The 72089-nt window shown below is 31.1% G+C and overlaps 1 protein-coding gene and 2 long non-coding RNA genes across 3 annotated transcripts; 1 reads left to right on the top strand and 2 right to left on the bottom strand.

Moving 5' to 3' along the window:
• The first annotated feature begins 5278 nt into the window (after positions 1-5278).
• On the top strand, positions 5279-38566 carry LOC139528412 (uncharacterized). Its single transcript, XM_071324388.1, has 19 exons — positions 5279-5497; positions 8955-9039; positions 10953-11042; positions 11979-12077; positions 13284-13382; positions 16810-16884; positions 17688-17798; positions 20382-20480; positions 21970-22071; positions 22916-22966; positions 27050-27065; positions 28531-28782; positions 29163-30014; positions 31089-31198; positions 31548-32819; positions 33401-33434; positions 34038-34315; positions 35409-35439; positions 36176-38566. Exons 2-19 carry the CDS (start codon positions 9034-9036, stop codon positions 36466-36468), a joined length of 3870 nt encoding a protein of 1289 aa, XP_071180489.1. The 5' UTR covers positions 5279-5497; positions 8955-9033; the 3' UTR covers positions 36469-38566.
• Positions 38567-48126: 9560 nt separating this feature from the next.
• LOC139526808 (uncharacterized) lies at positions 48127-52837 on the bottom strand. The gene is made up of 5 exons (XR_011665184.1): positions 52735-52837; positions 52050-52174; positions 51242-51324; positions 49187-49280; positions 48127-48280 (listed from the first exon to the last, which is right to left on the bottom strand). It is a non-coding gene; the product is annotated as an uncharacterized lncRNA (long non-coding RNA).
• Positions 52838-59222: 6385 nt separating this feature from the next.
• Positions 59223-64041, bottom strand: LOC139528413 (uncharacterized). Its single transcript, XR_011665586.1, has 4 exons — positions 63939-64041; positions 62354-62478; positions 59945-61489; positions 59223-59442 (listed from the first exon to the last, which is right to left on the bottom strand). It is a non-coding gene; the product is annotated as an uncharacterized lncRNA (long non-coding RNA).
• Positions 64042-72089: the final 8048 nt, after the last annotated feature.

Genomic DNA, 72089 nt, shown 5'->3' on the forward strand with positions numbered 1-72089 from the left:
TTAGCTATTTATTGGAAAATAGAATGCTTCTGCTACATAAATATGGGCTGTTTCTGAAAATACAATGCACATATTTAGGGTACTAGCATCATGAAGCTATGCTAAATTACTGAAATCTTTACAATTTTAGCATTTTAGTTTGATTTTAGACGATTTCCGTCTTGAATGAAGTGGCCGCATTCGTGTTCATTCATAATATTGAAATGTAAGTTGTATTTAATGATAATACATAACATATATAAAGGTTGAGGATGAACACGGACGCGGCCACTTTCATTTTTGACAAAAACCATTCTGAAAAGTAACGTTTTTCGGCATATTTAATAGATTTTTCATATTTAAGCTTGAATCGGAGCTTTTTTAATGAATAACTCAGTTAAAATCTGTCACATAAACTGATCGAATCAATTGAAATAGACACTTTAATAAGTGTTTAAAAAGTGTCTTAAATCTTTCGTTATACGAACCTGAAATTTGAGGCCAAAATCGTCCCTTACGGTACCGGACCTACTCCTTTGTCAAAATGGACCGAAAGTTTCTAAGCATCGTCTTCATCTAATTGCCATGTGTTATAAATATCGCTTCCCTTTTCAAGAGACGTAATTTTTACCTTCTCGTCTTTTTCGGCGAGGGGTCCATCGAGGTCAGATAAGTCCCACGTGTTGTTGGATTTTTTTCCAAGTATCAACTAGATTTGATGAATCCCAGATCATCTGAGATCCATTTCCCGTATTTATCTGACACCATGTAATATTCTCTGGGGCCGTATGGCGAAAATAAGAATGACAAAGTCCACAGTAGTACATTCACCGTTTACAAGTTTTGTATTTTGTTCAAGAAGGAAGTCCATCTTCTCCTTTTCAAATTTCCAAACGGGTGCTTTTACAGTTAGAGTTCTCATCTTTATGCAAGATGTTGTTTGCAGTTTCAATAACACATCGATAAAAACAAAAATGTTAGGATGGCTAGCGTAAAACTGCCCGTTCAAGTGGACATGAAAAGACTCGGCACTATTCGTGTTTTCGTAACGGCAGTATGCATTACACATTCAAATTCATTACGAACTACCTCGGGCTGGAGAGTTATTCTTCGGGTAGTGCATACATCAATAAGCCGATCCAATAGTTTCGTGTAACATTCCTCGGATTTAAGTGGAAGTCACGCAAATACAAGACGAATGTAGTTACCATTTTACATCCATGTATCGAATAAACTGAGTTGGTAGAAGAATTTCGGACAGGATTTAAATGTGCCATCTATGAAAATATCAGTCATTTCATTACATAGACATACCAAGTTGGTGAAACATGAAAGAATAACGATTCCCGAATCAAAATCATTGACTGATTAAAGTGAAAATAAGTTTCAGTTTTGTTAGTGTTCAAATCTATTTGTCTTAATGTCTCGTCTAATCTACATTTAGCCGGTAATTTTGGAAACTGCTTTCGCCTGTCTCTGTATAAGGACATAGCAACATTTTTCAAGTCAATATATATTCAAATATTTATAATTTACCAGGTAAATTTCCGGAAAAGTAATAAATACAAATTGCGGAAACGTTTACTTTAAATTTGCGGAAACGTAGCATTGGGACTTTGAAAAATTAGCGGAAATGCAATACGCCCAAAAAAAGAAAATTAACAATAAGGAACGAAGTATGGAAAGCAAAACAAATACTTTTAAAATTAGCATATAAATATCGAAAATAGATCAATACTTTTCGCTTGGGTTTGGATGACTTTTAAATAAAACGACCATTAACTCAATTAAAATCAACAAAGCACTAAAATGACCTTTAAACTTTTTGGGGCAATTTTATCAAGTGAGATGTAAATATTTCTGTACTTAACTTTTAAATTCCACTTATTGTTTTTCATGTTAAAAATTCAATATCCTTATAAATGCATCAATATCCCATATCCCATTTACTTTTAGGACAAATATCCCGTATCCCTAAAATTAAAATGGCAAATATCCCGTATCCCAATATACCCTATACAAACCTCAATGGAGTATTCTTTAATCACAACATTGTCCTATATTAGTTAAAAGTAAGGTTGAAAGTTTGATTCGCTATTTCAATTCATGCCGGCTAACAAATCGAAAACTATACCTGTACGCCTTATTTTAAGTCCTATTTTTTTAGTATTCGTATTGACATCTTAGAAAGTCATACGGATTAAAATACTACAATAGTGAACAATCTGACAATGGTTGAATTTAAGAGTGTCAACCCTTTGATTATGACCCGTGTATATAGCAAATCATTAATACAATTCAATTCAATTCAATATTTTATTTAAGTCTCATCTCTCAATAATATATAATACAACATTACATTCAATGTAAAAATATATAAATATAAAAGGAAAGCCATTCTGTACAGAATTACAAGAGACTATAACATTAAAAATTATATAAAGAATGCATCTATTATAAAACATATTGACATTAACATTATTTACAGTATAAAACATTTCTACGTCTATTTAAAATAAGATTACAGGCTTTGGCACAGCTACGAATCATATTATTATCTGTAAATAAAAACACGAATACACCGTTTAATGGTGCGCCTGTCAGAGGCGGAACGTACAGACAGTAATAGGTAACAAGTGAATATACTATTGGTATCGGTATCGGATTCGACCCGGAAATTGTTAATTATTGGCGATATTAATTATGTGGAAAACAAAAGGGTCTGTATAGTGGTGTAAATTTTTATCAACACCATTGTCCTAAATAAGCTATATATAAAATTGAATTCTTTGATTTGTTAATTTTACCCGATGACGGCTGACACATTGGACCTCGTTATTTTAGTATTAAAGATAATAAATCAAATACTTGCATCAGTATAAACATTTTGGAAATATGTGTGTAAGATATAAAAGTTTAGGGTATTTTTTTTTAAATTATTTTCCACACACAAAGAATTTATAATTAACAGTTCTGCATTTTGTACGTGCTTCTGATACAGGTCAACTAGGCTATGAATAAAAAGAGTCAATCATGATCAACATAATTTAAAAAAAAAAACACGTTTTGATATGCAAACAAACATGTATATATCAAGACTTCAATTTGGTAATTAAATGATGTCCATTACCCAAATATCATTGATAAGAAACCGTTAAATTCTGTTCTGAATGAGGAATAATATTCGTAGCTCTTCGTTACTTCCAAAAGTTTCCCACATGACCCAGACCATCGTGTATGACAAACTGAATGGAATATCTGCCAGGTCTATCAACATTAAGTCAGACGCTGTACAAAAGCATAAAAAACAATTTTAATTTGGCCTGGACTATTTCTTTGGTGTATTTTCTCAAGTACTGCATGGCATCTCTATCAGTAGAAGAAAGGTTTTCAAGAAAGATAAGGCTTCCCAAAACGTTCTTAACAGTCGGTTGTTACGTATTGTAAAGGTGTTGTTATTTCGTTTGATTGATCACGGTTCCCAAGTCCGAACAATGTAAAAGCTTTATACTAAAATTTATGACAAAAAAGGATGATTTCTCATTTCCTATCGTTAATTATCCATTTTTAGATGGTGACTGATGTTCCATTGTCACCATCTTACGGTGTTTATATATCTCAACTTGTACGATTCGCTCGTGTATGTAACAATGTTTTAGATTTTAACGCGATAAATTTATGTATTACTGAAAATTATTACACCAGGGTTTTCGATATCACAAACTAGTCAAACTATTTACTAAATATTATCATCAGTATAAGGACATCATTCGTAAATATAGCTCAACATGCAGACTTCTTATCCGTTCATGTATTTCACATCCAATATTTTATGGAAATATTCTTTATAAAGCACAAAAATGTCAATTTTCACCTCAGAAACTAACAAAACCTTTACATAGACTTATTAAGAAGGGATATAGTTACGATACTATTGTCAAGTCATTAAAGATTGCATATTTTGGCGTTAATATTGATTCACTTATAGGGTCTTTACATCGGAACTAAACACACTTATTACAAAAAATGTATTAATAAACCAGTTGTTGGCATTACAAGGGTTATGTTCTTCTCATATATGTTATGATGGTATTATACTAAAGCCCTCACGGGGAGGATTGTCCCTGATCTTCATATGATGAAGACATAATTTTTTAATCAGTTTAATTGAAGTCTGGAGCTGGCATGTCAGCTAACTCTAGTAGTCGGATGTTATTTATAAATGTATTATTGTCATTTTGTTTATTTTCTTTGGTTACATCTTCTGACATCAGACTCGGAGTTCTCTTGAACTGAATTTTAATGTGAGTATTGTTATGCGTTTACTTTTCTACATTGGCTAGAGGTATAGGGGGAGGGTTGAGATCTCACAAACATGTTTAACCCCGCCGCATTTTTGCGCCTGTCCCAAGTCAGGAGCCTCTGGCCTTTGTTAGTCTTGTATTATTTTAACTTTTAGTTTCTTGTGTACAATTTGGAGTTTAGTAGGGTGTTCATTATCAATGAACTAATATATTTGTTTAGGGGCCAGCTGAATGACGCCTATGGGTGCGAGAATTTCTCGTTGCATTGAAGACCTGTTGGTGACCTTCTGCTATTGTCTGCTCTATGGTCGGGTTGTTGTCTTTTTGACACATTCCCCATTTCCATTCTCAATTTTACTTTGGTTGCTGAACTAGTTCTTAATTTGGAATTTCCTTTATGATTAATAAATTGAAATTGTCAGGTTTTCCCACTTTTTACAAGAGTGGCTATCAAGAAAATCGGCAAGGTTTATTTTGTCGATCTCTGCAAAGTTTTCCAACTAACATAACACAGCTTCATCCTCACATGGAGCCAAGTACTAAAAATATTCATTACAGCCGGTTTTACCTAACCAAGCATTGCTTCTTCAAATTTAACGCAGTCTAGTGCAATTGAACCATAAAAGATTTAAAGTTGTGTGCACAAGTTTAAAAAAGTGGTGCGCACAAGATTAAAAGTCGTGCGCACAAATATTCTAAATTTCATCTTTGGCATTTAAGGGGCTCCATAATGAACAGTTTTTAGTTTAAATTTTCATCTATGACACAACAATAAACCATTATGGAAGTTAATTGTTTGGGATATGTTCAAATGATATTGTAAAACCGTCTTTATAGATAACATAGTTTAAATCAATCACCTAGTCTCGTATTGATTCTGAAATGTATGCATTCACACATATATTATAGCAACCATTGGCAACGTCTCACATTACCTATGTTAAAGAACATTTGAATAATTATGTACGCGTAAATCAATTTACATTGATAATACATCTTATCTTTGAAACGAATAACAAAATAGATTTATAAAAATAGTTTATTGAATGAACATAATACTACTCAACAATGGATATAAATTCAGTATTCAAAAATTTACAAAAGTGTTAGAAGGAACAAAAATAGTGGAACTGTGTAAACCAATATTCACTGGTATTAAACTGATCACCGTAACTGCAGTTACGGTTATCCCAACATGGTGGAGCTCAAAACAGGTAAAAAAAATTGTTATTTCTGCATGTACACACGTTGTTTAAAAGGTTTACTCAGCCGCTAGGTTGATTTGTACGGAATTGTTGTAAATGTGTGTTCTTGATATCATATGTGACCTTGTTACCGAAATAATAGTCATTGGAAATTTACAGAAGATCATCGTAACTCCAAAACAAGATAATCGTAACTTGTGGGAAAATAACTTGAAAGATAATCGTAACTGTTTAAATATGTCTACGATCAACTGATTTTGTCAGAACCATCTGCTAACGGAATATTTCAATATAAAAGTATAAAAAAAAAATAATTAAACATTATATCAATGCACCTTTGTTTTATTAAAAATTTAAAAAAAATCTGATAAATGAAATATATCTACAATTTAACGTTACTTATGTTGTGTTGTTAAAGGAATATTAAGCTTCTCAATGATCAAAATGAAGGTTTGTCAAACTGCTATATAACCAGTGTAATTTTTCAGAAAACTGTTGGTTCAATTTGTTTTTTAAATTTTTGTCAAATGGTCAAAGTAAATACTTCGTCAAAATTTTATTAAAATTAAACGAGCCAAAGTAATTTTAGTCAAGGTGTTGGGTACCACCTTAATCCCGTATTTTTCATTACTTTTTCACTATAAACAAACAGAAGATATAAAATCATTTACATTCTACACTTTGCACTTACTCGTTGATGGCGAGATGTTTGCACTACAATTTGCAATTTTACTAGGGAAGTCAGAGCTCATTACTACAACATTCTCTGCACTATTGAAGACTGCTAACACAAAACCAAACCTCAGATTTGCCTAAACCCAACAACCTTCTTTATTGATAACAAAGATGCTTTCTAGAATATAGATCAGCCTTTTCAAGAATCGTTGTTTAACGTTGCTTTTCGAATATTGCTATTGTGTTTGCAATCAACAGGATTCTGCATCAATTATAAAGAATCAAAGTACAGAAGTAGTGAACATCGGATGACTGCAAATTCTTGTGGATAGTCACAAGGTTAGCACTTGTTTCGGAAAAAAACACATCTTAATACCTGAAAGTGAGGTTAATGTACAAATAAAAAAAATATGAGACAGGTTCTTGCGTGGATGAAAAGTAACAGTAAATGAAAGGGAATTCAACATCACCGTTATAATTATTATATTGTAGCGATACAAATCAGTCTTATATAAAATTGAGAATGGAAATGGGGAATGTGTCAAAGAGACAACAACCCGACCAAATAAAAAACAACAGCAGAGGGTCACCAACAGGTCTTCAATGTAGCGGGAAATTCCCGCACCCGGAGGCGTCCTTCAGCTGGCCCCTAAACAAATATATACTAGTCCAGTGATAATGAACGCCATACTAATTTCCAAATTGTACACAAGAAACTAAAATTAAAATAATACAAGACTAACAAAGGCCAGAGGCTCCTGACTTGGGACAAGCGCAAAAATGCGGCGGGGTTAAACATGTTTGTGAGATCTCAACCCTCCCCCTACACCTCTAGCCAATGTAGAAAAGTAAACGCATAACAATACGCGCATTAAAATTCAGTTCAAGAGAATTGACAATAATACATAAACAACAACAGACTACTAGCAGTTAACTGACATGCCAGCTCCAGACTTCAATTAAACTGACTAAAAGATTATGATTTTATCATATGAACATCAGGCACAATCCTTCCCGTTAGGGGTTTAGTATCATACCATCATAACATACTCTGGTTTATTTTATATTAAGATTTGAATATAACAGTAGCATGTATATATAATTGTCATCCATTTGTAAATCATTCAATTCTACTGTAAAAAAACAAACAGACTTCCATCCAAAAATAAGGAGATGAGGTACGATTACCAATGAAACACTTATCAAGAGACCAAAATGACACAGACATTAGCATCTGTAGTTCACCATGCGGCCTTCAATAATGAGCAAAGACCATTTTGCGTAGCCATTAAAGCCCTCAAATTGACAAATGTAAAACAATTCAAACGTCAAAACTAATGGCATCATTTATGTAAAAACTAATGAATGCAAAAAAAATGTTAAACAACTACTGAATAACAGGCTCCTGACTTGGTGCATGCACATACAGAATGTGGTAAGGTTAGATTTTTTAAAGAAGCCAACCCGCCAAAAGGGACAGCATTGAAGCAGCACAATATAAGAATAAACTTTTTAAATCAGTTTATCTCGTCAGATGGGTATAAACAGAAATACATCTAACAAAAACACTAAGTGGACGTGGACGACTACTTATGTATCACCACAACAAAGACACAAAGTACAGATCTGAGAGTATTAACAGTAACTGACAGCTAGAATCACTATAAACCTAACAATTCCCAATTTTCCCACGTTTATACTTCCCACAAACATATTCCCTATTGTCCGACAGAATTTCTTTATCTTTTTGTTTATTATTTTCAAAAGGGGGAAAATCGGGAAGACACCTTCTTGTCACACTAGCAAACATTCAAGCACGATTATGTATATTCGCCTTTCAGTATATAGGGAAAGTTACGATCATCACTAGCAAGTTACTATGATCCTGTCTAAGTTACGACTTATTATAAGCAAGTAACTATGATCATGTTTAAGTTACGACTATCTTATTACGGTTATCATAAAAAAACAAAATTCTTGGAGTTACGATGATCATCTATATATTTTCAACCGATATTGTTTCGGCAACAAGGTCACATATGAAATTAATTACACACACATACAACAATACCATACATATCAAACTAGAGCCTGGGTAATTCTTTTAAAAACTGCATGCACACGGAGATATTACAAAAAGACGATTTTACCTGTTTTGGGTTCCGCCATGTTGGTCAGTTTAACACCAGTGAATTTTAGGTGAAGGTAAGACTGTTTGTCTTATATTACAACTCATGTGATTTATACCTGTTCGATAAAAATGTGACGTTTTATTATAAAGTCAGAAATATAGATGTTGTATTCCGATAGTACAATGTTTCAATATATCATGATAAAAATCACGCTTTCTGTAATTTTGTACATATACCTTATCAGTAGCTATATACAAAAATTAATAATCACGAGAATACTGAACTCCGATGAAAATTCAAAAAGAAAAGTCCTTAATCAAATGGCAAATTATGTAACGACTATTTCAAACATAATCCTTACGTTTATTTGGCATTGATTTTCGTATTTACAGTGCTTAACAATGAACACCTTTATTATTGTAAATTGTAAACGGAAATTTTTAACTGTAGGTCAAGTAAATAATCTTATCAATAGTGTTATCCGTTTTGATATACATGTACTATAACTTTTTATAATTTCTTGTCAGACGGACGTGAACAGTGTGATTACATGTTCTCATTTCTTTTACCATTTAACTTTCGTTTTAATTAATTAACATTCTATAAAGTATATTAAAAAGGTAAAGTAAATTAAATTGTTACATCTTTATTTTCTTCAGTTGTTTAGTACAGGTTCAAGGCATTGAGATGCATATGTGATTGGCTTCTACAACCAACAAAGAAGGTTGCAAAGGACTTATGGAGGTATGTAACATAACTTAATGATGTGTTTGTCTTTGTAAGGGACTGCTGATGACAGGTCAAGCTACTACAAAATATTTTATAGCAGATTTGAATGGATGATCGTACGACACATTGCCCTGAAACAAAAACAAGGAATAAATAAAGACAACAGTAGTATACAGCTGTTTGAAACTCATAAATTGATAGAAAAAAAAACAAATACGGGTTACAAACTAAAACTTAAGGAAACGCATCAAATATAAGAGAAGATGAACGACATAACATTTAAACGTAACACACACAGAAACGAACTAAGCATTAGACAAAATCCGATGAGAATAAGAAATATAACATCAAAACTAAATACATGAATTTGGGACAGAAAAGTACCGTGACACGTCTTATAGTAATGTGAACGCACATTCAAATATAAGAGGAAACAAACGACACAACAGAAACACAACGTTAAAATGTAACACACACAGAAACGAACTATAATATAACAATGATAAATGATTCGACTCATCAATGTTGACCCACCAAAAATTTATATGAATTTTCTTCATAATATCTATGATATATTGGACAGAGGCCTTTCTCTGTGTTTATCTTATATATTGTATTTTTATTCCTGTTGTTTATTGTTGTGTTCTAAGCGTATATCCCGAATTTAATTTTAGTCGTAAACACATTTTAGAACAAATCTTACATCTTAAATTAATGATACATACATACAATTATATCTAATGGTACAAAGTCTAAAAATAGCAAAAAATCAGCATGTAACTTTACGAATACACCTACTAATTTTCGAGGATACCTTATTCTTGTTGCACCCTTTCTATCTGACGGCTATTTATTTGGGCAATTTTTTTTTTTTTTTTTATGTATTAATATTATGGAAATGTTAATATACATACGTAGGGATAAAATATAAATCTATCTCAAAAATATCTCACAGTATACTTTGTATTATTCGTAAAAATAATTGGAATTGCTTATTCCGTCAGACAATTCAAGATTGTTGTCCTTTTCTGGAAAATCATCATCTAAGTTGATGAATAAATCTAATAATTTGATGAATAAATCTAATAAGTTGATGAAGAAATCTAATAAGTTGATGAATAAATCTAATAAGTTGATGAAGAAATCTTATAAGTTGATGAATAAATCTAATAAGTTGATGAAGAAATCTAATAAGTTGATGAAGAAATCTTATAAGTTGATGAATAAATCTAATAAGTTGATGAATCTAATAAGTTGATGAATAAATCTAATAAGTTGATGAATAAATCTAATAAGTTGATGAAGAAATCTAATAAGTTGATGAAGAAATCTAATAAGTTGATGAAGAAATCTTATAAGTTGATGAATAAATCTAATAAGTTGATGAATAAATCTAATAAATTGATGAATAAATCTAATAAGTTGATGAATAAATCTAATAAGTTGATGTCGAAATCTTATAAAATGATGAAGAAATCTAATAAGTTGATGAAGAAATCTTATAAGTTGATGAAGAAATCTAATAAGTTGATGAAGAAATCTAATAAGTTGATGAAGAAATCTAATAAGTTGATGAATAAATCTAATAAGTTGATGAATAAATCTTATAAGTTGATGAATAAATCTAATAAGTTGATGAAGAAATCTAATAAGTTGATGAATAAATCTAATAAGTTGATGAAGAAATCTAATAAGTTGATGGAGAAAGGAATCATTGTACTCTGATGATACTTGTTCTTTATATCAATGTAAAAATAATTTTTCACAGATAATTAGGGTTGCGTTTAGCACTTTCTATTCTATCTTTTTTTTTTTTGCGACTTAATTTTGATGATTTACACAAGGAAAGATCCTAATTTAACATACTCGCCTTTTCCTCCTTGAAAGCCATGTACTTTGAACCTATGTAGTTATTCTTCATATTTTAGAATATATTGGATTGGTCAATTCGTGGTGATCTTCAACGTGTGAAAAATGCCTTGAAAAATGGCGAAGATGTTAACTACCATGAATCAGATGTAAGCTGCAGCTATTATTTCAGTCAGATGCATTTCTTCTATTGACATCTGCAGTTGCTCATGTTTTCTGATATATATAACTATTAGTTCTTTGATTTGAAATGATTGTTGAAACGCACAAAGCAAAATTTAATGTGTATGAGTTTTTGCGATGCCACAAAAAATAAGAAAACAATACTAGTATTTGACTGGAAAAAATATATTCAAATTATTGCTTTGTCTTTTTTCTGATCATTATATACACAATTACCTAAGTATGTAGTTAAATGATATTACCACAAACTTTCCACTGCGATGGAAATGAAAATTATCGCGTAAGAAACAATTCCGAAATGTTAATACAATTAAGTCTTTCTGTCTAGTATAATTTGAGTCTTAAAAATAATATCGAATTTCTAAAAAATGGATGTAGCATATTTTATAAAAAAAACCACACCGATTCTATTATGATCAATTATTCGACTGATCAGTAAGTCGTTCAAAAAATAAAGAAACACGTACGAGGCAAAAAAGCAAGTTTTAGTTTTGTTCACATCGAAAACTGGTGAGTGTATTTTCTACTTATATATCCCAGCGGCTACATTACATGTTGTTTCACCCGAAGATTGTGACTGCTTTTTATTTGATATTTGTTGTACGTTAATGCAAATTATCCGACTGACTAAAGATTAAAATGAATCTTTATCAATAAAAAAAACTCGCTAAACTTTACAAGACCAATAGAAACCAAACTTTGTTTACCATGCAGAACAGAAGAAAGTCAAGTAAAAATGTTCACCCAGATAAACGAAAAAGAATTAAATAAAAAAAGATAACAAAACATTATGTATACATGTAAGAGATATATATTTCTTTGTATAAATCAGAGCGCTATTTAATCGGCTCAATATTTAGTAAGTCAGTGTCTATATTTTAGCATCATTTATTATTGTATAGTCGAAAACACCACTTCATTTTGCTGCAGAAGAGGGGCACTTCGAAGTAGTTTCTACGTTACTCAAATTAGGGGGAGACCCCAGGTTAACTGATAGCTGTGTAAGTAACGAAACAATGTTTCTTCATAAATTTAAAGTAAACATCATCAAATATCACAAATAGATAGCGTTATACATGTTCCATATGTTCAGTGATGATTCAATGAGGTTTATATTTGACTTTTGTTCATTTGTACATGTTGTATCTAGCAATGTTTAGTTATATTCTAGTGTAGATTTGTTGTTAACTTTTGTTGTTCAAAATTCCATGATATGATAAGCACTTACATATAAGAACAATGAAATTACACAGCTGAATGTAGTTTTCTAGTTACTGTGTCAAAAATGACAATTATTAATTTTGATTACCAGAACAATTAAGGTAAAGAATTAAAGAAGTCTACAATAACAATGGCAAAAATATAACATTGCTTTTTTGAGCAAAGGAATACACGAGACTCAACTATTTATTCTATGAAACAGGTTTTTATGATTGATCGAACAAGTCCTCGGACCAAAGTAAAAACCCTATTCTTATTCCAGTACTGTTTTTATGAATCTCAAAAAGGACGTTTTGTGAGTTTCGAAGAAAATAACTTTGACAAAAAAAGGCAACAGTAGTATACCGGAGATCAAAATACATAAATCGATTGAGAACTTAAACCAAGGGAAACACATCAACATAATACCGAAACATGACGTCTAGTACGTAAAATTTACACTCACTCTAACGATCATATTTCGAAGTACGTCACGTTCGGTATTTTGCAGACAACCCACCTAGATACCACCATCTAATTAGATATGGGGAAAATGTCCTTAATTGTAGCGTACAGCATGTACAGATAAACCAATTCGTAATGGTGCCCATAACATTTAAGGAGTGTCATTTTTAATCTTTCATTTGGTAAAAAAGACTAAAATTTAACTTTAGACCTGGTCTTAAAATGAAACTTCACATCAGAACCGCTTAATAAAAAGACTATTCTTTCACAAAACTCAGATATTTTAATATATTTATATAAAAGAAGATATTGTAAGAATGATTATGTGACAACTCTTCACAAGAGACCAAATCATACAGACATTATGTCCGTAAATTGATATACACTTCTCTAAATCTATCTTGTCAAACAGAAACAGTACAGTTCTAATTAGATAAACAACTTTTTACCACAAAAATTAATATACATGACATTTAATGTCATAAAGTTGAGAATGAAAATGGTATGGATAGGCTATCGCTTCATGTTCTTAAATTATACAGGGAAGAACACCATTGCATTTTGCATGTGCAAAGGGACACACAAACATAGTTATTAAATTGCTAAACGGAGGTGCAAGTCCACATAAGGTTGACCAATCTGTGAGTATTGTTAGATAAGCATTGTTATTATTTTATAATTTGCACGTTAAATTCCATAAGCCTTGCATTGTTTACACATGTATTATGTAGTGGAATACCGGGCACCGGATACAACTGCTTTGGATTTTGGGTACCAGTGGGAAATATCTAAAAAAAACTTACCATCACCATCATAGATCACAACGAGGATTGGTCAAAGGCCGACAGACTTGCTCGGGAAAGTTTTTGGATAAGAAAGCTCAGGACAGTTTCCCCAGAGGGCATTAATGAAAGAACATAGAAGAGTCCCTCATTTTCCCTACCATCACTAACTTCCTGCCATCACCCGTGTCCAGTAACTCCGGCTTCCCTACTGGACACTTATACTTTTCAGGAATTTTTGAATTATACTAGTTTTAATTACAATTGGCAGGGATGTGTAAATACACAGCCACGTTCTATTCCTTAACCTTAGTAAAAATTTATTACTAATTTTTCTTTTTATCTAATTACTATATATTTGAAATGTTTAAATACGCAGTCTCTGTTGCAATTTTTCTACCGCTGTAATATTTTAAAAAGTATACCAGCGTTAATCGGTCAGGACTGTTTATTGGGACTGTATTCCCACGCAGTTGTTTAACATCTCAACTATCACCAGCTTTGGGAATTCAGAGTTGTGCCAGTTCACATCGTAAATAACTAATTTTATTTTGGCATATCTCTGTAGTCTTTCGCCGTGTTTGGAAATTTAACATTGTTTCAGCGTTCGCTTAAATTGTATTAATTTCAAGATTTTGATAGAGTCTTAATTTGAATTGACATGATTCATTTGTAATCGTGCTATTACCGAGGAAGGATATCTGTTATCCGAAATATCTAACATATTGTTCGTTTTATTATGGTTTTGGTGATGTTGTACCCTTTTAGACTTGTTACATATTATATTTTGTAGTGTACTGAATCATAATTATATGATCCATCGCCCCGTAAGATTTATCGTTGACTATTTATTCAGTCATTTAATATATATATATATATACACCTTATTTAGTATGTAAATATAAGAATGTTTAAAATATTTACAAAATGATGAAAATAAACGCAATATTTCGCTAGACCAACTAGCTTTATCAAGCGTGCATCTATCCAGGTGAAATGTAGATGATAAGAAACTTTTGACTTTTGCAGCTCAACGTCTATGTTGCACTTAACTGCCTTTAAAATAAGAAAATTTTGCAGCTCAATGTCTATGAGCAATTGAATTTAGCTGCTTTGAAATAAAATAAGAAAATTTTGCAGCTCAATGTATATGTTGTATTGGATTTAGCTACCTTAAAAATACATAATTGGTAGTTGAAGTTTAAAACGTCCATTGGCCAATAATATATATATATAAGGTGTGAGTTCGAATCCCGCTGAGGGACGGACAAAAATTTGTCAGTATAAAATCTAACTCTAACAATGTTTGGTGTAATTTTCAGATTTAAAAATAAATATATATATATAAAAGAGTCTAAATGGAAAATTACGTTCAAACCTATGATTGCGTTGGATAAAAACCGGAATTTTTATACGTGTACATGTAAAACAAATTCCGTTGTAGAAGGGTCTAAAAACAGCACAAACAACATTTTCCAAAAGACCAAAAAAGTGAAAAAGTATATTTAAACAAAACGCATTTGACTAACAGGTCGAACAACTGATGTTCTTTAACCCTACTGACTACCATTGGCGATTGCCAAATAAAATTGATCACAAGATGTAACAAAATGGATCTTGATATAAATTTGATACTAAACAGAAAAAAATAACTTGTGGCCACGATGTCATGCCACAAACATACGGTGTCAATATTTTTGTAGTACACCAGATCCTGATTTCGACAATAAATGTCTCTTCAGTGATGTTTGGGATCGAAACGGTGTTTGGAAGGCCATATAAAAGTTCCCTCATTTTTAGAAACAGTACCCTCATTTTTAGATAGACTCTTGAATTTTAAGAGTCAATGTAGGATGAACGGATCAAATAAACCGGAGAGAAAATATGATACGAGCCCAAACGAAAAAATATAAACAAGTCTAAATTGAAAACTACGGTCATACCTATAATTGCGTTGGATAAAAACCGCAATTTTTATACGTGTGCATGTAAAACAAATTTTGTTATAGAAGGGTCTAAAAACAGCACAAACAACATTTTCCAAAAGACCAAAAAAGTGAAAAAGTATATTTAAACAAAACGCATTTGACTAACAGGTCGAACAACTGATGTTCTTTAACCCTACTGACTACCATTGGCGATTGCCAAATAAAATTGATCACAAGATGTAACAAAATGAATCTTGATATAAATTTGATACTAAACAGAAAAAAATAACTTGTGGCCACGATGTCATGCCACAAACATACGGTGTCAATATTTTTGTAGTACACCAGATCCTGATTTCGACAATAAATGTCTCTTCAGTGATGTTTGGGATCGAAACGGTGTTTGGAAGGCCATATAAAAGTTCCCTCATTTTTAGAAACAGTACCCTCATTTTTAGATAGACTCTTGAATTTTAAGAGTCAATGTAGGATGAACGGATCAAATAAACCGGAGAGAAAATATGATACGAGCCCAAACGAAAAAATATAAACAAGTCTAAATTGAAAACTACGGTCATACCTATAATTGCGTTGGATAAAAACCGCAATTTTTATACGTGTGCATGTAAAACAAATTTTGTTATAGAAGGGTCTAAAAACAGCACAAACAACATTTTCCAAAAGACCAAAAAAGTGAAAAAGTATATTTAAACAAAACGCATTTGGCTAACAGGTCGAACAACTGATGTTCTTTAACCCTGCTGACTGCCATTGGCGATTGGCAAATAAAATTGATCACAAGATATAACAAAATGGATCTTAATATAAATTTAATACTAAACAGAGAAAAATAACTTGTGGCCACGATGTATACATATATATAAGTGAATAAATACTCGACGATCAATCTTACAGGGCGATGGATCATGTAATATGATTCTGTACACTACAAAATACAATATATAACAAGTCAAAAAGGGTACAACATCACCATTAAATAACTATAAAATGAACAAATATAAGTTATTTCGGATAACAGATATCCTTCTTCAATAATAGCACGATGTCAAATGAATCATGTCAAAATATTCAAACTGAAAAACTTTTTCTAAATCTCGAAATTTATACAATTTAAGCGAACACCACAGACGCTGATACAATTTTAAAATTTCCAAACACGGCGCAAAGATTACAAAGATATGCCAAATGAAAATAGTTATATATATAAATGAAAACCTCAACAGACAAAAATAGTGAATGCTTTTTCATTAGTCAAATATTTTGACAGTAAATGGATAATAACTATGACTTGGGACATTCGCCAACGTATTATGGTTTTCCGAAATCTTTTAAAACAGGGACGTACACCACTTCACTGGGCAGTAATAAACGTTAGAGAAGACCACGAAGATGAGATTGTATCAGATAATCAAGTGAGGAAGATATAAAGACATTTCTAATAACTACATCTAATTGCTAAGAATCTTTAAATATTTACTGTATATCATAAATTTTAATGTCTAATCCTGTGCCAGACTTAAAAATAAGGAGATCTGATGAGGTTTTAATTATTTATCGAAGGTACCAGGCTTATAATTCAATAAGCCACTGTATGTCATTGTTCAGCCTTTAAATTTGAGCACAATGTAAACCGTAAACTCTGGGCTATCAAATATCCAGTTACTCCATCAACACGTGGGAATAAAACAACAATTAGCATTAACAGTAAATGTATTACACAGTAGCCGGCATCAAATTATTTGAACAAACACATGACAAGAGCAATACTTGATTCAAATCAAGATAACTTTTCATTGAAACTTGTGGAGGAACACTAGATAAGAATAGAATTATCAAGAGACTGACAGTGGAAAATGACTCAATACACAAAAACGACAAATACGATATACATATTTGACATGATTTGAGTCATCCAATTTGATATGATTTTATGTGTCAGCCCGAAAACACTATTTGTGAACGGTTCATGTCCACAAAGTACACAAAAGAAGAAAAAAAAAACAGATGGTAATGTCCTAAGGGAGAAGGTAATTAACACCAGAACGAAATGGAACACTACTTTCTCGTTTCTGAGTTCAGCATAATACCATTAAGAAACTCTAATTGAAAGTAACAATTACAGCGTCCTATTCTTGACAAGTACCCTTCATATTACAAAAAGCTAGACACATTATATATTTTACCATGCGCATCCATTGTCTTGATATTTTATCAGTTGAGAAACAACGGAGAAACACCACGTCATCATCCATATATATATGACAGAAAAGACATTGTTTCTGAACTATTTAACAGAAAATCAGATCCAAATGTGGCAGATACATATGTGAGTCAGCTATCTAGATGAATAAAGATACAAAAAACAACAACAATAATTACAAATTTCGAATGTATTTAACTTTTAAAACGAGAGAGTTTTCAGCGAATCATTACCCACTAACCATGCTGTGTTAAACTATTGATCGATAATGCTCTACCTTAAAAAAAAAAGGAATAGGTATGATAGGAGAAATTATTTGACCCCTTACGTTTCCAAAATAAAACTGTAAACTTATTTATGTCTTTCAAAAGTATTTTAATGTTTTTGATCAATGATCTGGCTATTAATTAAAAAAACGGAACCTTTTTGACAGAAAGTCACTTTCGATGTACTATGAAGTCATGAACATATAACAATATACGTTTTTGACCCAAAATGCCATTCTACGCATAATTTTTTTATTTAAATTTATAAAGACCATGGCATGTCTGGGATTATTCAGGAATACAATTATTGTGTGAAAAGCATACACGTAATAACGTCACGTTAAATTATACATTGGGAAATATGAGTTTATTGTTATACAAATTTAGGATCTGGATGCCTTAAGGGCATACGCTACAGTTTTGATTCCATTTTGAAATTTTGATGAAAATATTCATATAGGCTATATAAAATCAAATATGTAATTTCAGATTATTACATGGCATTTTCCATATTGGCCCTGGTATATGCCCTAGAATCCCATATCAAACCAGAGGGATTTAGCCCAAGGGCTTGATATTGGTCGTGGGCTGATACCACGGGCCATATGGAAAATGACATGTTATAATCTATTTATCACATATTTTCAAGCAAGAGAAAAACAGATAGCATATACCAAATTATGTTTGACATTTTCAACAATAATTCAAAAAAACATTTTACGAAACAAATTTAAAAAAATGTTCACAGTGAGTAGACAAAGTTTTGAGAAATATTTTAACAAATATTACACCATATCGCTACTATGATTTGGAAATATGTTCCGCTTGAACTTTCGATGTCATACAACAATCACTTTTCCATTGTGGCGTTATATATTTTCTAACTTCTTTATGACGTCAAAATTTTACGGGACAATTTGTGATTTCCACTGTTGACTTTTACATTTTTTCAGTGCAGCAGACTCGTCACTTTCTAAATTTCTTTTCAATGTGTTCCCAATTTTTAAATCATGTATGAATTTACATGCAACGTGATTTGATCTGTGAGAAATCTCTCTTTATCGTCTAGCTTCTTTGGATGACAACTTGTTTACAAATAGTTTTTGATTGACAGGTTACCGGAAGTTAAATTCAGGGGCTCAATATGGATTTTGAGGGCTGATATCGATATTAGCCCCGAGGGCTGATAACCAACCTTGACGTCCGGCTATTATTGGCCATGCAAAAACGTACATATCATGACCAAATATGTGATAATAAAACATACACCTTCATGTGCTACTTTTTGAGTAAATAAAGGTAGAAATTTCGGATATTTGTTAAAAAATCTGACTTGTGGACGCATTTTCCCTTGGGACAGATTTTGTTTTGTTTTTAAAGATAAAACAAGCTCTTTCTTGTTAAATTAGTTGTAAATTTTGTTCTATATAAATGTCATATATTTTTGTGTATTTTACTTTTACAAATAACATATTTATGAAATGTTCATGAATGTAGTATAAAAACAACTTTTTATGAAATTTAAAAAAAATTGCACTATTGACGTTTTCATGAAAATTGGTACGCATACTCTTCATACGTTATCTAACAAAATGGGATTTTACAAAAGAGGGGTCCATGAACTCGTTTTCAAGTAACATCAGTTTGAATGATAAAATTCAGTTGAAAAATGCATGTTACCCCGTCGCAAAAATAAAAATTTACTTTAACAATGTCATTACATACCCTGTAATTGTATCGTATGTGCTTAAGGAATGAAGTATTAAATATAACCTAACAAATGAAACCTATATTTTATTTACAAATCCAATAATTGCATGTATTAAACAAAGTCGAATGAAACAAGAGTATGAACATTCTAAAATGTAGTTAAAAAATAAGGAAATTAAAATAAAAATGAAAAAAAAGTTTTTTCAAAAGATAATCTAAAGTTGAGAAAATTTGCTTCGCGTTATGTTTTAAGTGTTGCAGTTGGATAGATACATTCTGGAGAGGTGTGGATGCGTGTGTAATGCCGATTGAGTCATTCCAACTGAATATAAATTTTAATTTCTAATCATGTCATTTACCAGGATTAGTTGTATAAAAAGGTATTAAAGAAAGGTTGAATAATTGAATATTCTTAAAAAACACATTAACGAAAGTTCAATACTAAAACAGTTAAAGAGTAATTTTCTAACATGTATCTTCATATGTTTAAATCAAGTTTAACTTAAAACAAACATTCAATTAAGTAAATAATTGATTTGTACAAATTAGGGGGAATTATCCAGCCACACCAATTACACTATTGAAAACCATGCATTAACAAACATTATTAGTAATATATGTATATACTTCACAATTAAAGCAAACAGGTAGAAGATTCACATACTGATGCAGTCAAATATATTCAATGTATCATTCCAAAGATTAATAAATCATATTACCACAATCTTTACAGAAAAATACACCACTTCATTATGCAGTCCGTAATGGATCTTATGAAACAATTTTGGAAATGCTTAACAGAGGATCAGAACCAAATATGAGAGATTACAATGTAGGTATTGCAGTCCACTTCTTACTGAAAAATCTATTTATAGATTTAACAGGTCGTTATTTGATCCTTATACATGATTTTAATAAATGAATGATCCGATTCGTATTCTTGATATTGTTAACATAAAAGATGGAACTAAGATAACAAACTTATGCATATATTATAAGAAGACGGTTACTCACCAACGCTTTTTATTTTGAAGTAACAAACCTTCCGTCAATTAAAAAGACGCGGGTTGGAATTACTTGAGCAATACAACGGGTACAAATAATTGTATCTAAATGTTCATTATTCTTTGACTGTATCCCATCCTGCTGGTGGGTTATCAGCAATCTTAATACACTTGTTCCGCTTAAGAAATATTGAAGGTTATGTCTGCAATTTTGGTTAATATAAATCTCTATCTGTTATGTCAGTATCATAATGTCATAAAAGTAACTTTCTTCACGTTCAGAACTTGCCATATTACGAAGGGTATAATTTGAAGAGAAACTAATAAAATGCTACTGTAAATTTTGACAGCAATGGCTCGAATGGCTTTAAACCACCTGAGTTCGCTCGTGCATGACCTCAATACCCCAATAGAACCGACCTTACTATAATTAACCAAACACGTGTCATCTATAAACAAACAACATTTTACATGTTCGATTTTGTACAACTTTGATGAATACATTTATAATCTGCAATATGCACGATTTGTTTTGCTAAACTAAATTGTTATCAAAAACGCAGTATCTTTATTTTATAACTCTGCCAATATAGGCACACCTCAAGAGTAGCGTCTTTTGGTACAGTTTTTAATTTTGCAGCAAAGAAAGTGAAAAAAAATTAAAAAGCATTGGTGTATAATAACGCACACTGTCAAAGTAAATCCATTTGATATTAATCAATAGCTTAACAATATCAAGTTTCCAATACACACAAATGACCTTAATTTAGGATACAGCAAAGCAGTCAACATCTTTTTAGAAATCTGAAACTTGCATGACAATTGTTATACATTCGTTTTATGCGATTGAGCTTTAAATTCTGACTTTTGCCTAGGAACTTTCTATTATAATGTTCCTCGGAGTTCGGTATTTTTGTTATTTTACTTTTTATCTTGAGAAATTGAAATAGAGCAGATATGACATGATTGGTATCGAATTTTTCGAAGAAAAAAAGAATCTTTAGTTAAAACTCCCTTAGAAAAAGGAAACATGCTAAATCGTTTCTGATGAAGGTAATATAAATCGTCGGAATCACGGAGTTTATATTGCATTATTAGAATTGCAGGTTATATACCTTATTTGTTATGATTATCCAGTTTTTCCATTTCTGTTTTCTACTTTCATGATTTATATTTCAATCAAAAAATAAACCTTTGATGTTTATGAATCAGGACAATATATTGTTATTTATAACACTAATTATCTCCTTTGTTTTTGTTTTCTTAGACATTAACATCAAATAAATATGCAAATAAACAATAAATATTTTTAAACAGAAACAAACGCCACTGCATCGTGCAGTTATCAGTACAAGAGAAGACAGAATAATATCTGAATTACTTAACACAGGATCAGATTCAACTTTGAACGATAAAGATGTGAGTTGAAAATGTTTGAAAAAAAATATTACTATGACTTAGTAATCAATGATCGTCAACTGTCTATTATACTTTATATAATTAACCATTTGCAGGAAATAGTTTTGCGACAGTTTTGTAGCAGTTTTGATTTCTGATTGAATATAAATTATATATTAAATCAGTTTGAATATACCGTGTTAAACACTTTAAATTTAAAGCGATAGGCATATTGGTTATTACGCAGTTTGAATTGTTTTACACTATAGCTAGTCAGTTGGAAATAAGGAATGTGCCAAAGAGACTACAACCCGACCAAAGAACAGAACAAACAAGTCCACTAATCCGTCTTTAACACACCGTGATAATTCTGCACACGGATTAGGGCTTCATTTGGCCTCTACAAATGTATACTTGTTCAGTAAAAATTGGATATCACAATACTCAGACACATATATAAACGAATTTGAAAAACCCATACAAACATACAAATGCCAAAGCCTTATAAATGTGACAGTTGTAAACATGCGGCTCAGTTTCCAAAAAAATATCTGAGTTGAATGTCAGAATAAGTAAAATAGAAAACGGACATTGATTTTGATGCATAGATTAACAAAGGACTTCTAGAAGTATGCACATGTTAGCTCATGACCTCAATTAAAAAGATAATGTATTCGCGATATGAAAATCAAGCACCATCCTTCCCGTTAGTACTTTCCTATGATACCATCATAAAATATATGAGAAGAACATAATAAGTAGTAGAGCTAACTGTTAGGTGTAGGCTAATGTTTATGTTGATCTGTAATTGTTTACTTTTATCACATTGTGATTTGGCACTCATTCCACAAATTTTCATTTGCAGGGTAAAACAGCATTTGATTTAGCCATACCAGAAATTAAAAAAATTCTACAGGTAATTTGTTTATCAAAGTTATGTCTTTACTCGAGTTCATTCTGTTATCAAAGGTATCAGGATTATAGTTTAATACGCCATACGCGCTTTTCGTCTACATCAGTGACGCTCAGATCAAACTAGTTATAAAGCCACACAAGTACATTGTGTACTATTGTGTATTACCATTCTTATACCAACTGCATAAACTATATATTTCCTTAAAATATTTTCCTTTCCAGGGCATTTTATCTTATAAATATATTTTGGATATATCATATCGAACATTTATAACGCTTTTTAAAAATGTCTTTTTAAGCCGACGATTTTTTTTAATTTAAAGTTATCTCCCCAAACTCTGTTTTACTTGTAAGTATATCTCCTGTGTAACAAAAAAACAAAAAAAAAACAAGCAAAAACAAAAACAAAAAAAAAACAACCCAAAAAATAACAAAATTCTTCTTCATATTTGTTTATCTTCCGATCTTTTAGGACGATTTGGAACGAAGCGATCCGATGAAATTTTATAGAAATTATTTACTTTTAAAATTTTGTCGTTATGTTTTTGTTAATCATATATCGCAATCCGTATGAACCTATATTCTGTTTATTTGAGGTCATTTGGTCCTAACGTAAACATTGAGGTCAAGGTCTAATGTCAAGGTCATATTCTCGCTTTCGCTGGTTTTTGTATTTTCTCTGGAACTTTTCAAGTTATATATATTTTGTTATTTTGTTTAAGATATAATATATTTTGTCTGAAACAATACATTGACATCTTATTAGAGTAATAGTCCATGAAAAGTTTCATTTGGAGATAAATTGAGTATTACTTCAGATTGGTACATAATAAAGCCATTGGGTCTTTTGCAAAATCATAGGTGACATATGACATTGACATTCTGTATGTATGTGCCTATCCCAAGTCAGGAATTCGATGGTTATTGTTTGTTGAAGTGTTATATATTTGATTTCCTTTAATTTTTTTGTACCTAAATTAGACTGTTTTTCTTTTCGTTTAAATTGTTTTACATTTGTCAATTCGGGGTCTTTTATAGCTGACTATGCAGTATCGCTTTTGTTCGTTGGTGAAGGCCGTACAGTGTCCTACAATTGTTAATTTTTGTGTCATTTAGACTCTTAAATACACAAATCTTTAAATTGATAGTAGTAGTAATATTTTATAACCGGAAGATGAGATTGTCTCCCTAATTACAGGCATAAGTATAAACAAACTATATGTTTTAGAATCAGTTCCAATAAAGCTATCATATGATACCGGAAGTGACAATTTTAGTAACTTTTCATAGACAAAAGAAGATATAAACCATAAATGTTTGGATTAAGTGTAAATACAGCTTATTATGTGACCAATATTGTGACATTTTCGAATCCGGAGTTGGCAATTATCGCTCTCATTTCAGGCAAAAATTAATAGGCAAACATTAATAGAAACAACATATCTATTGAATAAGTTAGTATGGATGCTTATAGTGACTTTAAGTAAACCGAATGATAATTTTTGTCTTTCACATCTTCTTTTTTGATAATCATATCGAGTTTTTTCAGTAATGACGAAAAGAAGGTCACACTTTGCTTTAATTTCCCGGATTATAGATACAAAAATCTTTTGTCAATAGATTCTTGTGGTAATTGTGATGTCCTCCCTTTGAATATTGTACGTATGCCATCATGAGTTGGTTGACCGATATGAATTATATATTTTAGAAAACACCACGGGTATGTGCCAATTGTAGTTGTTATTTCTCTTTCCCTCGATTGTGAAATATATATGACTTAGACTCGTAAACTATTGATAAACTCATGACTAACACGCCGGTTGTCATATCTGAAGCAGTACTAGTATATGTTTACCATTCGTAACACTTGATATTTTCCCCAGTTATTGGGAGATTTGTCTTGATGAATGTAAAGTTTGTTGACTGTTGTTTTTATTTTCTTCACGATGCTTACATCTACTTCTGTTTGACTTTTGAAATTTTATTCTGCATTTGGTATTTTCTTTCACTTAAATCAATAAACTTCTGTTCTACATATGTAAAACTAATAAAAAGTATTTTAACTGAGGAGTGCCACTATGTTTTGTGTAATCTTAAATTCATTTGTGAAATATGTAATTAGGCTTGTTATAACATTATATAAATACCACATAGCTGAGAGGGTGATAGTGCAGATTGTTACCCCGAGAAAAAATTGTCAACAGCGGCAAAGCAAAGGTTGATACTGCTTTTTCGAGGAGTACCAATCTGCTCTATCACCCTCTTAGCTTTGTGTTATTTAATTAGTTATACTGAATTAATAACTTTTACAGATTAATTTTATTAAAAAAATTTCAAAGAAGACACGAACATTACAACGTTACGGGTATTAAAAAAAAACCACAAAAGTGAAGCAAGATGTTTTATTATTTAATATTTACAGTCGTATAAAATCTGAGCCAAAACGTAGAACTTAAGTTAAGCATTATATTTAATTACTTGATATAAACTCAATTCATTATCCTATAAATTATCGATTTTTGATTGGTCTAGACGAGAGGGTAACATTAAAAAAATGTGTCACCCTCACAGCCATGTGATAGAGTAAATTAGCACCCTCGTATTAGCCAATCAAATAATGTCATTTTAATGTGAAGTCTAATAATATAAATTGCTAGCAAGGAACTAATTGATAAGACGCAAATATTTGTTCTTATGAATAAATCATACAACCTAGGTGTTATGAGTTGGCACAAACAGGTTAAATGAAGATTATATAATTTTATATTTGTAAATATAGACTGATCAATTTTATTTTGACAAGTTTTACTACCTGTACAGTTTTAGTTGGATTGAATCGACGTCAATTCAATATTAAAAATATAAACATAATTATCAAAGGAGAAACATATGTATTTTATTGAGTACATCTGCGCAGAAAGTATATCAACGTTGGTCATAAAACTATCTTAATACTAGAAAGAACACACTTTAACTTTTTCCTCAAATTCTATAACAGCAAATCATTCATTAAGTCTAAAATATAGTTCAGCAATTATGTGAGAAACTAAGAAACTATCAATGACCTTAATTTAAACATTTTATTTAGTTCATAAGCATGCGCGGAACAAATTTCGTCAAGGTTTCAAAAGATTTAAAGATAGACGAAACTTCATTTCAATACGTGTTTCCATTGTGTATGTACAAATGTGTAAATCATTAAAGAATATGATATTTGGGTTGCCAAATATACGTAAAAATCAAATGTCAGCAGGTATATCTGGAATGTTGGGTCCTCAATGCTCTTCAGCTTTGTACTTGTTTGGCATTACAACTTTTTTGATCTGAGCGTCACTGATGAGTCTTATGCAGACGAAAGGCGCGTCTGGCGTAATAAATTATAATCCTGGTACCTTTAATAACTATTTACACCACTGGGTCGATGCCACTGCTGGTGGACATTTCGTCCCCGAGGGTATCACCAGCCCAGTAGTCAGCACTTCGGTGTTGACATGAATATCAATTATATGACCATTTTTTTAATAAATTTTCTGTACTTAAACTTTGAACTTTTTGAAAAACTAAGGATTTTCTTATCCCAGGAATATCTTTCCTTAGCCGTATTTGGCACAGCTTTTTGGAATTTTGGGTCCTCAATGCTCTTCAGATTTGTACTTGTTTGGCTTTACAATTTTTTTTATCTGAGCGTCACTGATGAGTCTTATGTAGACGAAACGCGCGTCTGGCGTAATAAATTATAATCCTGGTACCGTTGATAATTATTTCGATTGGAGATGAACCAGTGAAAACGACACCAGGTTTAAATTTTTGTAAACCAGAAGTGTGTTTCAATTACACAAGAATCATCAGTAGCACTCATGAAAGATTCGTTAGGATTAAAAATCAATTGGAAATTGGAAGATAATTCAATATTAAAACGTCCAGCTACAACACATTAATGAGCCTATGCATAGAATACTCGTATAACTAAATGACAGATTTATGAATAGTGAATTTAAACACAAAGACAATTTCGGAATGTCTTGTGTAATTAAACATAAAAAAAAGTAATTTGTGTGTTAATATTTAAGACTTTTCATTGTAGAAAGAGTACGACCAAGGTGAGCATGATTAACAGTTTGATTTTATGACAAATTCATAGCAAATTATGGTACTTTAATATATTTTGAATATATTGCTTCGTTTTGACAAACTTCAACACTATGTTATATTTGCTTGAAGACAAAAAAAAAACATTTGATGAATAAAACATTAGTAAATAAAGATACTCTTTTCGTAATCCATATTTTTTGCCTCGGTAAAATTCAAAGCTTTCTAGATTTTTTAACGTTGTGGTTTTTTGCAAACTTAATAAAGATTAATCCAGAATTTTCGATCGGTTTTGACCGTTAAGTTTAAGATAATTTTAATGTACGATAAATGCTTAAGTAAAGACTGAAAAAATTGACATTCGATGTTTCCCGATTGTTGTTCGAGTTTTCAAGTCTTTCTGTATGCATGCACTCTTTGTAAAATACATGAATTGAAGACGTTTCTAGGACACAATTTTTAAACAAATAAACTGTATTCATATGACAATTTACTGTTTCTTTGTGCTCTCCGACTTGATTCTTATAAGACAGACACAATTTTCAGACGTTTCTTTCACATAATGAAAATAAAAATATATTTTTTCAAACTCAATAGTTGAAAATAGGGCGTTTGAGTTCTAAACTTATTTTGCTTTTTTCTTAAATATCATTCTCTATTTCCTTTCAAATCTTTGATAGTCTCTGCTTTCTCAATCAGTATCCCTGAATGCTAAATAAAGTAAGGGTTACCTAAAATGGAAAATCGAACAGACATATGACTTGTATAAATTAAAATTTTCCAGAAACATTGTTTTCCTTACACCGATATCATTAATCAACGACTAATAAGGGATTTCATTTGCCAAATTAGAATGTTTGCGTTCCTATATTTCAAAATTCCCGCGGCGCCTTTATGCTGAGCATGCATCTTCCAGTTGATCCCGGGTTATATCCCTTTTGATGATTACTTATAAAGAGTGTTACTGCTTACAAGTAAGCTATTGCATAAAAGTTCCCATGTAGTGAAGTTGATGCAATCCCTTTGGAGGTTTTATAGATGCCAACATGTTTTGTTTGACCATCACATATGCTTATGACTACTTATATGTTCATTACAAAATATCGAACCCAATTAGTGACATTTTTTATTACGAATATGGTTTTGATTGACTGAAGAAATAGTTCGTATATGATTGATGACATGATCTTATATTAAGTATTGGTGATTGTCAGTATCTTTGCAAAATAAGCCTGGAACATTACTTGTTCAAGTTCTTTTCGACAGATAACTAATATAATTGTTGTCGATATTTTGTGGTGTTACCAAACTGTCTCCGGTTAGGAGAGGGTTAGCCACCAGCAAACATGTTATCCCCGCAACGTTTTTTGTGTGTTCATACTAAGTTCATGATAGTGTCATGATATTAATCTACGTCATCAATAAACATGATTGTTTTACATATAAACTGTGCCATATTGATTCTTCATATTTTAGTTTCATCTTTGCGAGAACAACTTAAAGGGCTAGGACTTGAAAATGTAGGCGATTTACGAAAAACTTTCCAGAAGTGCTTTTGGAACAGAGTATATTTAGTAGGTCCATATTCCGTCGGAAAAAGCTGTTTAGCAAAAATTCTTGTTGGCGAAACAGTGTCAATAACAAGGCAGTCTACTGATGGTATATGGATATACATGGGGAGAGCTGGAATGGACGTTGACAATATGGAATGGAAATTTTTCCCTAAAGGTTTGTGTTTTTTATATGATTAGCATTCGATAAGACATATCACTTTTAATAACCAGGAATGCAATATACCAGTGTAAAGACTGTGTCAAAAAAGATTAATCAGTTGATATTGTGTTATGGTGTAGATTAAATGTATACAGTTGTGGTGTTCGAATGTTGAAAGAATGAAGATCTTATTATTATTATGTATTAAAAATTACATATCGTACGTTGCATATTAGTGTAGATCATAGGAAACAAAAAAAAAAATGTTTTAAGGTAATAATGTTTAGTAAACATATACATTTGTTGAATAATATTTGTCCTTAGTTATATTTCAGATATTTTGATTTCTTACTTAATACCCAAAATTGATGTCACAAAATCTCTTTGTTTACTAGGTAATGCAATCACAGAGATTTTGACAAACATGCTGATGTCGATGTCAACTGAAACCAATGACAAAAAGAAGACTACGTATGAACGCATGATTATTGCAGCCGATGTTGAACAAAATGCATTGGTACCAGAAATAAAAGATACAGTAACTACGGAGACATTGCAAATAGTTGACAAGAGTATTAAATTACACATGAGCAATGAACACGAAAAACTGCAACATAAAGAATCGTCTGGAGATACTCGCGATTCAGCTAGTGCAAACAATAAGGCTAAAGAAAATGATGAAGCGAGTGAAACAGCGACCTTATCTTTTGACACTTTAAATGTTTCTTCTGATAATACAATACACACAGACAAACACTTTTATATTAAGACAAAACAACAATCACAAACAGACGGATCAGCCAGCACCAAAATAAAAGACAGAAAATATTCTAGAACAGTTCTACGAAAGGATAACAAATCTTCAGCGGATGGTTATGAAAATTCAGTTATTCAGAAAAACCCAGGTCCCCGAAAAATGGCACAAAAAATCAAGAAAGAACAAAGTGACATCATCGTTAAAGATGATTCAGAATATAAATTGATAAATAAAATAACAAGCGATATGACTCACGACAAGTTACATAAGCTGATTTGCAAAGCAGTTGAAGAAGGTAAATACAAGCAGGTGGTAGTACCTATAGACATCTGGGACTTTGGAGGACAAAAGGATTATTACATGACTCACCAACTTTTTATCACAAGCAGAGGAATATTTGTTTTGATGTTTAATGGCGCTATTGACCTGCACAAAAATATGCCCGACTTAGACTTTCTTCCGGGACACTTTGGGAAACCAACAGTTGCAGGTACAATAGTTACTCTTATTACTTCTATCATATTGTTATCTTTAACAATTGTTATCTTTTGCGAGAGAAGTGACACAAATGTACATCAACAAAAGACACATGACAATAAAAGTTACAAATTGCCACTTGTCAGAATTCAGAATCACCTCGGTCGTAAAACTATGATTATATTTAAATCATATTAGTCATTTATACTTACTTATTTATCTTAGATTTGTCTAAATGATGCAATTTATAATCCGAACGTGTATATATTCCTTGGAAACTATTACACCAGATTTTTGAGGTAGAAACACTGGAAATTAGTAAGTTAAGATACATACTCATTAAAATAGATCAACCAATTATTGAGGATGACCTTTAAATTGTGTAGTGTCATGAAGATGTCGTTAACTCTGTTGGGACCTTTCTCAAAGCAAGAGATACATCACATGTACAATTACCATCTAAACTATAAAGCAAAAAATAGTCCCCCAAAAAATTTACAGAAAAAACCATATTAATTAATAATCTAAAACTTTTGTTTGCCTCAACAGTACCTGCTCTGTAATGACAACTGACAAGTTACAATTTTTATGATTTGTAGATATGTGACATGCGCTAACTCATTAAAAAATAAAGCTTGTCAAACCGTCATTCATAACCATTTCGAAAACCAAAAAGTGCATGCTAGCTTTTTAATCCTGATACATTACTCAAGCCAAAAAGTCTTAGATTATAAAATAAAATTATTCAATAAAGATCGGGAGAACAGGTAAAGGCAACATTGTAGAAGGAAATAGTATAAATTTGACAAAACAACGAAGAAAACATAGTACAAATTCAACACAGAAATGGTGATAACACCCCTTGCAAAATCCTCTCTAATGTGATGAACATTCCTACTATTTTGACATGTGGTACACATTCATGTCAATTGAAAATTTAAAACTCAATTCAGTTTTTTTTTATATTTCTGTATTTGAGAAATTAAACACAATTTGTGTTTTATACATAATGAAAAATATAAGAAATATAACCTAATGAATGTAAATGTGAACTTATTTTATCATGCAACATTTTAAATTTGCTCAGTTTATCTGCTACACTGGGTTAACTCGATTTTGACATACTGTAAGAGAACAGATAACGGATTTCCAAGGATTATATTTGTAGCTACACATAAAGATTTAAAATGGTTTGAGGTAAAATATTTTAGATTTAAAGTGTTTAACCTTTTAAAAGCAACGAATGCATTTCTTTTGCCTTTTTCGTATATATGTTTTGTATATGTGTTTTTAATACTTGTCCAGTTTTTAAATGTTATCCGAGTGTGTATCCAGAAAAACAAAATAATTACATTTATCATGTATTTATATCAACTGTTTTGTTCTTAAACATGTTTAGTTTTCCAATTAAACCGCTATGAGTGTTTCTGATGAAGTTAGATCAAGAAAAAGCGCCTTCGACGCATGACATTTATGAAGATTTGTTTGCACATTTTAGATATAGATATCATAATTTGTTTGCTATCAATCTATATCTTGATTACAGTGGACTCGGAACGGTCGAAGAAAACAGCTTGAAGACGAGCTGCACATGTTGTTTGGATCGCACGCTGGTTTGCCGCATTTAGAATTCAAACCACTGATATATGTAGATGCGACAAATCCAGCGGATCCAGAAATTTTTCGCCTAAAGAAAATATTGATGCAAAGGGCTACTGAACATCCAAGATGGGGAGAGGCAATGCCAACAATATGGATTCCAATGGAGTTACAGTTGGCACAAAAATCAGAGGAAGGAATCAATATTATTTCCCGTGATCAACTTAGAAACCTAAATTCTAAAAATGAGTCAATGGTTTTAACAGAGAGGCAGATTGAAACCTTTTTGAATGTACAACATTCGCTAGGAAAACTCTTGTACTTTGATGTAGAAAATTTACGCGAATTTATCATTATATCACCAGCATACTTAGTGGAGGTTCTCAGGTCTTTAGTTACTGAGAAGCAGTTCTGGCCCATAGGGATGAGATTTTCAAGAATTTTAAGAAACCTGCAGGAATTTGGAATGATTGAGAGGAATGATATTTACTTCCTTTGGCAACAAGAGAATTTCAAACATATTCTGCCCTACAAGGAGTATATGCTCCAAATTCTTGTCCATCTTGATGTTATAATTGCTCCTATAACCAAGCTCGAAGACGTAAATAGTCAAATACAAGACATTTCTCGATTTCTGATTCCCTGTATGATAACAGCAGGAAACAACACATCGTTCCTGAAAAGGTTTTGGAAATCAAATAATTGCATCATTCTGGCTTATACATTTATAGATGAGGTAATACCGCCAGCATTGTCATATCGTTTTTTAAGTTCATTTATTACATCATGGGATATAAAGAATTTTAAAGACGGAAACACCGAAACAAGGATGTTGTTTAGTGATCTAGCTGTAATAAAGGTTGACAGTTATCATGACGTAGCAGTCCAAGTAAAAAATAAGAGATTAATTGTGTCACTCATCCATTCCAAATCAAAAGAAGATATAAATCCAACTCTTGCATCTTCTCTCCAGGAGTGTATGACAGCAGCAATAGTAAGAATTTCCGAATTCTACTCTATGTTGTCAGAAGATTCAAACATAGCGAATGTTAATTCTGTCATACCATTCAACATTGAGTTTGGTGTATTCTGTAAGTCAGATTTGTGCTTTTTCAACCACCAGGAAATGCCATTATCAACCGATGGACTTATATGGATTTGTAAGAACCACAGACAACGCCATGAAGTTAAATGTTTGTCTATTTGGTTTTCAGAAAAGGTAAATATGTATACCTGGTTGTCACAAAATATCTAATTTATAAATCAGAGGTGCATCTATCCTAAAACTATGACAAAAAAAAAAAACCTTGATGGACGCGTAATAAATCACAGATTTCATTTCTTGATCGGTGAAGGACGCAATGGGATTTAGTTTCAATCAGCCAAATCAAAATGCAAACTTTAAAACAGCAGATAAAATTACATATAAAATATAACACTTAATTGACTACTCGTTTATTTGAGAAACATTCATATTTTATTAGTAAAAAGGGTAGAGTATAATGAAACTTTCTTTATGTAAATATGATAATGTACATAAAACATCAACTAATCGGACGTATAACAACACTTGATGTGCAATAATTAACACGACGGGTGCCACTTGTGAAGCATGAACTATTCGTGTTTTGATGCACCTTTATTTATAACTTGTTGTCGACGAGCTTCGTGTTGCTCTGTCTTAGTTTTCTGTGTAGTTGTAAACTGTTGTTTGTCTCCTACCCTTTTAAATTATGTTGTTGGGTTCTGATGAAAACTGTATTTGTTCGTGATAAGTTGATGCAATACTTTCATTTTCAGAAACCAAGTGACCGTTGTAAAAGCTGTTGCAAAGGTAGTTATGACTATGTCTTTTCTAAAATAAGTAACAGATGCGAAACAGTATAAAGTAACGTCAACGAATTTATCGATATACACAGTCCGCCAACAATTAAGCACCACTTAAATATAACTGTCAATATTTTTGCGAAAAAGTATTTCTGTTTGGTGTTAAGAATTGCCAAAAAAAAAAATACGCTAAGAAGATTCATTAAGACCCAAAAATTAAACCACGATGAACCCGAAAAGCAACTTTTTATTAAAAGGCACCTGCACTTTTAACTTTGTTTCCTTTAAATCATCTTCTTTTTTTCTCTCGCGTACAGGTGAAATTTTGCCTTCACCAAGTTACTGTGCAATTTGGCAATGCGTTAGTTATCAGAGGCTGAACGTTGTTAAGCAATTGGCACGTTAAATGTAGGAATGAGCACTAGTAGCATAATAAACCATTTCAATGTTAATCGCACCATCATTGTCAGATTTTTAGTAAATTATCCTATAGTTGTTATCATGATTTATATTTTTCTGAGGAAAAACAAATGCTTAAATTTTATCGAGACATAACTTTAATATGGACAAGTATTTTAATGTACTAGTAACTATTGTGTCAATTTTTAAGGACTTGGTCGATTAGAAGGGGAGCAGTATCCATCCGCACAACATGTAAGACGTTTGGCGGAACAACTCTCGCCCGTTGAGTGTCGTGAATATGCAACTGAACTTGGTCTTCCAGTTCAAAAATGGAATGATTTCGAGCACCAGTTCCAACACCAGCCTTCAATTGACCTTAAATTCATGGCATTTTGGACATGTAGGGAAAAAAGCAGAAATATTACCTTCGATCATTTGAAAAATGTTCTAATAAACAAAAAAATTAATGAACATTCACTTTGTCAGGTATGTTTGTCTTCATGTGTCCATTGTTCGAAAGACAAGACAAAACCCTTAAAAAACGGGTCAGGGGGAATTTTAATCTTTAATCCATATTATAAATTGTGGTTAAATCGTTTACTGATAATGATGCATATTTCTTAAAATTTGATTAATGTACATAGTATACCAAAGGATGGTACAATATTAAAGAAATATTTGAAATATGTTATTGACATCCATTCTAACATAGTAAACGCATATATTACAATTCTAATAAGATATTTATTCATTTTTTTTACATACCATTTCTTTATCGAGTAACATTATTGTTTTCGCAAATTCAAATTGAAAAGGACATTATCATGCTCTTTATGTAACTGTATTTCATTTATAGATACAAGAATTTGTGGTATGAGCGCCAACATGGCCAATGCGACAACTCTTCATCCAAGTCACCATATATAAAAGTAAAACCCTATGGGTCACACAGAACAGCAAGCTATAAAAGCCCCCAAAAATGACAAGCGTAAAACCATTCAAACAAGAAAACCAACAGTCTTATCTGTATAAAAAAAACAAGAAACAAGAAACACTGATGAACCTCATCCACAATGACAACCACTAAACAACAGGTTACCGAATTTGTTAAAACATGAGCAACACGACGGGTGCCACATGTGGAGCAGGATCTGCTTACCCTTCCGGATCACATGAGATCACCACCAGTATTTTGTGGGGTTCGTGTTGCTTAGTCTTTAGTTTTCCATGTTGTGGCATGTGTACTATTGTTTGTCTGTTTGTCTTTTTTATTTGTAGCCATGGCGTTGTCAGTTTTTGCTTCTATTTATGAGTTTGAGCGTTCCTTTGTTATCTTCCGTCCCATTTCCCGACTTATGACACGTGCAAACAAATGCAGCAAGTTTAAACGTTTCAATCGGGGCCAACTTCATACATCGTTATTATTGCTTATTACCAAAAAGTTGTAATGTCTATAATTATATTAAATAAATATGCATTTCTAGGTAGAGTACTCTATATCTAGTTTTTAAATATTACAGTTTTTTTTTCAAGGATCTGAATAACATATCCTAATAACTGTTATAGAAATATATTTCAGGTGTTCAGAGATGTCATCATAGACATTCCTGGTAAGCTAAATTTTGTGCTATTACTAATACTATTTTTAAAAAACTGTTTACACTTCGAAACAATACACATCTGCAAAAAAATGCTTGAACTCGAGATATTCTTTTTTCAAAAAGTGCTAGACTGGGGTTACGGATTTGAGATGTAAACTTTTTAAAACCTGTTACAAATGAAATGATGTATGGCAAAAAAGAATCGCGTTAACTTTTTCTTTGAAACCCCTGCTATATTGGAACAACACACTTTGATTTTGCAATATGTAGGCTTCTTCAACAATGTATCATTTGTGATTAGGTCAGTACTTGGGGAACCACTTGCTGTAGGTAAAATATGTGTAGTATGCAATGTCACCAGAAGCATATTTTAATCTGCAACACTATGTTTCTGCCTGTCCCAAATCAGAAACCTGTATGTCAGTGGATGCCGTTTGCTGCTATATATTAAATTTGTTTTTTTCGTTTATTGTTAAGTACTTTGATCAGGCCGTAAGTGTTTTCGTGTGAATAATTTAACATTTTTCATTTCGGGGCATTTAATATTTTTCTCTTGTTGTGGGTTTTGCTCGTGGTTGAAGGCCGTACGCTGATCTAGAATTGTTAATTTCTACGTCTCTGGTTGAGAGTTTTTTTCAATTACAATCATACCATGTCTTCTCATTTAAATATATATGACATGTAGTAATTCTGCTATAAATGAGTCCTGTATTGAATAGAATCTAAATCGTATACCATATTGCAGGTATAGCAGAAGACACACTGAAAAGGGTTCCGACAGTCAGCGTACTTCACGATTTATCCAATCATATAGGAAGCAGTATTATGCAGCTTGCTATAGAGTTATATGTAGATATTCCGACAATAGAACGGATTCAACAGGATCATAAGAACAAACTTCTAGTACAGACCAGAGAGGTTTTGCGTCATTGGAGTCAGATGAAATATCCGAGGCCAACGGTTTTAGTATTGATTAAAGCCCTTGACAGGATCGGCAAATTTGGATCAACGTGTAATATTGTACTTGAATACGACTAAAGTTTTATAGATTCTTAACAAAATAGTGCTAATGCTTTGGAGTGAAATGATAAGAGCCTCTCTTTCGTTCTCTGAAATTGACTTGATGAAAAATTATTAAACTTATTTGATAACTATATATATAATAAAGATATTTAGTACCTTAAATAGTACCTCGATTCTATTTGAGTTGTCATTCTGATGAATCAACATTATCTTTGTTTTTGTAGATCTCAGTATATGTCTGGTTTGTTTATGTGCAGTGAAAAGATGTTAGATGAAGTGAAGTCTGTTTATACCGTGGATTATACTTTTATAATTCCTGTGTGCTTGTTTGTATATTTTCGAACAGAAAAGCATACTTAACACATCTCTTATACAAATCAAAGTGTATTATAAGTTTGTCTGAAGTGTAAATATCTGAAAAATGATTTTTAAATACATAAAAAAAAAACCAAACCTATAGCTGCTAGACAGTGTGGAGGGTGGGACTATGGCAAAAACTATTAAAATATAATATTGGTGGGAAAATGTTTAAAGTTATATTGAGCATGTATACAGATATTAAGTCTTGTGTTAAAAATGGAGAACTGAAAACAGATTTTTTCCCGTGTGAGGTAGGTGTAAGACAGGGAGAAAAAATGTCACCTTTTCTCTTTGCCTTATATCTTAATGACTTGGAGGAATATCTGGATGAAAACGCTGTGGATGGTCTAAAATTTATTAATGGAAAATTTACAGAGAATCTTGATTTGTACATCAAGTTATTTATTCTTCTGTACGCTGATGACACAATTATTTTTGCGGAGTCGGCAGAAGGGTTACAAAAAGCTCTGGATGTTTTTGAGCAATATTGTTTTGAGTGGAAACTCACTGTTAATGTTACAAAAACAAAGATTGTAATTTTTTCAAAGAGAAAGTATAATAAGAATGTTACTTTTAAACTATGTAATGAAATTATTGAAATTAAAGATTCATATGTTTATCTTGGTCTGCTGTTTAATTACAACGGAAATTTCTTTCAAGCTCGTAAAAAATTGGTAGACCAAGCTCAAAAAGCACTTTATGCTCTTTACAAGAAGATACAAAATATCTCACTTCCGATTGATCTACAGCTAAAACTATTTGATGCGTTGGTGGTTCCTATTTTGACCTATTCCTCGGAAATATGGGGGTTTGAAAATAAAAATAATACTGAAAAGTTACATCTACAGTTTTGTAAGCGCAGTTTGGGTGTGCGATCATCTACGCCAAATTTTATGGTATATGGGGAACTTGAAAGATTTCCACTTGAACTGCAGATCAAGTTAAAAATGGTATGTTTTTGGCACAAGCTAGCAACAAATGATAAAAAACTATCGGGTAAACTTTATAAGTTACTTTGGTACATGCATGAGCATGAAGGTAGTAACTTTAAGTGGTTTAACTATGTAAAATCTGTGTTCAATGATTGTGGCTTTTGTGAACTATATAATTTTCCGGAGCAAGTTGATTATAATTATATTAAAATTAATGTAAGGCAGCGTCTCCAGGACCAGTTTATTCAAAAATGGTTCTCAGATATAAACAATTCATCAAGGGGGAAGTTTTATCTACACTTTAAAGAAGAGTTTTGCTTGGAAACATATCTGTTAAAATTAAGACGGGGGCATAGAGTAAACATATGTAAATTAAGGGTATGTAATACAAAGTTTCCCATCGAAACAGGAAGATGGAGAAATGTACCACGAAATGATAGGATTTGTCCACTCTGTAAAGCTGGTCTTGGAGATGTATACCACTATATATGTAAATGTACCAACTGTGAAGTTAAGGATTTAAGGGGGAAGTTCATACCTCCATATTATTTAAAATATCCAAATGAAAAAAAAGTACTTGGCATGCTTAAATATAGTAATAGTAATGTGCTGTCTAAGCTGTCAATTTTTATTCAAAAGGTAGAAAAGATGCTTGTTTAATTTAAAACTGTAATAAACACAAACTTATTTCTGAAGATGTATAATTTAAAAATGTATTCTGTTTGTATAATGAACTATGTTGTAATTAATATTGTGTATATAAATATGCTCCTGTTACGCAGTCTTCTGCGGCTGAGTTTTCTCTAATAAACTAAACTAAACATTAAAATTTGATATTGTTTTACTTTAAGTGCTTGTATAATTCCATTGAAATTACATGTCCGATGCTATACAGAATGAACTTTTTTTTCGAAATAAATTTTTTTATAAAGAGCATCAAATGATACCAAAGAGATATTCAAACTCATATGCTAAAATACAATGACAACATGTCTGAAAAAAAAGTTAAAAATATAAACACCCGTACACCAAAACACGACATCTAAAACCAAAAAATTAGTAACGCAAACTCCACACAAAACTATGGGTGATCTAATGGCATCCGTTGTGTTGATCATGATAGTACAAAGCTGTTCATTGGTATTATTGGGTAGATCAAAAGAAGGACGAAAGGAACCAGAGGAACAGTCAAATTAGGAGAAAAAGGACGAATTATGATTACGACAATTGGAACATATTCGTTGAAATCTATGATATTTTTTTTTTATTTCTTAGAACATTATCTATTAAGCTGAAATTGAAGGAAACTGCAAACTTCATTCTTTCTATCTAAGAAAAAAAAAACCAGATAAACAAACATTAAAATTTGAATTAGAAAATGAAAATGAAAATCCATAACACTAGATTATATTAATGAATGGAAAAAATTGAAACTGTCTTATATATTGACTTGGTTTAGGCAATTCAATTGGAATTGTGGGTTACAACTGTTTACAAATAACTTAACTTGTAGCAAATCTTAAAGTTGCATGATTGTTGTTTATGTTCTGTTATATTGGTAAAATAGGATGAACTACCTACACAAAACAAACATAATTGGTTACCGTGACAATAAGCGGGACCCAGCAGTCATAACTCTGTGAAAAACAGACCACGGATATACAACACAACTGACTTAAAATACAAACAAACATAGAAATAGATTTAACGAAGAATCCACCAATCAAAATTGTTGTACCAGATGATACCAAAGGTGAGATAAAAGAAAATGACACATGCACATACTAATCAATTAATATATCTAATAATACATCGATGAATTTCACTTATAATTTACGAGTAGCAAGTAGTAAAGTTCTTCGATGTCATATCTATTTCTGTAGCGATTGGAATGTTATTCCATTTTTCAATCCATTCACAACTATTCGTCTCCATATAAGTTGTTCCATATCTCGTCTTAAAATCTCCTGAAATATTTATAGATAATGACATTAAAGGTATATTTTTGTTTCATGTCATTTTTCTATATTAATCGAGATAATGACACGTAAACTGTTTACATTGATATTTTCTAACATTATTTTCTTATTTTTGGCAAACAGGTTCTACATCGTACTATTTTATTAGACAAACCTTCAATTATACTGTACATGTTATGTTTTGAAAGTGGTTTGTTGCTGTGTATCATATTCCTATTTTTTCGTGTTTTGTCTGGTGGAAAGTGACTCATTGGCAATCTTCCTTTTAATTTTTTTTATTTTTACCTTGTTAGGAAAACGGTTGTATACCGTGTTCGTTAGCATAGGACGGTAATCAGTGACACTTGTAAAGTTATCACCCAACCAATTAAAGTTTAAAGCGATTTTCGCACATTCACATATACAAAATATTCAACTCCTACTTGTAAATTTACTCCGCACATCGATGAACTTCTTGCTGAACGAAATTTTTCATCATTCAGTCTGAACTGTAACGTTTAAAAATATATTAGAAACACAACAATAAACTACAAAAGGCATTTTTAATCGATCATTCAAAAGTTAAAATGGACTTGATACTTATGATTTATTTTTTTTAAATTTTTTGGTAACATTTATTGCTTTGATTTTCTTGTGTAATATTCTAAATTTTATTGCTGTTTTGTTTGTTCCTTTGAATCATATCTTTTTATAATATTTATTACATCGACTCGTGTATTGATCGTACTTTTTATGTAATTAAGCACTTTTTACTCGATGCTACACGATTATATTAGTAAATTGTTATCAAAGGTACCTGGTTTATAATTTAATACACCAGACGCGCGTTTCGTCTCCTTAAGGCTCATCTGTGACTGTCAGATCAAAATAGTTATAAAGCCAAACAAATACAAAGATAAAACGCATTGAGGACCCAAAATTCCTAAATGTTGTGCCAAATACGGCAAAGGTAATCTATTCCTATGATAAGAAATCCTTAGTTTTTGTAATGGAAATTGATAAAAATGACCATGTAATTTATATTCATGTCAACACCGAAGTGCTGACTACTGGGCTGGTGATACACTTGGTAACGAAATGCCCAGTGGTGTAAATAGTTATCAAAGGTACCAGCATTATAATCTCATACGCCACACGCGCGTTTTGGCTACTTAAGACTCATCAGTGACGCTCAGATCAAAAATGATTAGAATATAAAGGAGTAAAGATTTATAAATTGCCAAAATCAATGATGTCATAAATTTTTGCAATATCATGTCAAAAAAAATCCTGACTTGGAACAGCAATATACTTCAATTATGACAAAATATACCTTCATCATTACTTTTCGAGAAAAGTAAGTTTGATAGTTAAATACGTTAAACAGTATAGCGAAATTATTCTTTGTTTTTAGGGTTATGCCCGTTAGTAGATTAATTATCGTATGCATCATATATATATTTTTTTAAATTGCTCTGACAGTCACATATCAAATGTAAATGTTGGGCGCCTTTTAGAATGTTAGTAACTCCTGAAATTATCTAGGTTTTTTTTGCGACTGTCATACAAATAAGAGGTTTAGCTAGCTATGAAACAAGGTAACAAATCGGAAATAAGACGGTTGTTATCCAATCATTTGATGTGTTTGACCCTTTTGATTTTGTCATTTGCTTAGGGAATTTCTGTTTAAAATTTTTCTCTTTTGGGGCTACTCTATAGCCCTTTCCTATCTGATCGTATATAACAATAAAAAATGATATTTACATCTATGTTTTGCAAAATCGGTGTACCATCAACAACCCTGCCAACAAGATTATTCAACTAATTGTACAGTTTATGTTATATAATTTTATTGTAGTATGGATGTGAAATATCTCTTCTCGATAGTTCGAAAAGCTCAAAGTGAGATTATGATTTGCTGAAGTTGTAATTTTTCGTAAATGTAAGACATTTTGGTGCCACAAAGAAAAGATTTAGTACAAACAGACAACAATACAGAGTTAACTAATTGTAACATTTACCTTAATATTATAATTCAATGACCATGTGTATTCAAATTGATCTCTTCCCACTTTATTCTTGCTTTGATATAAACCACATGAAACAATTGTCTAGCAATATAGGCGTATAGATGCTTGATAAACCCTTTTGCTGGTATGTTCATAACATAAATAAATCAAGTAAATTAAAGTACAGAAATTATCATTTTCAGTCACATAGGTAATATGTACCAACTTTGAGTGGTAACAACATGTGGAGCAGAATCGGCGTACCCTTCCGGATCACTTGAGATCACCCCTAATTTATGGTGGAGTTCCTGTTGCTTATTCTTTAGTTTTCTGTGTTGTGTCATGTGTACTATTGTTTGTCTGTTTGTCTTTTTTTCATATTTAGCCATGACGTGGTCAGTTAATTTTCGATTCGATTTATGAGTTTGACTGTCCATCTTGTATCTTTCGTCCCTCTTTTTTAAACGACAACACATTTTTTCAACCACGAAAACCTTATTAACATCATGAAAGTGCATAAATATCATAACGAATAGATAAAGATTTTTTTTATGTTTTGGTTTTCAAATTCTGAATTAATTTTCAATGATATCAGGACACATGTATAAAAAGTAAAATCACAAAAATACTGAACTCAGAGTATAATTTAACTTGCTACAAAGGGAATCGAAAGATACAAAACTAATAAGCTGAAAAATAGAAGAAAAAACCTGACAAAGACATCATGGCTAAAAACGTAAGAGACAAACAAAGGTACATACAGCATAGAAAACTGATGACTGTGAAACGTGGCAGGTGTACTCAAATCCAATTGTAATTGGCTGTGATGGTCATTTTTGCTACCGAAGTTCCCTGGGCACTACTCTACGACTCTTTCCACCGATAAAAACTGATCACCGTGAAATAGCACACTTGATAATGTTCAAAGTGGCGTTAAACAGATCATGTTTAACATGGGACACCTGTTGTGTTGTACAAAACCCGGTGATAAGTAAAATTCAGTTGGTTTATATATGAAACAGCATAGGACCAACTCTTTCAATTTGTCGTTCAGATTAGATGGGAGAAATACTTGTGTAAAGTATGGAGAAGTCAGATATTTTTATTGCCAGATGAAAGGGTCTAAAATTATGTATCCAATAAATTACCTTTGGAATGAATTAGTATCACAGTAGTATAACAATGATTCTGAAGCCTAGCGACATGGTCGATTTTATAATAAAAGTAAAACCTGTTTTGACAGTCCAACTTATCCTGTTACGCTGTAGTAATACTTGTATTTTGAATTTATCTCAAAGGTCACCTCTCTTATAATTTAGTTTGACTTAACATATATTTTGGTAGGCACCATACAAATACACTGAACTAAATTTTTAACGAGATACCCCAAACAATAATAGAGAATACGAAGACAGGTCGCTTTCTCTAGCTTCAGTTGAAGCCCAAAAGTCATTCACCTACTCCTAACTGCTGCGTATATGACTGAGAAGCAGAATATATCTCAATTAAAAGTCTTTGACCAATCATCCCGTTATCGCAATCATATACGCAGAAATTAGATATAAGTACTGATATATAGCTATAGGGTTATCCAAAAACACAACCTTTTTAGTAAACAGAAACAACAATCGCATTATGAGTTCCCGTTTTACTTTTTCATCTTTCACCTGTATTACTGTAATAGTTATTGAATACAAATTTATATCCAAATCAAACTGTTCCTTTACAATTATTGATAGTCACTTTTTCCATTGAAAGAGGAATTTAAGATTTTGAAATGTTTTACATGTCTTACTAATATACGATTATAGTAGATCTACAGTATTTCTGTTTCTTTGTCTCAGAAACACATCTGCACCCATAAGCATTAGAAATAAAATAAACCAGTACAAGAAAATACATAGTCTCTATTGTTGGCTTCATGGTTAATCTGAAAGAAGACTATTGTATGTTGTAATACTAAGACATAATTTTTAATTACAACTGTTTTGTAGGACACTAAAACCATTCTCAAAGAAAAAGGCGGTACTATCATGAGAGCTGTCACTGTACATCCCAAGCTACGTTATGGCAATGTTGAATATAACATTCAATTGACAACATTACGTAACAGGACTACATTACAAATAAAAGGGAGAACATATAGGACAGAAAAGCACACTAATAATAGCTAACAAAAGGTGCAAGTTTTTTTTGAATAATTCTCAAGAAAATTAGTTCCAAAATTTATATTGTAAATATACATCCTACAATTATTCATAAATGCAAAAAAACATATATTGTCATCTTTCCTTCATCTGACAACGGTAATTGAAAGGTCAGCCTAGAACCGAGAAAATGTAAAACCACTTTTTTCCTTTTGAACAAAAAAAATAAAATTGGTGATTAAAATCAAAAATATAAAATATAACATCCACAAAAGGTTGACAGGTCAAAATGTCACCGTCCATATGCATCTGTGTTGTTTATCGTCAAATTGGCAATTTCCGTCATATTATATTTACCTATATATTGAACCACGTAAATAACTGATCACGCAATGAAAACTTACCATTTAGTTGTGTATTTATTACAATATCAATGAATTTAAATTAAGTTTTGGATGTTACAACTTGCTTTCGCATGACCGATGACACTTACCTCCATTTTCGAAAGTCCCACAGCTGCTTTGTGTACACAAAGATCGATGACGTCTTTTTGGACGAGTCCAAACTTTCATTTAGGGGGGTTGGATATCGGACGATTGTAATATTGGAAGTAAACGAGGATTCGTTTTGGATGTTAATTATTGACCGATATTACCACGTCTGTAAAAGATTGACGATTTCTTTTTATTATGAAGCCCTGCATGTCATATCATTTTACAAAATACATCTAAAGAACAACAAAACCCCTGTTTACTTTGCGAATAGTGTTGTCCATATTCTATTCTGTGTAAATATTTGCCGCAAAATTAGGTCAGGTTTGACCGATGCAGTGACATCCATACACTAATTTTAATTACTAAAATATATATATTAATAATGCCATGTTTATTATATTTTATACATGAACAAGTAAATCTGAGTATATAGTTTTTATTATTCCTTAACTTGCCCTGGTTGTGCATACAAAAATGACATAAAAATATGATTAAATATGACCATGGAAAAATGTCCCAAAATGGACGTCATCAAAACACCCTTTTTTATTTTAAAACTCTTGTAAATTTCTTTCTTCTCCACATATCATCCTTAAATTATCTTTACTATCTATTCAACATTAGTAGAAAAGAATAACACATCAGATTTGCCAATATCTCCTTTATTTTCTTCACAAATTATCATCAAAGTCCAATGGTACTGAATTGCTGATTAACTGAGAATGACCCAATGAGTGATTCATTAACTGTGTGCTTTGCACGTTAAGAACCCTTGCAACAACTCTTTGAGGGGTCCGAAGGTGGCCTGTTGCAAGGTAAATTTGTGTCCTTATCCAATATACTCTTTTTTTCAGTGGCAGTTCAAATTTCCCCGACCATCATCCCAGATGGCCTCTATTGTGACAAAAGCTACCTGTTGTATTTATTGTGAACTTGTTCTCGTCCTGAATATGCATAAAATATTTGCCACTGGACGTTTAGCAACCAACAATCAATCAATCAATCATTAACCGTGTAATATTTGAGAATAATGTCATTTTGTTTGAATGAATGAGTTTTATATAAGTTTTTGGTCCTTTCAACTGGTCCTTTTATTGTACATATTCCTTTTCAACTATTTCTGAAAGGTTTCACATTAATCGATTTAAAATCTAGATAACTGAAAACATGTGTCATTGTTAGCAATCAATTGATAAGATTTATGTTATTCTGATGTTCCTATTTTCAAAATTAAGGAATAGTGTTTCACCACTATATTCTAATAATTTGATCTTTACGGTTAAATTGTAACTTGTTAATACTATAGACTGAATATGTTTTGTTCTTACACAAAGAATAGAAATCTAGCAACTCAACAACACGAGATAAAAACAAAATATAAAATCTAAAAATACACATATGATCTAACACAAGAGCAAATATCTATACCAGTTATGAATGAATATACAAAATATAAAAAAAATAAAGATGTGGTTTGATTGTCGATGACACACTTAGCCATCAAAGATCTAATGAAGTGTATGTAAGCAATAACAAACCACCTAACGGCAGTCAATAAAAGTCCCAGACATGAAAAATATGAAACAATTCAATGAAGAAAGCAAACATCGTAATGTATAACAGAATAACATAAAAACAGATTATACGAATCAGTTGAAAAAGGCATCAACTCATCAGATTGATACAAAACAGGAAATATCGAACGGGAAAACAGACAAGACGTGTTAGCGCATCTATACACCCCAAAACAAAAAGACACTACGTAAAAATATGAGAGTACTCGTAGTAACTGACAATGTCGATCACTACTAACAAACAATCATGTATATCACATGTCTAAGATTAACAATCAACCAGTACATATAAATATAAAAAGAAGATGTGGTATGATTGCTAATGAGACAACTGTCTACAAGAGACCAAAATGACTTTATGGTATTTCTTTTACAAAAGACTACTTTTCAATGCAGTAAAACTCTTGTTTCCGCCTTTCTTGAAAACGAATCAGACTCCGTATAAGGAATTGCGTATCTTGTCTTAACACCCGAGTTACCTCTCCCGCTCCAAGTCTTGTTTGTTTGTTTCGGCGGCTCAATGCTGTTTTATCTTATGTGGACGGTGCGTTGTTTGCTTCTGTAATTTGCCTCTTAGTATTGTCCAGTGATCTTTTGTAAGATTTTGCTATCTACCTATTCAGTGATTTCAGTCATGCATCACAAAATGTGTCCACGTAAAAGCTATTGCATATAATAGTTATCAAAGATACCATTATAATTTAATAAGCTAGACGCGCGTTTCGTCTACATAAAACGTATCAGTGAATCTCAGATCAAAAAGAGTTACAAAGCTAAAGCAGTACAAAGTGAAAGAGCAATGAGGACTTAAAAGTTTTAAATAATAAACCAAAATACGACTAAGGTAATCTTTGCCTGGGATAAGATTATCCTTGGTATTTCGAAAAAAATCATAATTTTGTAATTGATATACATGTCAACACAGAAGTGCTGACTACTGGGCTGGTGATACACAATACAGAGGATAGATCAAATTTATTCGCTCAGTATGTTCATTTGTGTTTATATGTCTTATAGATTACCTTAGCTGTATTTTGCAAAACTTGTAGGAATTTTTGGTCCCCAAAGATCTTCGACTTCGTTCTTTATTTGGCCTTTCAACATTTTTTGATTCGAGCGTCACTGATGAGTCTTTTGTAGACGAAACGCGCGTCTGGCGTAAATATAAAATTTCAATCCTGGTTTGTATGATGAGTTTATTTGATTGACTTAATTCATTTTAATTGATATTTTATAGTTTGTCTTTCTATGTTGTGATGTTACATTATTGTTTTGGGTAAGGGGGGAGATTGGTAACTATTCAAAGGTTTAAACCCGCTGCATTTGTTAGCATCTCTCCTAAGTGAGGATCCTGACGTTCAGTAGTTTTTTTTTTTTTTATATGTGTCTAGTTTTTATATATATATTAGACCGTTTTTCTTCTGTTTGAATTGTATTTATTCTAGTCATTTTTGGGCTCTTTATATCTTACTGTTCGATGTGAGTCAATACTCTGTGTTAAAGACCGTATTTACTTTATGGTATTTCTTTTACAAATTGTGAATTGGATTGAGGTTTGTCTCTTTAGCACTCACACCACATCTTCTTAAATACATATAAACATTTTACTTGTTTAAGATTTGACAAACATTTGTTTTAAAGACTGTCTTGTGTAGGTGATACGATGTGAAATTAATTTGTCAATTCACGAGAGATTTTTTTGTCCAGATACTTCCTTATTATACAAAATATTCATAACCTTGACATTTTATCTGATGCTCATATGTATCGTTTTCATAGTGAGGTACCCGACTCTCAAACGGTTATGTTATAACTCATCTTTACATGGAGCTGAATTGCGACAACAAATTTCTACATTTCAAAATGCCTGTACCAAGTCAGGAATATGACAGTTGTTGTCCATTCGTTTTTTATGTTTTCTGTCATTTGAATTTTGTCATGATAAAGGACTTTACGATTTGATTTTTCTTTTGAGTTCAGTATTTTTGTGATTTTATTTTTACAGTGAGACATAAAATCCTTTTATATGAAATTACAAGTAGAAGCAGTTTGACATCAGTTCTTCTTTCATTAGGATAATGTTATATATTGAAGATGTTTTAGCAATAAATTTTTAATTTGTTTGGAATGTATGCTGTTTAAATCACCTATATCTTTCACATATGTTATACGTTATTGAGTATTATAGCATAAACATCATAAAATATTTTGTTTTATTACAAATGACAATTGTCAAATTTTCTCTCAAACAGAGCTCTTTGCGTAGCAACTGAAATTCTCTGCCATTTATCATTCCAGAAGCAGCTGTTTGTGTCATAAATAGTTTCATATTGTGACCTTTTCTTAACGTGTCCTGGAATATAAATATTTAACGACGTTATAAACTATAGATTTTCCTTCTCTAACTATCATTGATCAATCTCTTCCCTATCATTCTAATTTGACCTTCCGAATTATACTTATCACCGGGTTTGTAGTAACAGGAGCAACACGACATGCGCACTAATTGTATCAGGATCTGCTTACCCATCCGGAGCAACTGATACCACCATTTGTTGGGGTTCGCGTTGATCAGTGTTTTGGTTTTCTGTGTCGTGTTTTGTATACTGTTGTTTGTCTGTTTGTCTATATGTCCTTTTTCATTTTTAACCATTCAGTTGTAATTATATTTTCGGGTTTGAATGCCCACTAAGTAGCTAATAAAATTTAAATCATACCGTTTTAATGTTCCATAAGTTAGTTTAAAGGTTGTAAATAGTAAATAAAAAATACCAAACTCCGAGGATTATGTTGGTTCAATGTGTGAACAAAACAAACAGGTATATATCAGCGCTCGTTTCAGTTTCTGTTTCATATGCTTACAATACACATTAGGTAAACAAAATAATTCAAACTGAGTGGCAAATCATTTTTAGGCTCAGAACTACATGTAAATAATCGTTTGTCCTTATAATTACTATATATTATATTAGCTTTTCATCAATAGTAATACCATCCTGCTAATACATATTTATTCGCAAGGCTTACCTAAGTTAATGAAGCATTTTGTCAAAACGTTTAGAAATAAGTGTACAAGTGCACGTCGATTTCGTTTTTTTATTGTTAGGCTTCAAACAGTTCGAGTGTCACTGTTGAGTTTTATAAGGATGAAACAAATGTCTTATATACCAAACTGTTATCTATAATGTTTTTGTTTTACAAAAGAATAAGAAATTGGCAACTTGAAACAGAAAGTTTTTGATATGAAATAAATACTCACCTGAAATTAAATATTCCTCCCCAACCTGTAAATCTACTCCGCATGCGGATGATTTTCTTTTAGTACGAACTTTGACTTTTTCTTCGAGCTTGATCTTTTACGTGAAAATTTGAAAAAGATAAGATATGAATGATAAAAATCAGATCGATACGATTATCACTACCAGCGTAACAACGAACCTTTACTGAAGGTTTTCACTGCACAAATAATAAATGAAGCATGTGTTTGTAAACAGCAGTGCTATGATTCATCTAATTCCGACATGCATATGTCTCCTTATTATGTTCAATGGGATCTGAATGTGCATTGGCATTCGTTGCCTTATTTTGTTTTGTATATTTTGCGTACTGAGCGTTTGTAAACTGTTATCAATTATGTTAATGCTAAATCAATGCAAAGTAATAAATCTTTTATTATTGAGACTGTTCACAACAGATTTATTATTCTTAAATTTTAAAGGTGCACTGTTTTAAAGTTTGTAAATCTCAGACTGCAAAACTGTATTTTAGATACTCAATACTAATTACTCTTATTCTAATCACCCTAATTCACATATCGCAATAAATACACAATAAAATTGTGCACAATATTGCTGGTCGATTATAAGTGTGAACTTAACCAAAACAAAAATGAAAAATGAAATGCAACAATGACTATATAATCAATAGAGGCGTAAAGATTTGCCAATCAATGCCGAATTACCTTTGATTATTATAATGTTTTACTTCATCAAAAAGGGAAAAAAATCGCAAAATTTTGATAAAAATCATGCTAATATCGAAGCAACGAATACTGCGCTGATCGTACCCCTAGGACTAGCAGTGTACCAGAAATACGATTGGCACAGTGCTAAATATATAATGAATTTTATGAAAATTGCGTCATTTTTAATGTAGCCTCATCAAGAACGCTTACACACGAGAGTAAAAAGTCATGGATGAAAAATTAATATACATGTGGAGAAATCTATGAATTAAACGGACAACAAAAGAGAATCCACAAATCCAACGAAGGCCAAATTTGACCTACTTGGATCTTTAGTTCACTAAGGAATGTAATAGACAACTTCCCAAAAATCAATAAGTTTTTCTGCTTATATCAAGAGCGAATACTAAACATGACGTCGACAAAATAGATGATTTCAATTCAGGATTTTTAGATTTTTAGATTTTTCAAAATAACTTAAAATTTCAGCAGCAATACCATTATTCCTTCGGAAGTTTCAAAATTGATTTAGTTTCCGGTAATTGAACATCTATCTCACAAACAAATACAAAAGTCCACCTGTCTTAGCAAATATTTTTAAAAGTTGGAAATTTTTGCAGTTTTCTTTCGATTTTATTGATTGGAAGAAGTTTGAACCACTTAAAAATATATGAGACTAAGAATAAAACTATTTGCATTAGAACTAAAAACGGTCTAAAACTGACTTCATACAGGTTTTTTTTTTAAAGAAGTTAGTAAATAAACCTTACAGGTTTTACAGCTTGTTTAACCTTCCGCTTGTAGAATCCGTTATAAATAATAATGAAAACATGTAAGTAACTATTATGTTATTTACAACAGGTGCACATCAACATCTTAACAACAACAACAAAAATGTTGCTGTTAAGGATGTACTTAGGTGAGTTTTTGGAAATGGTTTGAGATTTTTTTGTTTTTTCCCCATAAAAAACAAGGTAAAATATTTTGCCCGATTACACCCATGTATCCTTTCATATGAGACTAAATAGCTCATAAAAGGTCATTTGCCAAAATTTAAGTAAATTCTTGATTTATTTTCTTTTGATTTGAGACCCAATAATACCAATGAAAATATAAGGTAAAAGTCCGAGTCAGCCTTTTCCTACCATATTTAAAAAAAAAATCATATATCTCCAAAGGGAGCTTTATGACCTATAAATATTTTTAGCTCATTTTGTTCCTTAACTAAAGGTCTTCCTACTTAAAGTAACAATTTTAAATTCTTGTTTCTTTTAATTTTACCTGAGTACATCCGTAAGGAACTTATAAGCATTACGTCCTTATTACCTTATAACTATCATTTAATACTACCTTGAAGTTATAACTGACTTCCACTGTGTATTCAATTTGATGTCTGTTTAAGAACTTCCTGCTTGTGACCTTTCCTCGGGTAACTTTAATTCAAAATTCTAATGTTAGTGTTCATCATGATTTTGGCAAGTATATATTGAGTGCACATACACATGACAGCGTTATTAGAATTAATAAAAAGCGCGGACATATAGGTCAACCTAACTTCTCTTTTCAAAAATAGCATGACAAATACAAATATTTAAACCAGTGTATGCTCCATTGCCATCTTGAACAATAAAAGAATGTTTAGATTAAATGTGTTCAAAAGCAAGTAATACCGATGCCAAACAACCTTTTTTACTATGAGACTTCATCAAACTTAGTAGGAGCGATGTTTCTGATTATTTTTGTATCCAACCGACAATTGTAAATTCATGAGCTAGCTTATTGTAGTAATCAGCAATATTTTGACCATATTTTAAAAATTATGTGCCGTGTAAGTTACATGGTTCAAGTAAGTGTTCTTCGTGCTGCATTGTGCAGGTTTTTGTAAATTATGTTTTCGTTTACGGCAAAGGTCCTGGCTTAGGCGTCGTTTATGGTTAACTGCAGTACGTACTTGAAAAATGTCTGGCTCTCGTTTTGAGATACTTGTGTAAATTTTAATGTAATTAACATTACAAAATCCTATATGAAACTCTCGGAATTTTTATACTTACAACATCAGACGTCTCCAAATAGAGTGATGTTCTACTAACATAATAAAGTTTTCTTTCAAAGTGAAAATAGTTCTATCATCTAGATCTGCAGTAATTTATAAGCTCACCATAAGTAGGCTCACAAAACTTCTGTTTATTTGTTTTGAGAAAACATTTGCATCCGTACGCTTCATAAATAGAAGTCATCAGCACAAGAAATAAGATAGTATCTAGTGTATACTTCATTTTTAATCTGAAAGAAGATCAATATATGTATTCCTATAATGAGGCTGGCATTTCTCAGTATACTCATTTTGTTAACAACACTGTAAATCAGCAGTCATAGTAAAGAAAAAGGCATACACATTGAAACAAAGGAAGTAAGATTTATGTTAACAATAGCATATTTCATGATACAGTTACAATGTACTCTACACTCAGAATAAAAATTCCATAATCACTTTAGTAAGAATATCGTAAAAAGGAAACAAAGATTTGACTCTAGTCAATTGTTACGAAGTCGAATCCAGCATAAATTACAATAACTGTAAATACCTATAGCATCCAAACAACTCGCAAAACAAATTAAAAATAGTTTTAAACATTGAGACATTTGGCAGTTCCACATCCGGAGTTTTCTTCCATTTTGTGTTGTTGTTTATTGTCCAATATTATGTGTTTTTATTGGGATTTTGGACTGTTGCTTATCTTTTGTGAAATGAATATCGGCTAGTTCCGTTTTGAATTTTTCTCGGATTCGGTATTTTTATTATTTTATATTTTGTCTAGCATAATAAAACAGTTTTATCTTACCTCTTGGAAGAAGGAAATATTTTCAATGAGTTCGTTAAACTAATTACAAATAAACAGGATACTGTAATTTTCCCTCCACATTCATTTTAACCTATAATACCGTTAAAACTCCTTCACTATGAATTACTTATTGTCAAAAATACATCCTTTGTTACCTGAATTTGTTATTTACATCTTCTAGAACTATGAAAGTGTCTAGTAAAACTAAAGGTAATTTCCCGACTTAATGGTGTCCAAATGATCGTAAAGGTCATCTATCTTGTTTATGTTACATCGTTTATATGTAAAAGTATATTTCGGACGTAAAAACATATCACAGGTAATACAATGGTAGTGTATAACAATAAAAGCGAGTGGAATTAAACAAATACATTTTATGTTAAACCTTGTTAATTGTTTTCTCTCAACATCCAAATCGAATTGTTTTTTTTTTTTAAAGTTATCAATAAAATAAAAAATGAAAAAAAAAATAGTTCAGTCATCCTGAGGCTAAAACAAAATTTCCAAAAAATGTGATATTATATATAATGGAATGTTGTATGTGTTAAAAGCAGGCTCAGTAAAGAAAAGGTAAAATAAAGAGAAAAAAATAACTCCGACGAAAATGGAAAGTCCTTCAAATGACAAAATCAAAATTCAAACACATCATAAAGACATACTTATTGATGTATGCTACATCTTTATCACTTGTTTCACCGGATCCTATCAGTTAAACTGTTTAATGGTACTTATAAAAAAAAGATATATCGCATTGCAATAATTGTTTTACATAACTTTCAGAAAAAGACATAAAAAAGATAAATGATGCAATAGTTTTAAATTGTAAATTCTAATGCAACAACGTTTGTAACATTCATTTTGATTATTGAAATTTAATCAATATGAATTAAATTTATTTATTGAATTGATAAGACTTGGATTTGTCTCCCTTTTTATGTTTTTATTGTTGCAAGCGACACTAAAACCGGTTGTATAATACAAATTTTTCTGTTCATAAGAGATACGCAATTATCTCGTGCATTTATAGGCGGGAATTTCAATATAAAACCAGTTGTTTCGGTAATGTTATTTCATTCTTTAACAAACTGTAGACGGGTGCAAGGACAAAAACCCACCACACCCTACCCCAATTAAATATTTGTTTGCTGCCGTTATGATTTATAATTACAAATTTTGTATGCAGTCTTTACCAATCGTCATGGCTTTTAAACATGTTGACATTTGATGGATGATGATGTGATCTAACAAAGCTGAACATTACAAGCAAGGTGTATGGCGGAATTTATCGTATTGTGGTGCTGAAAGCCCAGTTGTCACCTCTTCAGTACTAGTTGCCCTTTACTGAATCAATGAAAAACATTAATTATATTGTCATTGAATGATTTATTCTTTGGCCTTTTGAAAATCTAATTGTTGTTATGATTTTGTTTAAAAAATTAAAGCCATGACAAAATTCGCCAATTCTAAAATAGTGTTGTTTTTATTCATGAGTCAAATAATAGAATTTAGAGACACAGAAACTGTTTGTATGTCATAGGAATTCACCATTTTTCTATATGTCGGTTTGGTAGTTTGATATCATATACAATAAATAAACGTCAATTAACAATTGATGCTATGAAACGTACACACAAGCGCAGACGATATATGACAGATTTTAAATACATGTTTTTTGTCGTTTTCAGTCAGTTTCATTAGAATGGAGATAATAATATTGTATTTAAGCTTCGACGCCATCAATTGGGGATTTGATGGTCGCAAATACCTGTTTACTGTCTCCTCAAATCGTCTCTAGTAAACATAATTTGCAACCGTCAAATCATCAATTTGATGCCGTCGAACCTTAAAACATAATACAGTTATCTCCCAATTTACAATCGCTCAAGGTGAAATGTGAAAGGTAAAAGGACTGGATGAGATATTTAAATTCCTGCTATATTTTGAGGCTAACAGTCTTTGCACATTCGCCTTTCTTGCAGAGAAGTTGATAAAAATTATATACAAAAATATTGGAACTAACATGTATCTACTTTCCACAGTCGTTTTAAATTCTTTTAATTTGTTTTTAAAGAGCACAAATGATGAATAGTGAACCCCTATAGTTAATATTTCAAATATTGCAATTTGCTGTAACTTTCTTATGACAACATATAAATTAATAAAAGAGGTATATATAGATAAATAAAAGATTAATCAGGTAAATGAATGCAATAGTTTTGTTATGCAATTATTATGTAATCAATTATTATGCAATTAAAGGCAAATCTTGGTCAGTTCACTTGAGTAAATTTAGCTCTGACCTCTCTATACCTACAAAAGAAATTTTAACGTTACCTTAATGAACACAGCAGGAGCTACAAAAGGGTGTCTCAAATTTTCATTCTATCATAAGTCTGTAATTAGTGTAAACATCCTTACCACATAAAAGTAGAGATTGTTTGATTAGGTGTCAAATTTGATCTGTACATTCTATCCAAAAATATGAGACACCCTTTTGTAGATAATGGCTCTAGAAACAAAATATTATAAAATCAACCCTCTCGAAGTATCCATGAAGAAGCTAATTTCACTTAAAGTGGACATTTCATGTAAAATTTTGTGGACTCAATTAAAATTATAATTAATTACATAATTGTTGTATAATACTAACATTGCATGAATTTGAAAGAATAAGCTTTCCATAAATACCACTTTTATTAATTTGCAAGCTTTATAAAAAAAGTTACAGCATTTTAAAACTGGGAAATTGGAGGTATAAAATCTTTGAACTGCGCTACTTTAATACGCGATGTTTCATTAGATATTTGATAGGCCAATAGCAACTAAAAAATTTCGTTTGTTCAATAAAAACCATTAAATTTTATACTATTACTTTTTCTATTTGTCATTCTGTTACATTGTGAACCGTTTTAATGGCCTCAACATGTTTGCTTTTTTTTTTTTACATGTTTCGTAAAGCGTACAAATGATCTCAAGCTGTAAAGGTGTATATAAATTCATCATAGATACCATGATTAAATATGTATTCACGCCAGACGCGCGTTTTGTCTACAAAAGACTCATCAATGACGCTCGAATCCAAAAATGTTAAAAAGATCAAATAAAAGTACGAAGTTGAAGAGCACTGAGGGCAAAAATTCCTAAAAGTTTTGCCAAATACAGCTAAGGTAATCTAGTCCTGGATATATTGACGAAAGCAATAATTCACATAATATTATTTTTATGATGTTTCTACACCTTGATAACGACTGAAATTTCTTGTTTTGTTTAGGATGGAAATAATAATAATCCATGATGATAAGCCTAAAAAAACACAGCAAATTGATTTTGCAAAGGACTTTGAGCAACGTCTTAACTACCATCAAAGTAGATTAGACGCATATATTATTAATACATGTTATATACAATTGTTAGGTTTAAAAACGAGTAAGAATTGGATATCGCTTGTTATCAACATTTTAAATCTGATTTTTATTATGAAAATAGGGGTGAGTCTATATGAATCAATAAGTTATTTACTCTCCTTAGGAAAAAAAATTTACTATAAATTCAGAAATTATTGCGGATTTTTATTAATGCAAAAACTGCGACTAGGTGAGTACTAGCATTCTGATAATTAAAACAAAGATCTTTATGCAGATTTTTTCAATAACACAACAAGTAATTAAAAAAAAATTAATTTTGTGCATTCTTGCAATATCGATATAATAAACGCACGTAATGATTTGTAAAATACTAGTAATCAGCACAAGACTAATGATAGTCACTTATGTTGATTTCATGGTAGGTCTGAATGAAGACTTTTTATAGCAGTTATACTGAGTCTGTTTGTGATGCATTGTCGTTTTGGCTTTTTGTTGCACTCAAGTGTTTCTTTTGTTTCGTTGTTTTCCTCCTATAGTTGATGTGTTTACCTCAGTTGTAGTTTGTAACCCGGATTTGTCTTCTCTTAATCGATTTATGACTTTCGAACAGCGGTATACTACTGTAGCCTTTATTCGACTCCTGAATAAACCATGTGGCTATAATGCAAGGAAAAAGAAGCTGACACAAGACCTATATTAGTAAGATCGCATTAAGGTAAATTGTAACAGTTAAATATATATGTACTTCCATGGGTCTTAATATAGATATGAATCCAGAACTGAACTATGCTGTTTTTTCACTAAGCGAAAACAGCTCGTCTTATTTATATTTACGTTATTTGGTGCATTATTCTAATTAAATTAACGAGAACTGAATTGTGACCAAATGTATTCCACAGCGGTCAACCGAGTCATTATATTTTCAATGACTCGTTGGATGACTTCCACTTTGTCATAAGAAAACCATAACTAATTTGACAATAGAATAGACAATACTTACATTATAATATAAAATCAGAGCTACCACGAAGATAATTGTTTCATGCTTAGTTGTGAACATTTACTTAATGTTAACATGATTATAACATGATTATAACATAATCAAAATAAGACAAGTCGATGTATCTCTTTTCGAAATATAATATACGTCTTCCTATCTGCACATTTAGTAATTAAATTTGAGTCTTACATGGTAATTTTGATGATAAGCTCATATGACAACTTTTCACAATAGATAACTAAGTCATTATATGTCTTTCAATCGATTCCCAGACTTATCCACTGCAGTAAATTTTAAGTTAGGTATTTTCAGACAATTCGCTTGCAGTCAGTTCGACACTGTTCAGCAGATGTTAAGACAAACGATATGAAATTAAATGTGTAGCTAAATAACAGTCTGACTGCAAGCAAATTGTCCAAACTATGTGCAGACTTTAAACGATTTATTGCGTTTCCTATTGTTGCAAAAACATGCATATTTTCATATGGATCGTTCAGTGTCTTCGTAATTTATGAATGCCTTTACAAGATCGAATGACCAACTTGAAATTATATGAACTTTAAAGTCAATTAGACTGAGAAAACAACTTTACATGACGATTAACGGATAGAATTAAACGGAAAGATAATAATATTTCTCCGATTGTCGCTAACCGTACCTTAGAGAAAACCATTTGACGAAATATAATTAAATATTGAGTTTCATGTTTTTGTATGATCATTGCTTATTAGAATAATTAGATAAGTCTTTGTACTTTGTTTTATTAGCAAAGCAGACAATGAAGGTTTTTTGTTAAGTTTTTTTACATGCACACTTTGTGTGAAATAAAGATTGCGGAAAAGAAAATTCTCCTGCTGTACTAATCTTGCTCAAGACAGCATAACACCAATTGTTATTTTTCCTACAAAATGTAAGACTTTGCAGTACAAAGTAATGTGCTCAAAACTGTTTATTCAGACGAAATATATAAACAGCAGGAGTAAAATGAAAATTCCATCTGCTAACAAAATCTCTTCCCCACGAATTTAACTGGTAGTTCCATACTGTAAGTGTTATTCAAATTGAAACTTGTTTCTAGATGAACATTTTAAAAGTTTTTGTCACTAAAATACGTAAATAACTTACATAATATTATTAGGATTACAGATGTTAAGTTTTCCACTTATCTGTGCAAAATATAAACTATTGATTTTGTTGTGCGTATGTTTTTTTCTTGTTGCAAAATGAGATAAGCGATACGTTTGGTATGAATCAAACCAATGACACAGGAAAGACATATTTTTTTAAGAGTTGATTATTTATTACTCCAATATGTTATATAATGTAATTGGGTATTTCGAATAATATTGGATCACATTTGAAATTGATAAATGTCAACCAGAAGAGACACGGAGAAATCCGAATGTAGCCATTTCTTTAATGAATTTAATTGGCATCTATAAACCGAGAAATTATGACCAGAAAAGGCCTAGTAAAAACCGTAAATTGCATAATTATCTCCCTTATTTCATGTGAGTCATATTAAAACCATTTGTTTTGGGATCATTGTAAATAGAGTTATCATATGAGACAGGAACTCTTAATTGAATGTTTATTATCAAATCATAAATATACTGAACATTGGTTTCATGTGGAGGAAGCTGGATTGATAACGATCAATAGATAAATGTTTTACCTCGCCACATTATTTATGTATGTGCCTGTCCCAAGTCAGGAACCTGTAATTCAGTGGTTGTCGTTTGTTTATGTGTTACATATTTGTTTTTCGTTCATTGTTTTACATAAATAAGGCCGTTAGTTTCCTCGTTTGAATTGTTTTACATTGTCATATCGGGGCCTATTATAGCTGACTATGCGGTATGGGCTTTGCTCATTGTTGAAGGCCGTACGTTGACCTATAGTTGTTAATGTCTGTGGCATTTTGGTCTTTTGTGGATAGTTGTCTCATTGGCAATCAAACCACATCTTCTTTTTTTTTTTATATTAGATCATTCCAAATTATACCCAACGAATCGGAGTAACCTGTTATATCCAATCAAATAACTAAAATAATGCTACCAGAAGAACACATTTGACAAATAATGCTTACAAGGAAATCATTGATCTCATCACAACTAAACACATTTTAAATAATTACTTTATTTGGCTTGACTTTGTGTTATATGTTATAATAGCTTTCGACATAAAACACTTATAGTTATAAAGTCCTTTATAACTAACAACTATTAAATTGTCCTTTTAAGAGCTTCTGTTGTGTATCGGGCTTAATATCCTGCCATCTCCGAGTCCACCGGCAACTATTTGTATAGTATCTTGTTCTATATCTGTCCTTTCTAACCGTTCCTAAAAAATGAACACATTATGTTATCATATATTTATGTAACATGTTCAGCCGGTTTTTTGTATCACTATTATATAATGACGTCTTTACATGTTGTCCTCCTTTGTGTATGTACTGATTGGTAAAGTAGCATAAGGAAAAAAAAATATTATTTGTAATTTGGTCTGAACATGCTGTCGGAAAATATAGTACTCTTTTGCTTTTTGTGATTTAAGATATGGAGAAAGAACATACTTGATACAAACTTAAAGAAAATAGATAAATGAACGAGATACAAGTAAATGTGAAATGACTGTTGTACTTTCAACACAACAAAAACTGTACAAGATGTGTAGGTTAGTATATCATCTCGCAACGATCAAAATACATACCCACGTGCACGTTACTGAGCTAATGTATGATGATATTATAGGAAATTCTATGACTGGACAATATAATGAACAAGTCATTGATAGTAAAGCAACGTACCATATTCTACAGCGGGGATTTAATCGAAATACTCACCTGAAATCAAATATTCAACTCCTTTGTCTAAAATGATTCCACACGCAGCTGAACTTTGGTTAGATCGAACTTTAAGTGTGCTTGGAATTTTGATCTGTAAATTAATTAAACTATATGAAAAGATCGATATGGTAAGAATGTGTCTTTCAATTTAAAATCCAATTGTTACTGAACACTAAATGTATCTTTACTGTTTATTTATATCTCGTAAAAAACAGAAAGTCACCTTGGTGACGTACGTTGATATACCTTTATTAGTTAATTTGTCATTTAGACTCTGGCGGAGTGTTGCTTTATTGACAGTTATGCCACATCCTTTTTTTATCAAATCTATTTTACCCTGCATATATCTGTTTCATGGTACTAGTATACCTTTGGTATATTTCGTTCTAGCGTTGCTCTTCGAGGTTTCAATTAGGTTATGGATTTCGAATAGTTTGACCTCAAGGATCACAGGCAGGACATAAATTGTCAAAATTTATCTATTCAGTAAAATTGATACAGTAAAAACTATTACAGTTTTGGTTAAAGGTTGTTTGATATGAATGAAAGTAACTTGGCTTTTGGTTTTTATTACTCGAATGTTGAGATGAAAAAGATATTAAAACGGTATTTCAATACACACGAAAAGGTGACATGGGAGAAAGTATTGTTTAACATTGATAAATGGGTGTTTGGAAGCCAATGTAATATTCAGCACCTTCTTAAGGTAGTCCAAAATAAAAATTTATGGCATCTGTGTGTTTTATCAACTTATTACATGACTATAAGTTAATCGATGTTCAATGATCACAAGCACACTTTAATTAACAAATCAAATATTGTTCAGATGAAAAACAATGTATTTTTATTGATATTTTAGCTGGCAATACACAATTTTCTGCTCCCGAAAAAGTCACGTTTAATTTTGTAACTTATCAAATGAGTATAATATGGGTTCATCGTAAGTATCAAGAAATAAAAGATTCAGTGCCTGATTTGTTAATCTTTCGTTTATATTAGTTTTCCTGCTAATTGTCTTCGTGATATTATGTTTCTTTTGGTCTTCTGAATTGTGATGTGACTCGCTATTTATGCATCCCGACACTGGCTTTTTATTTGTTTGATTCCTATGAATTAAGAAGATTCTTATTGTACGATTCAGACACAGTGAATGTTAACATTATTATTTCTATTGTTTTCACCCTTGACTTGGTATTTACATTGTTTAAACCTTATATAGAAAAAACTTACGTCATACGGCATGTTCTATCAACGACAAAACGACGTCATTGTCAAATTTACTATTAACACCTATTTTGTCAGCGTAATTTATTTATGTTTCATTGTAAGTTTGTTTGACTCTTTAAGTTTGTTGTGCTGTATGTCTCATGGTCAGATTGACCTATCATGTCTGTTTGTGTTAGTGACCCAGTTTTTGTCAATCTACAATCTAAATTTAATGATATTAATTATATACTACCTTAAAATTATAATTCACTGCCACTGTGTATTCAATTTCACCTCCTTTGAGAGGCTTCATATCTGTTACTCGTCCTCGTGAAGCTTCAAAACATAATTATAGATATTTAATGATGGCGCTATAATATGTAGTGTTTGTATATAGATCACTTTGCATGGCAGAAATATAAATGGTAAGAAATGCAAGGCAGCTTGATATTTTGTGTTGATAAAACAAGATTACATTTATATATAGATAAAGCATCGATTCCACATTGATTTGTATTTTTCCTTTTTTGTTTAATTTCATAAGAAAACGGTATCTCAATACCACATGGAATTTAAAGTAAATTGACAAACAAAACTGTATTAATTATAATTATCAGAAACGTGGCAGTAAAAATGTGGTAACACATACAAAAATGAGTTTAGGGAAGCATTAACAGGATGAAACATAAGATGCATTATGACTATTAAACCTTTCAACAGATTAGCCGTATTAATCCACGGTATACTTTGCTGGTTTACCAAACAATGAATAAAATTTGGTGATTTAATAATGTTTAAGACCTAATCATCTTGTATTGACGAAGTGCTCAGTTATAGAGTTAACTTGTATAATGTATGAATCAACCGTGATGATAAAAAGGCTAGGTAAGTAATATGCATTCACGTTTCTAACAGCGTTATTTTTGTCTCGTGTCAATTCTCCGTTTCGGAATCTAATGCATCCTGTGTAATATTTTCAAAAGCGAATACCAAAACGTTGTGATTGGTTTAAAACGCAATAAACAATAGAAATTCAACCAATGACGCTACGATATTTCAGTTTGGTGTAGGAACAATGAGATTACCAATAGTCCTCTAGATTATGAAAAGGCGAATTATAGATGTCCAATGTATGTGAAAATTGAGGAAGTCATAAAATCAAAATATCTGCAAATATCTACAAATATATATGGATATTACCAAATGTAGCGGAACAGAACCTTTCTTGATCAGTTCCAGGAATACACGTACACCCGTGGGCCTCGGAAATTAAATTTACCAGTACAACACAAACGATGGTCACTATTGTTAGCTTCATGGTTACTCTAAAATACAGATGTCTATATGTTGTTCGATATTGAGACTGTTCAAATTATCAACGTTTATTAAACATGCTTGACAAAAATGTAATAGATAATATCAAAACCATTTGAAAATATTATAAAGACAAAAACGATTATATTTTGGTAAGCAATAATGTTTGTTCTTTACTATCTAACACCGATAGATTAATATCACAAAATTTCATAATCTGACCTGACCGGTACCGTAACAACATGAGTAAATTAGGGCACAAGAAGTTTAATGATTTCCTAATTTCATATAATCAATGGGGTGAATGTAAGGTGAAAATATAAATTCTAATATGACGTGCTTCTTTCGCTTTGTAAACAACACCGTGATAAAATTCTCGATATATCTATACTTAGCGCAGACTCCAAGATGTACACAAATGGCTGTTTAAATATGCCTCCCACGTAAATCCACATGTATCGTAACCTATGTGTAAACGGTTGTGGATTTCGCTGTGTTAACAATTACACTTGAATAAAACCCTACAGAACATTTATTCTGATTCTAATGCATAATAAGAAAAATTTACACATTAGAGAACGGAAAAATGGACAAAAACAAAATAAATTAAAATTCCGCGAAATTCCAGTAATGATTTTTGCGCATTAACGTCATTTCAAAACATGACGTCATACGAATGAAAACGTCAAAGCTGAAGGTTTTTCTATTGCGTTTACCTTCTAAACTCGGATACAATTGCATTAAAATAAAGTATAAGGTAGGTGTTGCTTGTTTTCTGTTCTATTGCATTATTCGCACATCTACTGATTTCAGCAAGTCAACATGGCGGCTCCTTGGTTACAACATGTCAACAGTAAATTTGACGGTAGCTTACGATAAAAAATGTAGATTTTAAATTGCAAATGTTGGGTTTACTGAGAAATAAAAAAAGTAATCACATTTTTTTCTAGCGGTTAGTTAAGAAATCATTCATGCAGGTTTATTAGATTTGTTTTACATTTATCGAACAGTGGGTAAAATAGAACAGCCACACACAAGGTATACCCATCATCGCTTCAGTTTTTTAATGATCGTATTTGTCCTATTAGAATCGAAATAATTCATGGAAGCCATAGATTTGTTGGAAATTTACACATGGCCTGGGCCGTGATATTCGTTAATTTTATCCCTCGCTAACGCTCAGGATAAAATTCGAATATCACGGCCCAGGCCATGTGTAAATTTCCAACAAATCTATGGCTTCCATGAATTATTTCTTAAATATACGAGACAAAAACCAAAAACAAGCCAAAAGTGTATAAGATCTTAAAAGCATTGCATATGGTTTGTATAAAATGTATGGACAAGGCTATTTATCTTGTAATTATAGCAGGTTTTAAAAGAGAAATACATCTAATATCATACATGTCATAAATCAATAAAGTAAAGAAACAAATTTTGATTAAACAGTTAAACATAACATATATCTTACCGTCAGTTAGTGAATAGATAAATGTTTCTTTGTTTTAAATGTTAACTTGTTTATATATGCTTATGAACCGGATTTTGTAATAATTTCTCTCTATTAATCACTACAAAACAAAGTTTTATGACATAGGTGTTTTGTTTTCTTGTCACAAAAAATCGTTTTACCTATTTTAAATGTTAATTTGGTTTGTAAATTGTTGACGGTAATTTCCCATACAGGTACATCATCAGATGTATATTATACCAGTTGACATGTTATATTTTATAACTTTAAAATATTTCCCAGTTCCAAGTTTTCATGCATTAATGCAACAATTTTACACATGTTTAATCGATTGAAGGAAAAGAAATCTGGGTAACGAAACAAAACCGAGGGAAACACATCAACTACTAGAGAAAAACAACGAAACAACAGAAACACCGATTTGGAAGTGCAACAAAAAAAAAAAGACAATGCAATGCACACAAAAACGAACTATAAGATAACAAATGCCATGTTCCTGTCTTGGTACGGAACATTTTAAGAAAAAATTGTGGGTTGAACCAGGTTTTGTGAAGAAATAAACGGAATCGCAAGAGCTAAACAAACAAGACGTGCGCTTCTTGTAATATCAATTTCTCAACTTCAAGTTGTCATCTAATGTACTAGTTGTTATTATTCAGTTCCAAGTTGATATTTTTAATTCCAAGTTTCTAAATTCACTAATTTACATGGTAGTGAAGAATCTTTAAATGAGGCATTATTGGAACTAGATTGGTTTGCTCAAATTTCTAGTTTAAATATAAATTTTTCCAAAACTCATTTAATTTTGATTGGAAGTAAAAAGTACAGCAAAGATACACTTTGTACAAATAAAAATATAACTTGGGGAAGCACATCCTTTAAATTATTGGGTGTTAATTTTGATGTTAATTTAGATAATTAGTTACAATCAGTTATGATGAAAATATTGTAAAAATAAAAAGACTAGTCAACAATGGTCTAGACGTTACATTACTGTTATTGGTCCAATTACTTTTGTAAAGACACTTACATGTATGTTGCCAATTTTAAATCATTTAATACTGTCACTACCTAATCCAAATGAAGATAGATGAACTTATGTATAAGTTTATTTGGAACTCACCATTTCATAGAGTGAAAAAAGATGTAATACAAAAAAATTATTGTGATGGAGGCTTAAAAATGATTAATATACGTTCATTATCACTGAACTAGTATATATTTGTTTAGGGGCCAGCTCAAGGACGCCTCCGGGTGCGGCAATTTCTCGCTACATTGAAGACCTGTTGGTGACCTTCTGCTGTTGTTTTTCTATGGTCGGGTTGATGTCTCTTGAACACATTCTCAATGTCCATTCTCAATTTTATATTTATAGATTCTTTAGTTGTGGTAATAGCTATGTAAAACAACTACAGCAAAGTAATAAGAACAAATGTTAGAAAGATGTACTGGGTGCTTGGCAAATGGTAATTGAAAAAGAAATGAATATGCATAACTGGGAATATTTTGGATGAATAACTTATTCCAAATTGACAACAAATCAGTGTTTTTCAAAGACTAGCATAGTAAGGGTATTCTACATGTAACTGCTATTGTTGGGGAGAATGGTATCTTTCTAAATTTTTATCAATTTCAGGAGAGTTTTCAGATGAATATAGATATCATGAAAAATAATAGCATAATTTCTATGCTTACTAAGACTTCCAGCCATTGTTCCACTACTAAATTGTCTATTGTTTTTACCGGTACACTTGGTACAATCAAAAACCTGATAAAAAATTGTTCAAATAAGGCCTTCGAAAATAGTGGAATTAATTACTTTTGGAGTATCAAGACCTCGTTGGAAGTACATGATAAATTGCATGCTTATAATGGTGATTTTGAATCTGTTCAAAGTTTTAATTTGTTTACCCTGTATACCACATTGCCTCACATTCTCATTCGAAAAAATCACACACCTAATTAAATGGGCATTTAAAAAGTCAAAATGTGAATATATATGTTCAAACTCTTTTAGATAATTTTTTGAGTAGCAATAAACCAAAAAACTATGTCAATTGGACATCCTTTGATCCTATATTTGCCCTTGAATTTTTACTAGATAACATTTTTGTTCGCTTTGGAGATTCCGTATATCGTCAGGTTATCGGAATTCCAATGGGGACTAACTGCACCACTTATTGCGGACCTGTTTTTGTATTGCTATGAGTTACAATTTATGACAAAAATCAGCAAAGACCCATCGAAACAACATCTGATAAACAAATTTAAAAATACTTTTAGATATTTGGATGATATTTTGGCTCTAAATAATGACGACTTTAGTATGTATACTAAAAAAATTTATCCTGTTGAACTTACTTTAAATAAAGCTAATACTAACAATGACCACTGCCCTTTTCTCGATCTTGATATCTATATCACTAACGGAAAGCTTAATACTAAAATTTATGATAAAAAAGATGATTTTTCATTTCCTATCGTTAATTATCCATTTGTAGATGGTGACGTTCCCTTGTCACCATCTTACGGTGTTTATATATCTCAACTTGTACGATTCGCTCGTGTATGTAACAATGTTTTAGATTTTAACGAGAGAAATTTATGTATTACTGAAAAATTATTACACCAGGGTTTTCGATATCACAAACTAGTCAAAACATTTACTAAATTTTATCGTCGGTATAAGGACATCATTCGTAAATATAGCTCAACATGCAGACTTCTTATACGTTCAGGTGTTTCACATCCAATTTTTTAATGGAAATATTCTTTATAAAGCACAAAAATGTCAGTATTCACCTCAGAAACTTACAAAACCTTTAAACAGACTTATTTTAAGAAGGGATATAGTTACGATACTGTTTTCAGGTCATTAAAGATTGCATGTTTTGGCGTTAATATTGATTCATTTATAGGGTCTTTGCATCGGAACTAAACACATTTATTCAAAAACCAGTTGTTTGCATGACACGGGTTATGTTCTTCTCATATATGCTATGATGGTATGAAACTAAACCCCTTGACGGGAAGGATTGTGCTTGATATTCATATGATAAAATTATAATCTTTCAATCAGTTTAAGTGAAGTCTGGAGCTGGCATGTCAGTAAACTGCTAGAAGTCTGTTGTTATTTATGTATTATTGTCATTTTGTTTATTTTCTTTGGTTACATCTTTTGACAATAGACTCGGACTTCTCTTGAACTAAATTTTAATGTGCGTATAGTTATGCGTTTACTTTTCTACATTGGCTAGAGGTATAGGGGAAGGGTTGAGATTTCATAAACATGTTTAACCACGCCGCATTGTTGCGCCTGTCCCAAGTCAGGAGCCTCTGGACTTTGTTAGTATTGAATTATTTTAATTTTAGTTTCTTGTATACAATTTGGAAATTAGTATAGCGTTCATTATCACTGAACTAGTATATATTTGTTTAGGGGCCAGCTGAAGGACGACTCCGGGTGCGTGAATTTCTCGCTACATTGAAGACCTGTTGGTGACTTTATGCTGTTGTTTTTCTATGGTCGGGTTGATGTCTCTTTAACACATTCTCAATGTCCATTCTTAATTTTATTCCAAAAAAATTAATAGGGGAGATTAAAAATTAGTATCTCCTTTCATATAATCAGTTTAAAGACCATTCTCAAAAGCCAAAAAAGATCTAAATATATGTATTTTTAAACAAAAACAACCATGTTCCTACAGGAGTAAAAAGATTGGAAGCAATTTTAGTTTTAGAAAATCAAAACTGGAAAAAGATTTTTCAACTACCATTTGCTATTTCAAAAAATACTAAGCTACAATGGCTTCAATATAGAATAAATCATAAAATTCTGGCAACAAATAAGTTTTCAAACAAAATTGGGGTAGTGCAAAACCAATATTGTACTTTTTGAAAGACTGAACTGGAATCAATTGAATATATACTGTGGGACTCTTATCATGTACAACAATTTATTCAGCAAACTGAAATCTGGATTCTCTAGAATGGTATTAGTATACCATTTACACAAGATATTTTTTGTTTGGAAATTTATCACGAATGTAAAAAGGTGACCCTCAAAACAATATTTTCCTTGGATTAAACAATATACATATATATATAATACAAGATGTTTTAAAGGAGAATTAAGTTTAACAGCATTGATTGAAAAAATAAAGCATCATACTATTTTGGAGAAGAATATATCAGTTAAAAATAAATGTTTTGACAAGTTTAATCAAGCTTAGTACATTTACCAGGACGCTTTACAGGATAATTTGATGGATTAACAACTATACAAAATGAGCAGACATGAAACTAAATTTTTGTTTTTTTTTTATATTTGTTTCTGTTTATTTTTCTTAATCATCTTTTAATTTTTTTGTTAACTAATTCTTTATACTTTTGTTTGGTCCTTTTTGATAAGATACCATTATAAAATCCCAACAAAATGTTATTTTCAAGTTCTATACATTTTCTGATGAGTTGTATTATATAACATTTATATATATGAACTTACTGTTTGATAACTGTACTGTTGTATATTATATATGTTGGATAAAAAAATAAAATTAGAAAAAAAAGTTTCTAAATTAACTTTTCACAGTTTGCACTTGCCATTTCTCATATTCAAGTTGACATTTCCAAGTTAAAATTTGACATTTTGAAATTCCAAGTTCAAATTTTATTTCCAAAGTTCCAAGTTCAAATTTGATATTTTGAAAGTTACAAGTTAGAATTTCTCACTTCTAACTTGACTTCTCCAATTTATTCAAGATGACAGTATCAAATTGAAAATAAAAATAGTAAGAAATGTCAGCTTGGAATCGCAACAGGAGAATTGATTGGAATCTCAATGTGTCCGTGATCTGCCAAAAACGATGTTGGTAGTCCAGTAAAAATCAAAATGCTAGCGCTTGCATATTTCAATAAATACTCATTTATATTTTATGCAAAATTTATGAGCTGTGATCGGTTTAGAATGTATCAGGCATCGTACATTTGTAAGCTTGAACACTTGGGTATCAGATAAAAAGTAAAATAGCAAATATAAAGGTTATCATTGCATTATACAGATATAAGAAGATGTGATATGAGTGCCAATGAAACAACTCTCCATCCAAATAACAATTGTTAAAGAAAAACTATTAAAGGTTAAAGTACGATCTTCAACACAGAGCAGTGGCTCACTCCGAACAGCAAGCTATAAAGGGCCCCAAAATTGACTAGTGTTAAACTATTAGAACGGGGGGAAACGGTCTAATCTATATAAAAAAACGAGACACGACAAACGCTAATGAATCACAAAAAAAAACACAACAAACAACTGGACATAATGTTGGTTAGTGTTGTGTAATTTTGCTAAGCTCACGCATCGGTTCCACAGAAATGTCTCTTAGATTTTTTTGTATCAAATAAAAAGAAAGCTCTCTTCTTAATAAAACATAAAAGTACACGAATGAAATGAAAAAATAGCCATGCTTAACTAAGACCAACAATTTGCCTTTTTTACACACACACGTACACATTACATATTTTCACTCACTTAATAGAATAATTCGTTAACCTTAAACATTTTGTTTGAAGTTTTGAGACAATAAAAATATGCCACGAATGCATCCTTAATGTATATATATATATATGTACGTATGATTAACATTGGAAAGGTTAACCTTGACCTACAAGTTAAGTGCAACATACTTTTTAACTTAGCGAAACTTTCAAGCATTTGACGACTAAAGATTAATTTGAGTACATGAAAATGCCGCGATACTTTTAATGTTTATAGAGCAAAAACAATTAAGTGGAACTTTTACCTTTATGAGTGAAAATACATTGATAAAAGTTTCTTAATACATTTACGATGCAAGATTTCACTGAATGTAATTTAAAATAACTTGAAATATATTATATTTAAGGGGCATCAACTGTTAAATTCATGTAAACCAATTTGACCAAATGTAATCGTTTCATACTAAAATGTATATCTAAATCACAAAAATATATACAAGAATAAACCTTTAACAATGCATGCTTAATAATTGTTTGTATTGGTATAAATATTGATTTTGTTATCAGTTAATTAAAAGCAAACTAAATATTACTGGTATGTTATATACATATACATTTTTTTTTTTTTTTTTCAACTTTAAATATTTTATTTTACTACTGGTTGTGAACAATGTCCCTTAGCGCTACAACAATGACGCTAAGGTTCCTCCCTGTGTTGTTAATTGCTAATGAAACCAGGGGATTTGATTAGCAAAATATCTTATAGTTATATCTTGTGTTTAGTTGCATTTTACAAAGTATTCATACGAGCACACAATACATATATATTATTCAGTGATCCTATATATAAAGTTACAGAGACATATACACATGTGTATATATAAACACTCAGGAAAGTAATAAGAAAAAAAGAACACAAAATAACCGGATTTTTGCCCGTCATTTGTTTTGATTATATAAAACTAGTTTAACCGAAAGTAGAATGATCAAGAATGATCAAGCATGGTTGACCTCATGGCTTGACAAATAATTTCATGAAATGGTGAGTAATTTATAACCGTGATCAAGTCACTTATCAAATGTGTAAATTTTTAAACTTATAATAATCGAATATTTCAGGTAAGTAAGAATGAAATATATTGAAGAGATCAAAGAAGGAGCTATTGACCCCTGATATTGATTGATTTGTAAATTATTAATTGATTGATTCTTTGTTATTTAAATACTGTAGTATTTATATAAGGTCTAATTCTCATAAAAAAAAAATATAATCAAAGTTTTGATATTTTCCTCTGTAATTTTCTCAAAAATAGACTATCTGGATGATATAACATTTGTGTTTCAATTTCATTTTTTAGAACTGACAAAATGTTCACAAATTTAGTTCTCTTTTCTGATAAATAAAAACATTTATAAATCACAAAACAAATCATTGTTATGACATGATTAATTGGATTATATTCAATATCTTCAATTTTATATCCAAGTACAAGATTTTTAAGACAGAAGACATGTTGATCTATATTAAAATACATAAATATGTCATGAATTATTGACCAATAATTTTTTACCCATTTACATTCAAAGAAAAAATGATTATAGTTATCACATTTGGAACAAATCACACAATTTGGATTATCAGATATTTTCCAACGATACAAATTATGATTAATTGCTGTAATATTATGCAGTAATTTCCATCTAAACATTTTCATTCTATTATCTTTTAAAAAATGGAATGTAAAAGTAAGGTTCTTCTTTATAAAATAAGTAACATTATCAAAAGTGAAATGATTTTTCCATGCACAAAATCCTACTGGGAGCTCATTATTAGATTTAATTAAAATATTATATATTTCTTTGAATGAAATTTTGTCCAGATTGTAATACAATCCATGGCTATTCATTTTTATGTCTTGTTGAAAATGAATTTTAGTATTTGTAGATGTTTTACTCTTTAATTTTTCTTTCCAAGATTTGGGTATAGCTTTACGTAAAATACATGTTTCTGCTATCCAATTTTGTTTCCTTTTAAGTTTGTCTAAAATTTTTTGAGAAATTTCTCCTTTATCGTCGATTATGTCGTTAATAAAAATTATATCTTCTTCTATCCAATGTTTAAAATACAAACTTTTGCCTTGATTTTTAATATATTGATTTCCCCATATAACTTGTTTCCTTATATCTAAAAAGGTCTCAGGGTTTTTTGTCTTCCCGCCACCATTTTTAATCCAGCATTTTAAGATTTCTAAGTAAAAATTAGGCAGGTTTTTTATGTTCTTTAATGATTTATGAGAACCCAGATTCATTTTAAATATGAGGTTCTTACCCCCAAACTCACTGAAATAGTAGGTTGGAATAATTTTCCAGTTTGCCCAAGTTTCATCTGTAAGCCTTTTAACCCAGTTTATTTTCATTGCTTCAATGTAAGAATCTAGATCTGTCATTTTTAACCCCCCTTCTAAATAATTTTTTCTTAGCACTGAGCGTTTAACTTTCTCACTACCACCGTCCCATAAAAAGTTATATATCATCTTCTTAAACTTAGATATAGTTTCTTTGCACAGATTTATTAGTGATGCAATATATGTTATATTAGGTATGACAAGTGTTTTGATGATAGTGATTTTACCAATCATGCTAATTTTCCTTTTT

Source organism: Mytilus edulis, chromosome 6, assembly GCF_963676685.1.
Source record: "Mytilus edulis chromosome 6, xbMytEdul2.2, whole genome shotgun sequence".
Lineage (NCBI taxonomy): Eukaryota > Metazoa > Mollusca > Bivalvia > Mytilida > Mytilidae > Mytilus > Mytilus edulis.

Excerpts from the sequence above, each read along its gene's own strand:
- LOC139528412 (XM_071324388.1), top strand. Across the intron at positions 12,078-13,283 it reads CCAGGTTAACTGATAGCTGT|GGAAGAACACCATTGCATTT; the intron begins GTAAGTAACGAA and ends TAAATTATACAG. Across the intron at positions 20,481-21,969 it reads CAAATATGAGAGATTACAAT|AAACAAACGCCACTGCATCG; the intron begins GTAGGTATTGCA and ends ATTTTTAAACAG.